Source organism: Miscanthus floridulus, chromosome 1 (genome assembly GCF_019320115.1).
Source record: "Miscanthus floridulus cultivar M001 chromosome 1, ASM1932011v1, whole genome shotgun sequence".
Classification (NCBI taxonomy): Eukaryota; Viridiplantae; Streptophyta; class Magnoliopsida; order Poales; family Poaceae; genus Miscanthus; species Miscanthus floridulus.
In genome coordinates, this window is record NC_089580.1 from 170,358,529 (window position 1) to 170,430,617 (window position 72,089).

The 72,089-nt window shown below is 44.6% G+C and overlaps 3 protein-coding genes across 4 annotated transcripts; 1 reads left to right on the plus strand and 2 right to left on the minus strand.

Moving 5' to 3' along the window:
* Nucleotides 1-14,295: 14,295 nt before the first annotated feature.
* LOC136501956 (17.9 kDa class I heat shock protein-like) lies at nt 14,296-15,049 on the plus strand. The gene has a single exon (XM_066497463.1). The coding sequence runs from the start codon at nt 14,419-14,421 to the stop codon at nt 14,890-14,892; it is 474 nt and encodes a 157-aa protein (XP_066353560.1). The 5' UTR covers nt 14,296-14,418; the 3' UTR covers nt 14,893-15,049.
* Nucleotides 15,050-16,514: 1,465 nt separating this feature from the next.
* Nucleotides 16,515-22,806, minus strand: LOC136548014 (LRR receptor-like serine/threonine-protein kinase FEI 1). Of its 2 annotated transcripts, none has more exons than XM_066539679.1 (14): nt 22,431-22,806; nt 21,570-21,798; nt 21,352-21,487; nt 21,112-21,183; nt 20,938-21,009; nt 20,693-20,764; nt 20,353-20,424; nt 20,192-20,263; nt 19,899-19,996; nt 18,672-18,839; nt 18,257-18,589; nt 17,361-17,606; nt 17,077-17,210; nt 16,515-16,933 (listed from the first exon to the last, which is right to left on the minus strand). In XM_066539679.1, exons 2-14 carry the CDS (start codon nt 21,661-21,663, stop codon nt 16,721-16,723), a joined length of 1,782 nt encoding a protein of 593 aa, XP_066395776.1. In that variant the 5' UTR covers nt 21,664-21,798; nt 22,431-22,806; the 3' UTR covers nt 16,515-16,720. The 2 variants fall into 2 exon arrangements, with proteins under 2 accessions (XP_066395776.1, XP_066395780.1); XM_066539683.1 differs by lacking the exon at nt 22,431-22,806 and adding an exon at nt 22,018-22,299.
* A 5,507-nt stretch (nt 22,807-28,313) lies between these two features.
* Nucleotides 28,314-33,278, minus strand: LOC136501965 (SH3 domain-containing protein 2-like). The gene is made up of 10 exons (XM_066497471.1): nt 32,765-33,278; nt 32,186-32,302; nt 32,015-32,084; nt 31,778-31,926; nt 31,538-31,639; nt 31,262-31,462; nt 29,952-30,014; nt 29,664-29,840; nt 28,991-29,065; nt 28,314-28,690 (listed from the first exon to the last, which is right to left on the minus strand). The coding sequence occupies exons 1-10, from the start codon at nt 32,822-32,824 to the stop codon at nt 28,562-28,564; spliced, it is 1,143 nt and encodes a 380-aa protein (XP_066353568.1). The 5' UTR covers nt 32,825-33,278; the 3' UTR covers nt 28,314-28,561.
* Nucleotides 33,279-72,089: the final 38,811 nt, after the last annotated feature.

Here is a 72,089-nt window from a genome sequence, read left to right on the forward strand (position 1 = left end):
ACTGCATTTTCCACCAGATACGGGTTGTATGAGTATCTTGTCATGTCTTTTGGCTTGACAAATGCTCCCGCATATTTTATGTTCTTGATGAATACAGTTTTCATGCCAGAATTGGATAAGTTTGTGGTAGTATTCATCGATGACATTCTGGTGTACTCCGAGAATGAGAGAGATCACGAAGAGCATCTGAGAACTGTCTTGACCAGACTTAGAGACCATCAATTGTATGCTAAGTTTAGCAAATGCGAATTCTGGTTGAAGGAAGTTCCTTTCCTTGGTCACATTCTGTCAGAGAATGGAGTTTCAGTCGATCCAAGTAAGGTGCAAGAAGTTATGAATTGGAAAGCACCGACCTCAGTTCCTGAGATTAGAAGTTTCTTAGGACTAGCGGGTTATTACCGTCGCTTTATACCGGATTTCTCAAAGATCGCCAAACCGATGACGAGTCTCCTACAGAAGGATCACAAGTTTGTGTGGACAGAGGAGTGTGAAGCAGCTTTCCACACTTTGCGGAAACTGTTGACCACTGCTCCTGTTCTAGCACAACCAGATATTGAGAAACCATTTGATGTGTTTTGCGACGCATCAAAGACTGGATTGGGTTGTGTTCTTATGCAAGAAAGAAGAGTCATAGCTTATGCATCACGTCAATTGAGAAAGCACGAGATCAACTATCCAACACATGATCTTGAACTTGCTGCAGTTGTGCACGCCCTAAAAATTTGGAGACATTATCTACTTGGTAATGTGTGCAATATTTTCACGGATCACAAGAGTCTTAAGTATATCTTTACCCAACCAGAGCTAAACATGAGACAGCGTAGATGGTTGGAATTGATTAAGGATTACAACTTGAATGTGCAATATCATCCGGGTAAAGCCAATGTAGTGGCAGATGCTTTGAGCAGAAAGTCACATTACTTGAATGTGCAGCCATTACTTGAAGATGGATTCGATCTAATGCATCCTGCTGTGTTACATAGTATTCAGATTAGTTGCTCGTTGGAGAGTAAGATAATAGAAGGCCAGAAAACTGACAAGGGGATATTCCACATCAAAGAGAAAATAAAAGAAAAGCCGTCTCAACACTTTAAAGTGGATGAACAGGGCGTGTTGTGGTTTGACAACCGTCTTGTGGTTCCCAAGGATCGAGAGCTTAGGAATAAACTCATGGATGAAGCTCACCTGTCTAAGCTATCTATCCATCCTGGAAGTAGTAAGATGTATCAAGAACTAAGATCTCGCTATTGGTGGACCAAAATGAAGAAAGAAATTACAGCATATGTTGCCAGATGTGACACATGTTGTCGAGTGAAAGCCATTCACATGAAACCTGCCGGTATGTTGCAACCCTTATCAGTCCCTAGTTGGAAGTGGGACGATATCAGTATGGATTTTATCACGGGTTTGCCCACTACTCAAAAAGGACATGATTCAATTTGGGTAATTGTGGATCGTCTTACAAAGACCGCTCATTTCCTACCTGTCAAAACCACTTATCGACCACCTCAATATGCCGAAAAGTACGTCGCAGAAATTGTGAGGTTGCATGGTATACCAAAGACCATAATATCTGATAGAGGCTCACAGTTCACGGCTCATTTTTGGGAACATTTACACAAAGGCTTAGGAACTAGTTTGATTCGCAGTACCGCTTATCATCCTCAGACAGATGGTCAGACTGAACGAGTAAATGCTGTTTTGGAGGATATGTTGAGAGCCTGTGTATTGTCTTCCAAGGGATCATGGGAGTCATGGTTACCGTTAGCTGAGTTTTCTTATAATAATAGTTATCAAGAAAGCATCAAGATGGCCCCATTCGAAGCTTTATATGGCAGAAAATGTAGAACACCATTGAATTGGGTCGAACCTGGAGATAGAAGGTATTATGGCATTGACTTTGTAGAAGAAGCCGAGAAGAGAGTTCAGATTATTCAGCAGAATATGAAAGCTGCCCAATCCCGTCAGAAAAGCTATGCGGACAAAAGGAGGAGACCCCTTGTGTTTGAAGTTGGGGACTATGTTTATCTGAAAGTCACACCAATGAAGAAGAAAAGGTTTGGAATCCGAAGAAAGCTTGCCGCAAGATTCGTAGGACCATACAAGATCTTGGAACAAAGAGGTCCGGTAGCCTACAAGTTAGAGTTACCTGAGACAATGAGTACAGTTTTCCCAGTTTTCCATGTATCACATCTCAAGAAATGTTTGCGTGTTCCGGAGGAAAGAATAGAACCTCGAGGTATTCAACTCAAATCAGATTTGGTGTATCGTGAACAACCAGTCCGAGTGTTAGACACTAAGGAACGTGCTACTCGGAATAGTGTGGTGAAAACTTACAAGATACAGTGGGATCATCATGATGAGGGAGATGCAACTTGGGAAACAGGAGAGTATCTACAAAAGGCTTATGAAGATTTTTATAACAAATGGTTCGTAACCCAAATCTCGGGACGAGATTTTTATAAGGGGGGAGGGCTGTAACACCCCGGTGTTATGCCTGCATTTAGGCATTGCTAATCATACATATCGTGCATCATCAAGCATCCTAATCCTACATGCATGATCTTGCATATAACAACTGAAACATTACTTCGAAACATACGAAACATGTTTGTGAAAAGAAAATGATGCATACACTTATTAGAGTTGTTTTGCTCTGATTCTTGCTTGCTAGTTGAGTAGAAATTGTTGGTTATGCTTGTAAATCATCTAGAATTGTTTAGCACAATTTTTGGAGCAAGGTTTGTATTTAAATTAATTCAAAATTTTGCTTCCAAAGTAAATTCCCAAAAATTAGGGTTTTGAGTTAAAATTTAACTTTGATTCTATAATTTAAAATCTAGATAGAATTGGACTTTGGTCATAAAAGCAAAGTTGTAGGGAATTAAATTCTAAGCAACTTTCATTTTTGGTACATTTTCAAAAGAGGTCATTTTCTTGCTCAAAATAATATTTGAAAACTGTTATTTGAAAATTTATTGAAAATGGAAATTGAAAAGAATGTTTCTGTTTTCGCGGGCCGCCGCCTCCTTTCCGGCCCAGCCCCGCAAGCCGGCCCAGCGAAGCCCCCGCGCGCCTCGCGCGCCGCGCCCCGGCCCAGCCCAGCGCCGCGCTGGCCTGCCTCCGCGCGCTGCTCGCTGCGCGCCGCGCCGCGCGCCCGACCGCGGCAGAGCTCCGCCGCGTGGCGCCTGCGCGGCGTCGCCCGCCGCGCGGCAGCCGTGGCCTGCACGCGCCCACGCCCGCCTTCACCTGCTGGTGCCCGCCACTCGCTCACTCGCGCCCGCACTTCCTCCCTTCTCCTCCAAGCCGCGAGCTCGAGCTCGCCTCGCCGCGCGAGCTCCGCCGGCGTCCAACTCCGCACCACCGCGCCATTTCCAATTCCTCGTGCCCCGAGCTCCGCCTCGCCTTCCTCGAAGTCGTGCTCGCTTGCCGCCTTCCGAGCACAGGTCGGCCTCCCCGCGTCTCGCCACCGACGGCCATGGCGCCGGTGCTCGGCCGCCATGGAATCCGTTTTCTTCCTCTCCAGCCTCGTAGCTACCCTACCGAGCTCGCTTCTCCTCGCACGTCTCCTGCGCTCGCTCGCTGGCGTTGCCGTGGCCGGAGACGGCCGCTGGCCGCTGGCCGAGCCGCGCCGCCGCGCCAGCGCGCGCCCCGGCGAGGCACCTCGCCTCGGCTGGCCAGGCCGAGCCAGGCCGGGGGCTGACGCCTGTTGGGCCGTTTCCCCCTCCCTCGCGCTCGGGCCGCGCAGGCCGGTGATGGCCATGGGCCAGCTGTTCCCTTCGGGCCGGCCCAGTAGAGTTTTGAAGAATTGTTTTCAATTTATTCATTCTTATTTGAAAACAGAAATGGTTTGCAAAATATTTGGATACTCAAAGTTGCTCCAAATTTGTTGAAACAAATTTTTCTAGGTTCCTTATTACCAGATCTACTTGGGAAAATTATTGCATGTCATGTTTGATATACTTTTCTATAGGATTTTATTTAATCTTGAATATTGCTGATAACTTGAAAAATATGTAGAAAAATATATAGGCTTCAGAAAAATATGATTCCAAGTTTGTTAATCTTCTTATGTCATGTACTTCCTAAGGAAATATGTTTCAGGCATGTGCTGTGGAAAACTTTGGAGGTGTAGTTCAAGTGCCTTTAAGGGCTGATTTTTGTTATTTTTGATAGAGAGCAAACTTTGTATAAAACATGCATGTGGTAATTTTTGTACAGTCATTATATGCTATGAAGAACCTAGGAAAAATATTAATTCTGTTGTTTGACACTTTTCATAGTACAAAGTAATTTCATGCTCATTTTCATGCTATAGCTTGTCATTTTTGTGTAGGATGGTTTACTTATCCAAATGCCATGAAATTTTTATGGTAGTCTGTTTAGGGTAGTAGTATGCTACTGCAATTTTCTCAGATTTTTAGGAGCATCAGAAATATAGGTTGCTATTCAAACCTATTATTAACTAGGGTTTAAGCCAGTGTCGCTTTAAGTGTGATTAAGAAAGTCGTAAAGCTTTGGTGTACCTTTGAAGCATTTCATAAGATAGGTTAACTTAACATATTAGTAGTAGAAGAGAATGCAGTAGATGACATGTGCTTGTAGTATAGTTCTTAGATGATGTTGACTACCTTGCATTTCAACATATCCATTGCATTCCATCTCCTTCGATGCACCGTTTGCATAATCATTTACGCGCATTGCATCATACAGGATCACAAACCGAGAACCCGGTCGTCATACCCGAGGAGCCAGAGGAGCAGCTCGAGGTGCAGCAGCAGGAAGTGCCAGAAGCCGACGAGGAGGACGTTGAGGAACTTCCGGAGTGCCCCGATCACCGTCCGAGCTCCTTCGAGAGAGGCAAGCCCCGGAGCATTTTTCTCCCGGTTTGCAATTAATTAATTAAATGCTTTACTTTAATTGATGCATTACGTTCAGGAGTTGTTTGCAACCGTTGCTGCATTATACCTTGTTTACCTTTGTTATACTATATCCTTGTTACCCTGGTATCCGCAGTCGAGTCAATGCTTAGCTGGCTTAGACCGGTAGAAGTCGGGTGATTTCCGGTCACCTGCGAGCTATAGGTGGTTACCTGGATCTGCTTGGATGACTATGAAGTCATGGTATAACTAGGTGTTAAATGAAGTGGAGACCGGACGGAGACTTGCAGAGTTTTGAACTGTAGTGTTTCCGTCTGTGTCGATTAAGGACCGACCGTTGTTGGGCCTCGAGTCATGTTGAACGCATGCCTTACATTTAGCTGGCCGGATAAAGTACCTTCCGACCGCGAAGCTGGGAGATTTTTCGGGCCGAGTAGATTGCCCGCAGCGCACTGTACCGGAGCAGGTGTGGTAGGACACGGGGGCGAGATGATAAGACCAAAGTGCAGTCGGTCGGCCCCCGGGTACATGTGGTTCCTGGCAAACTCGAGATACCTGGAAAGTTGGCTCGGTGATCAATATCTCACTTTAGCGGGTGAGTGAGGTTTGTGTAAGGAATAAATCACCAGCTGGTTAGGAATCGATTCGAATCGCCATCGCTCCTGGATAGTGAGCACTTGACTTGAGTGACTTCATCGTAGTAAATGTTATGGAACACTTGGACAGTTATAATGAATATGACGGTATGGAAGTTGCTTAATGATCATTGGTTATCATTATCTGCTTAATCACATGTTTACTCTAGTATAGGTGCAAATCTAGTGGACAGGTTAATAATAATTAACTTGGCAATAATGCTTTTAGAAAGGTTCTTGAAATGCTAAAAATGCTTCTTTTGCAAATGAGTCAGCTACCCCACTATAAAGCCCTTCATAATCCTTGGTGTCATTTATTTTCGGTTATGTCGGGTAAGTCTGGCTGAGTACCTTCTCGTACTCAGGGTTTTATTCCCACTTGTTGCAGATGGGCAGATGTACTATGGCTACTGTATCAACTGCCTGTATCCTGCGATGGGTGATGCTTAGGACCATGGGCATGGTCATTCCTTACGTCTCATCTGATGCTTTTGTTGGAGATGATCATTCGCTGGCACTATATATTGAACTCCGTGTGAGTGTGTGTGGTTTTAAACAATTGACTTCCGCTACTTTTTATTCGAACTTGTTTTGTAATAACTATGTTTAAACTCTGATGTATCTGTTATGCAAACTTTTATGTAATATGTGATTGGTGACCGCTAAACTTATTACGATCATGGCTGGGACATGAGTTGGTTTGAAATCCTTCGTGATTTCACGGACTACCGGGTTATACGGGCTTAAGTTTGCTAAAGCGTCTGCGCTGGCGGATGATTTTCTTACTTAATTTCGTATAATTGGTCGGTTCTGTTACAAGGGGCTAACTAACCGGTAGCTCCATCCAACCCCAAAGTCATGGAGCTTGATGCGGATCCAGCGATAGAGCCCAACTCTATGGCTGATTGGAGGACACCTTACCTCGACTACCTCCTTCGTGAGGTGCTACCGACGGACAAAATGGAGGCTCAGTGGCTCACGTGTCGCGCCCAGTCCTTTGCCCTTATTGAGGGCGAGCTCTACAGGTGAAGCCACACCAGGATCCTTAGCGCTGCATCCCCATCGAACGAGGGAAGTAGTTGTTGAGTGATATCCATGGTGGGGGTCTAAGGGCACCATGCCATGGCTAGGACCTAGGTTGGAAACACGTTCTGACAAGGTTTTTACTTACCGACCACAGTAGCTGATGCTAAATAGATTATGCACACCTATGAAGGGTGTCAATACTACGCTCGGTAGACCCACCTATCGGCCCAAGCACTCCAAATGATCCCCATCACGTGGCCATTAGTAGTCTAGGGGCTCGATCTGGTTGGACCACTCAAGAGGGCAGTCCAAGGGATATATGCACTTGCTTGTTGCCATAGACAAGTTTACAAAGTGGATAGAGACTCGACTGATCTCTGCAATCAAGTCTGAGCATGCCGTGTTGTTCTTCCTTGACATCGTCTATCACTTTGGAGTCCCAAACTCCATTATCATGGACAATGGCACAAAGTTCACTGGAAAGAAGCTCCTCCTATTATGCGACGAATACCACATCCATGTCGATTGGGCCGCTATAGCTCACCCCCACACTAATGGGCAGATCGAGAGCGCGAACGGCATGGTCCTACAATGCCTCAAACCTATGATCTTCAACCGGTTGAACAAGTTTGGTAGACAATGGGTCACAGAGCTTCCCACGATGCTCTGGAGCCTAAGGACGACCCCCAGCTGGGCCACTGACTACACGCCATTCTTCATGGTCTATGGTTCAGAGGCTGTCCTCCCGACCGACCTCGACTATAGAGCGCCAAGGGTTAGGGCATATGACGAATAGGGAGCCAAGGTGTCCCTCGAGGATGCCATGGACTAGCTAGATGAAGCGCGCGATGTGGCCCTCCTCTGCTCGGCCAAGTACCAGGAAGCGTTGTGCCGGTACCATAGCCGTCGAGTGCGGGGTCGGGCCTTCAATGTTGGGGACCTGGTGCTTCGCCTCATCCAAAGCAACAAAAACTACCACAAGCTCTCTCCGCCGTGGGAGGGACCGTATGTCATTGCAGAGGTGCTCCGACCAGACACCTACAAGCTCAGGACCATCGACGGCGAAGTCTTCATCAACGCCTAGAACATCAAATAGCTACATCGCTTTTACCCTTAAATCTACATATGCTTTCTCTTATTAGTTTTGCTATCAACTCCTCAATCTTTAGTGACACCCGACCCCAGCAACAGCAAGAGGTTAGGCCTCACTCGAGGGCTGATAAGAGCATATCTATCTAGTAGACATTCTCTATACCTGACCCCTTCTCACATTAAGACCTAGAAGCAAGGTTTGTAGAAACAAACGCTGAGTAAAACTAGTTGGACCGCAAGAAACCTACGCCCTAGCGGCTATGGAATTTTTGCTCACCAGCATGATCAGAGTTTTTTCCTGCACCCTGAGCTTTTTAAGCCTTAACTACGAAAAGAGTCAGAATGCATTTAAGAGTATATCCACCTAGCAAACATTTTCTGTGCCCGACCCTCTCTCATGTTAAGATCTAGAAGCAAGGGTTGCAGAGATGAGCGCTGAATAAAACTGGTCGAACTACAAGAAACCTACACCCTAGCAGCTACGATGTTTTTGCTCACCAGCATGACCAGAGTTTGTTCACCCTGTACCCCAAACTTTATAGCCTTAACAACGGAAAGGGTCAGAACACATTAACCTTTTTATACAAAAAAGGGGAGAAGGGCTAAAAGTCTCTTTGACCATAACTGAAATTTAAGAGCTCATCCACTTATTACGAATTCATCGCCTGGATTATCTGCCTAACTAATTTCTTGGGGGTGATCTCATCCTCTATCTCCGTAGGTAAGTCCTATGCTAGCGGGTCACCCAAATTGATCGGACGATTAAGACCGCTGTCGAGAGACGAGTAAGGAGTAGTAGGATGCCCCATGCGGGTTATGCTGACTCTGTCACGAACGACGGACCCGGATTCTACTAGGACATATCCGATAAGAGCTCCCCAAACCCATCATTCGAGCCATCAAGGTAAGTCCTATACTAGTGGGTCACCCAAGTCAATCGATACAGCTCGGGACGCTGCCGAGAGACGGGTCACCCTTAATTTACACATGTTTTCTCTTATTAATTTCGCTATCGACTCCTTGATTTTTAAGTGACGCCCGACCCCAGCAATGGCAAGGGGTTGGGCCTCACTTGGGGGCTGATAAGAGTATATCTATTTGGTAGACATTCTCTGTGCCTAACCCTATATCATGTTAAAAACATAAAGGCAAGGTTTGCAGAAACAAATGCTGAGTAAAACTAGTCGGACTACAAGAAACCTATGCCCCATCGGCTATGGTGTTTTTGCTCACTAGCATGATCAGAGTTTTTTTACCTGTACCCGAGCTTTAGCTGCTGCCTTCCCAAGAAGGGTTTAAAGGGGTCCACCGATGGAATCTCCATCAAGGAGAGCCAGTGGGTCACCCAAGTTGTTTAGACGGTCAGGCCATTGCCGAGAGATGGGTAAGGACCAGTAGGATGCCCCATGCGGGTTATGCTAACTCCATCACGAACGACAGACCCAGATTCCACTCAGACATATCCGATAAGAGCTCCCTGAACCTATCACTCGAGCCATCGAGGTAACTTTACCAACCCCCACTATACCTTTCCAGTGCATGAGCATTTATTCATCCATTCTCATACATCCAAACATCGCATATGCAATTATTGCATCACAACGCTTCACATCGCATCATGAAGCGGTAGTCGTCTAGTTCAACATAAGCGGCGACTGATGGGGGTTTGAAGGCCGGCCTACAAAGGGCTTGAGGCCTCCTCACGTCAAATAGAGCCATGGGAGAAAACATAGATAAGCCCTAGTGGCCTTTGCCCGACCCGCTCAGAAGCGGACAGGGTCATCTCGACCTTCACATTCGATCCTAACCTTGAGCTATGCCCATAGAATCTCCATCGAGGAAAGGCCAGCGGGCCACCTGAGTCGGTCTCCGAAATGACTCAGGCATCTACCGGGAGGTGGGTTAAGGAGCAGTAAAATGTCACATGAGGGCTATGTTGACCCCATTATGAATGACAGACCTAGATTCCACTTGGACATACCCATTAGCGAGCTCACCAAGCGCGACACTCGAGCCATGGAGGCAAGTGACGTTAGCTCAACCCCCTCGATTACAGAAACCACGTGGACGGGGTAATGATCACAAAGACGAGTTGGCCCCTCGACCGAACCCCTGCAACACATGGGGTCTTGAGGGAAGTTGGACTCGCAAGGAGAATGAATATGCAGTCATAGAATAATGGCTTGGATCCTAGGGAGGTGATATGTACGAAAACTAAGAATAACATTTCTAAAACAAAAAAAGCTTTCTCCCACCAATTTCGCTATCGTCACCTCAATCTTTAGTGAAACCTGACCCTGGCAATGGCAAGGGGTCAGGGTCTCACTCGGGGGCTGATAAGGGTATATATATACTCTTTCTAAAATAGTCTTCATGCCCGACCCTTTCTCAGCGTTAAAAACCTAGAGGAAAGGTTTACGGAAATGAACGCCGAGTAAAACTGGTCGAACTGCAAGAAACCTATGCCCCAGCAGCTACGACACTCTTGCTTACCAGCGTGACCAGAGTTTTCTCACCCACACCTCAAGCTCTATAGTCTTAACAAAAGGAAGGGTCAGAGCTCATTAACTCCTTTTTTACACATAAAAAGGGAGACAGAACAAATTCGTTCAAACCGAAACAAAATAACAGACTTGTTCAAACAAAACAAAAGGGATGGAACTAGTCCGCTTATTACAAAGGTGCCGCCCAACCTATCTAACTAAACTAACCCCTTGGAGGGATGATTTCATCTTCTATCTTGGTAGAAAGGTCATGCGCTAGGGGGCCACCTCCTCCTTGATGACGTCTAGCTCGGCATTGGTACAGAGGGGCGTGAAGCCTTGGCTCATTGTCACCTGATCGATGTTCTCGTAATGAGAATGGGCGATCACGAATGATCGGTGAAATGCCAAAGCGAAGTGCGCCCCTCACCATATCACGTGCCCAGTCTGTAATTCGGGTGGCGTGAACCGCGAGGGAGCTTGTCTCCTGCTCTGGGGCTAGCTCGAGCTCATTGCAGACCAGCTAGACAATGACACATAGGTTGTCATGTTCATCACTCTCCTTCTAGAGGGTGTCCTTCACCTCATTGAGCTCCTTCTCTAGGCCGTGGCTCTTCACCACCTTTGACCCAAGCTTGTCGTCGAGACCTACCCAAGTCACATACCGACCGCGTCAAAAGGCCTACCACGGATTCCAGGGAGAAAGACAATAAATGAAACTGGGGACTTACCATCCATGTCCGCCCAAAGCCAATGCACCTCATCATGTTGCCGGGTCACATCGGCCTCCAGGCGCTGGACCTCCTCTTGGCGCTACCCGACCTTCGTGGCGAGCATGGCGGACATGCCCTCAGCTACAACCTTCAGGTCTCTCTCCCTCCAACTCCTTCTCGAGGTGTTCGACCCACTACTGAGCGTCGGCGCGCTCTTGGCGAGCCATCTCAGTCCTTGAGCGGAGCTCCTCTATGGCCTAGAGCAAATCGTCACACTGCTTCCGTAACCGTTCGACCTCCATGGCGTTCGTGCATGTCCTCTCGATTAGGGCCACAAGCTTCTCCTTGTCCTCACGGGCGTCAGTTGTGAGAGTCCTTCTCCCTGACTTAGAGGTTGGCCACCTTTCGGGCGACAAGGGGCAAGCTTAGCCACCTCCTAACATGCGGCAAGCGAGCTGTGCGGCCAGCCCCTCACTCTGCCGTGTCTCCTCAGCAAGGAGCTAGGACTTCTCCCAGCTACTGGGCCATAAGGAGCTATAAAGAAGACAAGACTTAGAGGTGCGGAAAGAGAACATGGGGGTCAGAAGCACGGATCATACAATACTTGGCCAACCGGGGCGACAATGTCGCGCATTGAGCCCATCATGGTGGTCAGGGCACAAACCGTGTCCCCAACCTTCGTGTGGATGCCCCCCCATTCCCTCTCCTCTATCGCTTCATCAAGGGCAGCTACCCAGACCAGACATCCGGGACATCCCCGCACTGACCTCAAGCGGCACCAACCTCTTTAGCGGCGGTAGCTCCTCTAGAGCAGCTCCTCTAGCGACAGAGGGGGTGGGTGATGCGGACACGAAGGTCTGCCCTATCGCCACATCCGCGAAGGATGCCTCGGGTGCGCCCCCTTTCGTTCACCCCGCCGTAGACACAGGCCACCTACACAGGATAGGTGGCTCTGGCCATGCCTCCTCCGCCTACGACATCGAAGGATACTGACCAGGCCATGTCCGCACCCACCACGGGCGCCATGACGCGCCCTCCTCCTCCTGCTCTCCCATGGACTGCAGCCATCGGCTGTGCCTCCCTAGTCGATGCTGTGGTCACCCCAACTCCACTCGCACCCTCCACCGGCATGGCGACAGCCGGCCCCTGGCACGCTTGCCAGAGGAGGATCTCTTTGGAGCAAGCCATAGGAGAGTCCCACGTCCTCCGACACTGCAAGACACATGGCGGTCAGTTCACGGCAAAAATTCATTAGGATGAAAGGATGACAAAAACTCTTGACTCACCTTGACACCATCATATGATGATGTTTTGGCGCCGGCTTGCCCTACCCCGGCTGCTCCTCGTTGGCACTGTTGCCGCTTCAAGCCCTCCCTCGGCTCGGAAGGGCTCAGGACGAATCAAAATGGCCGCCCCCCCCCCCCCCGACTCTAGAGGCGCCGCTGAGGGCTCGGACAGAGGAGGGCGACCTATTTTGCCCGGCTCGGGGGCCACCGTCGAAGGCCTAGACGAGGCGAGGCGACCTGGCTCTGCTAGATTCGAGGCCACTGTCGACATGGACAACCTTCAATTGCCTCAACTCAACGTCATTGTACTCCATTCTCAATGACCCATGAGCTGGGACTCCTATTGCATCCGCAAACCCTCCCTCACAACAATCACTTTTGTCCTCGCTGCTAGGCTCGAACCTTTACTCGTCCTTCTAACACATTATCCAAAGTACTTGGCCCCGAAGTGAAGTCATCTTCATCCACGGAGGCAACATCAACTTCGTCATCCTCCGATCCTTGGAATATGTCGTCCATATCATGTGTTCCATCTCCTGTTGCCATCGTCCTCATCAAACGTTTCTTCATCGAAATCATCATTCAAGGCACCAGGGCTCACATGACCTATCAACTTCTCTAACGACAACCGCCTTGCAACTCTTTGTCTTGGGTAAGGTTCTCTACGTGATCCACATTCACACTATCATCCACAGCCACCACAATTCGGCTAGACCCCTTTTCCACGACAACTTCCAAGCACCTAACACTGCTACTCTTGACAACCTCTATGTAATTCTTCCATTCATCCTCACATGACAAAGACATCAACACATAATGTGCTCGTTCCTTCCCACAGTCAAATCTGCCTCTCAAACTTAGTGGCCACCCAAATTTATCCTGGCACTTGCTAACCAAAGCATCAAAGGTAGGAGGTCTGCTAAAGAACTCAACATGTTCGTGCATGCTTTCGAACTCCCCGTTTCCTTTCACTTTGCCACCATGAAACAATCGCACTAACCGATCCATCTTCAAAATATGAACCAACACATCAACAACACATGAACTACACATTTCGGAAATAAATCATATCCATTCAGTAATACAATAAATAACACAAACTTCACAATGACGTCAACAAAGGCAACAAACATTCCGATCTAAATCCACCATACATCAACTACCAAAGTCCATGCAATGCGTAGTTTACGTCCAATCCACGGGCAGAGTATATCCTAAACCTAATCTACGCATCAAATACTAACAAGTAACGATAAAAACATTGACACCATCCCTAATTTCCTAACTCTAGTCATGCAACTCATGAGGCAAGAAATCAAGAAAAAGAGGGGGGAAGATCAACCTGGCGGTGTACTTGAGTCCACGGAGCAGGGAGGTCGCGGACCACGCTGGGAGAAGCCTTGCCAGTGGCGCCGCCGCGGCAAAGTGCCGACGACGCGGGGAGCCGGCCTGCTCCCCTGGTGCCGCTCCCCTGCCTCACGAGGGAAAGGGAGAGAGAGAGGGTAGCAGGAGCAGCCGCTCAACTCGCCAGCGGTGCGGGCGAAGATGGATGGGGCGGCCGGGGACGCGGGGTGGCGGCGACGGCGGTGCCCAGGCGCGCGGTCGAGTGAAGGAGAGGGAGAGCGAGAGAGAGAAAGGAAAGTGGGACGGGCCGGCCAAATCCTATATAACCATGTCGTGCCAGCCCGTCGCGACAAACCTATCGCACCTGAACCACCGGCACGACAGGGCGAGCCCCACAGACCGTCACGCCAGCTCTGGTCAACGATGCGTGACACCGTGTCGCCCCTTGTCGTGCCACCACATGTGGCAGCGACAAAGTGGTGCATGATGGCGCGACCAAATGGGCTACCTTGTGCAATTTCTTTTTAGGAGCGATTATTATTAAAATATTAATTAAAAAAGGTTTAAAAAAACTTTGGAGGACTGGGCCACAAATGGAAACGGTTGGGCCAACCGTGATGGTCGAACAAGGGAATTCCTTCCGAGATTGTCGAAGATTCCAGATCAATCTAGTAGGTTCATTACGTTGGATACAGTCCATAGGAAGTCTGAGTGAATTCTGGCCCAACAGTGAGATCTAGTAACTTCTAGCCCACGCGAGGGAACACGGGAAAACTCTGGAAGCCCACCGCCAGGCCCTCCCGTCGCTTGCTATAAATTGAGCCGTCCCCGCCTCGACGCTCCTCATCAGAAGTCAGAACAGCCAAGAAACACAGACACCTGAGTCGCCGAAGCAAACCACAATTCCAATCTCCCGCGTCACTCAAAACTCGAAGCAACAACCGTCGGTCCGACCAACAATGTCGCTGATTCGCCGTGGAAGCGCATTCGACCCCTTCTCCCTCGACCTCTGGGACCCCTTCCAGGGCTTTCCCTTTGGCTCTGGAGGCAGCAGCCTCTTCCCCTCGTTCGGAGGCTCCAACTCGGAGACGGCCTCCTTCGCCGGTGCCCGCATCGACTGGAAGGAGACACCGGAGGCGCACGTGTTCAAGGCCGACGTGCCGGGGCTGAAGAAGGAGGAGGTGAAGGTGGAGGTCGAGGACGGCAACGTGCTCCAGATCAGCGGTGAGCGCAACAAGGAGCAGGAGGAGAAGACGGACACCTGGCACCGCGTGGAGCGCAGCAGCGGCAAGTTCCTGCGCAGGTTCCGGCTGCCGGAGAACGCCAAGACGGAGCAGATCAGTGCGTCCATGGAGAACGGCGTGCTCACCGTCACCGTGCCTAAGGAGGAGGTCAAGAAGCCCGACGTCAAGTCTATCCAGATTTCCGGCTAGAGGAGCCTGGCGCTTTTGCTCAATAACCGATCGGGTAGTTCAAGTGCCGTCTTCGTCTTGTGTCGATCGATCGGGTAGTTCTTCACATGTCGGGTCCATAAAATTCTAGCGTCCGTGTAACACACTTGTCACTGTACTGGTATCATGGTTGTCTTGAGTAGCGTGTGTTGTGGCTCAATCTGGGCACAAAAAACCGAAAACAATCGAACCGAACTGACCGGAATCGAAACCGAGCTAACCGAAACTGAAATATTCGGTTCGGTTCCAGATTCCCAGGAACCGAAATTATTACGGTTAATTTGGTTCCAGGACTCGGTTAACCGAAATGACCTGAAATAACCGAATTGAATCTGAGCTCTGCCTCTGCGCTCGTTGATGGCCGTGGCTCATAGAATACAGCCCAGCCCAAGGTAAACCCTAAGTCCTCAGCGGTCACTCACTCACTCTCCTCAAGTCCTCGGTCACTCTCCAGTCCCCACTCCTAATCCCGCCGCCACCGCTCCCCACTCCCCTCCTCGGCTCCTCGCTACCCTGCGGCGCGCGGCCCCTCCCCTCCGGTCCGCTGCTTCCTTCTCCCCCCGGCGACCGGCACATGGCCCCTGCTTCCCCACCCCGCGCCGCAGCAAGCAGGGCGAGCCTGCTCCTTGGCCCGACCCGCGGCGCTCCTCCTCCTTCCCCACACCGATAGCCGGCACAGCGGGCCGGCCCTGCCTCCTTCCCTACCCCGGCGGCGGCGCGTGCCCGCTGGCCGCTGCTTCCCTCTCCCCCCGGCGACCGGCGCATGGCCCCTGCTTCCCCACCCCACGCCGCAGCAAGCAGGGCGAGGCGAACTGCGGGGCGGTGCTCCTGCTCCTTGGCCCGACCCGCGGCGCTCCTCCTCCTTCCCCACCCCGATAGCCGAAGCAACGGGCCGGCCGGCCCTGCCTCCTTCCCTACCCCGGCGACCGACGCGGCGGCGCGTGCCTGCTGCTTCCTTCTCCCCCCGGCGACCGACGCCTGTGTGCACGACGGAGGCGAATGGATCTATATCTTCTTTTTTTTTGTTGAATTTGGTCATTGAGCTATGTATTTTCTCGATGTTCAATTTAGAATCGGTTAGTTCGGTGATAACCGAAACCGAACCGAAACCAAATTGCTCGGTTCTCACTTTTCAAAAGAACCGATCGGTTAGCAGTTTCTAGGTAACTGAATTTACTATAAAACCGAAGAACCGAACCGATCGGTTTCGGTTAACCGAATGCCCAGGCTGAGCTGTGGCTGCTGTGTCTCAGTCTCATGCGTTGTGTATTAGTGTCACCTGTCGTAAACCCAGTTTCAAAGAATTTCCAAAGTGAGTTGCTAGTTCTACGGCTTCTTTGGAATATATTCCTACGGTGCTTCGTAAGCTACAATTAACAAGCTTCGTAAGCTACAATTAACATGTCTGATTACTATCATGACAAAGTTAGCTTCCTGTTCCTTACAGTTCTGTGTCTCATCGAACAAGTGGTATCTACAGAAAATACTGTCGTCACATCCAACACGTATATCCACAGAAAATACTGTTTTTTTTTCATTTCTTGTGGAGATCCCGCACCAATCTACCCAGTATCTAAAGATCGATGGTTAAACACACAGTAGTCTACTGATAAGTTCTCTTATTAAATCAGCATATAGCCAACTTGTAGCATGACAGATACATACATAGGTATACAGACGCAAAATTGTCACCCGTTGAACCAGCCGATTGGAGACCAAACACCGCGGCAATGCATTTACACAATATCTGCAAAGAATAAAGGAATGCGCCTCCACGGGAAATTAGCAGCAGTGTGGCTTGTCCAGGAGACTACTCTGAATCGTAGAAGTCGCTAGGGCACGGTGTAATTACATCCGACTCCAGCATCTGTACCACCCTGTGCATTGTCGGCCGCTCCTCTGGCAAAGAGCTAACACATTGCTTGGCAAGAGAAAGCAGAGCATCTAAGGTCTCAGTCTGCACTCCTTCACAGTTCAGATCGACAATTTCCCTCTCCCGGTTCTCACCAGCCAGAAAATTTAACTGCCAAAAGACAAGATGATCCTGTCAGGTTACTCTAACTCGATCGAAGGTCACACAGAAAGTATACAAGTCTTATATATTTAAAATAATGGAGCCCTTATGACAGCTGTGCATATCAAAGGGAAGGTCATAACAGGACATACCCATCCAACAATGTTTAATCCCTTCTCAATGAAGGATGCATCGGTAGGCCGCTTTCCACTAAGTATTTCAAGTACCAAAACCCCAAAACTGTAGACATCAGTCTTCTCGGTGGCTCTGCCAAATTGCATGTACTCTGTGGATTTGGATTTTGTTTATGTTAGCTCAGAGAATTAACAATGATATTTAAGCAACCAGAGAAAGTCTGAAGCGGCAATTAAAGAGTAAACAGAAGTTCATTTCTTCTTTTTTCCCCTCAGGATGTAACAGAACGACTTCCACATACCTGGTGCAAGATAACCAAATGTTCCTGCAACTATTGTAGTAATATGTGATTCTTCATCCTCCAAAAGCTTTGCAAGTCCAAAGTCTGATACACGGGCCTCGAAATTGCCATCAAGCAAGATGTTGCTTGACTTAATATCACGATGTATTATTCGAGGCGAACAGTCATGATGCAAATAAGACAAGCCTTTTGCAGCTCCAAGTATAATGTTAATACGAGCATCCCAATCCAACTGTTCAGATTTTTCTGCAAAGATTCTCGGACAAAAACAATTGCACTGTGTCAGATCAAGAAAAAAATGAGTGAATCCTGAAAGATTTGTTGAGACTGGCTGCAAATTCTTTAAACACTAGAAGGATGCCCTGCACATTGCTGTAGGGATCACAGAGGTTATGCAGGGGCATTGGAGCATTATTTAAATAAAGAATGTATGATTGTGATGACTATTTTGTGGAGTAACAAATTTATGATGAGAAATGAGAAGTGCATTAAAATTTGCATTTAAATAGACAATACTCTCAAGTGACAGTGTTCGTGGAAGAAAAAATATTGTTTCAATGCTGCTATTGTATCTTCTCGGACTGTACATGGGCTACCAGGCTAGTACAAATTATAGTTTCCATTGACTGGGCTTGTGTAAGTCTAAGAGATGGGATGACATTGGACGGATGGGATTTGTAATGGCAATTGGACAGCAACAAATGTGGGATGGTGTTGCCATAATATCCAGAAGCCTAAAATTGTTGTTCGTGTTGAACAAAAACATGATTAACTTGTCATAGTGGCAAAGGGGACTGATAACAAGCTTGTTAACATGTTTATTTAGAAAGCAACTCAAGATGAAAAATAAATGCAATCGAAGAGATGTAAGCTGATAAACAAAAATGACACTTTACCATGAAGCACTTCATCCAGGCTTCCACCTGGAAGATAATCATATATCAAAAGTTTTGATGAAGGAGAGTTGCAATAACCACGAAGATTGACCAAATAGCGATGTTTAACACTTCCCAATATCTCAAGTTCTCTATCAAAGAACCGATCTAGCCCTTCATTTGTTTTCACTATTCTTTTCAAGGCAAAGACATTGCCATCATCCATTGCAAGTTTATAAACAGTTCCGAAGCCTCCTGCTCCAATGATATTTTCTTCATCCATAGTCTCTAGCTTCTCGAGGATGTCTTTTGAGGAGTAAGGGAGGTCCCCATGGAACATCACGACAGAAGAGCCTGAAAAATCAAGCAATGTCATAAGTCAATTTCCTCTGAAAAAATAATAATACTTGCACAACATATTCCATGCCATGGTTACCTCCACAGAGCTCCACTCTGAAACCACACATATCTTTCTTTCCAAAATTTTTGTAAAGAAAGCAACCCCAGAAACACATTAAAGCCACCAATAGGAGAGCTCCCACTGTTGCCACTGCACTTATAACAAGTCTGGTAGAATTCCCATTCCTTTTATTAATCATGTCATCTGTTGTAAGACCACCAAAATACATAAGAATGCCAGAAAACAAGAGTTGAAATGCGAAGAAATAAAGTGAGCAGTTGTTGAGCACAAAAGGTACAAATCTAGAATTGCAACTCATGGAAGGCCTTGCATGTAAACTTATTGAACACAGGTTCTCGGGAAAAAATGTGCCTGTTTGACGTGTTTTACATCTTGAAAGAGGTGAGGCTAGAAGGATTCTTATACTGATCATATTAGCACGCAGATCCGTCCCCCCCCCCCCCCCCCAATGGACGGCAAGTGTGGGGACTGCTGGGGACTCTTATAAGGCAAAGGGGTTGCTAAGAGCAACCAACCCAAGCAAGCAGCAATACACAAATGTCAGTTCTCACCCAAAGCAAAGCTTTATACGTAGCAGGTCACCAGCAAATTAGAAGGGTAGGTTGTTTGTCATCACAAAACTGCTGTATCGGGTAAAGATACAGGTTCAAAAGGCTGTTAAGTTAGAAATAATCCTTTGTGCTCTTTCAATGTTGTAGCTAAGTGGTGCTTTCACCAACTTTTTTTTCCCTATTGTAATGTCTACTTCATTGTTACCATTTTAGCTCTCCACAAGATTCATCTTTGACGATAGCATGCATGCACCTGGTTTTTCACAAAATCTGATCCAATCCAGAATCCACAACTATGAGGCATATGGGTATCAGTTATCAGAGTTTAACTTTAACACTTAACAATGATGTCTAAGAAAACTTTTAATTCCCTAAGTAGACTATGGACCTTATCAGAGTTTAACACTTAATGATGCCGTATTCAATAGCTTTTAATTCCCCAAAAGGAATATGGGACCACAGTTAGGCACATGGTTCTTAGCATCTTAGCATGCTAGGATTAAAAGACATGGCCTGTAGGTCCATCTCTTGACCTTAAAGAAATGTGCCAAACATATCAACCTGCACAACTCAGAACTGCCAAGGCCATGTTTCTTACTGGTGATAAAACACACCAGATGCAGATATCAATAAAATCACAACATGATCACGCTTACAGCTAAAAACTATGTTACTATAATATATTTAGTACCTGGGGAAGGTGACTGCGGACCATTTGATGGTGATTGAAGTGCATCTTTGCACATCGAGTTTATCTGCTTCCCACATAAACCAAGATTCCCAACAAAGCTACATTACCAAAATAAAATTCAGTTGGAATCTACGGAATGGGAAAGTAGTATTGCTACTCATTGGAGAATGGAGAGATAAATTAGAGAAGCTTATGAATCAATATTTCTGATTCACAAGATCAAACATAAATACATAGGTGTGATAGTGAATAAGATAGATATGGCCATAAATAAAACATGTAGAATCACTCACGATGTCTCATTGAAATTGATAAGTGAACCAGAAGATGGTATTGCTCCTGTCAGGAAGTTCATGGAAACATTGCTGCACAAGGTTGCAGGTAAATGATTTTTTATCTCAGCCATTAACTTTTCATAACAATTAGATGGATTTACCCAAATAAAAAAACTTACAATGATGTAAGTTTGGACAACTTATCAAGAGAATGTGGAATAGATCCGCTCAATGTATTACTGGATAAGTCCCTGGAAGAGAAAAAAGATCGAGACATAACAATCTATAATTTTTTTACCATGGCTAGCACAAACTGTCTGTAAACTTCTTTTCTAAGTTGGGCTTTTAGGTTTGGTCTACTACTATAGTAAAATAGTAAATCCCTCTGGAAGCTTGAATCAGTCTCATTGGAGAGATCTATCTGATATGGAGTGGACAGTAAAAACAACACTGATATATTGGAAAACTGATCAATAGTCAATTGAGATTTAGAAAATTCCTTCTGAAATCTGAACTTACAATGCCTCGAGTTCCACCAGATCACCAAATTCTGAAGGGATGTACCCACTTAAATAATTTCCTTGTAGATACCTGCAAGTCATCATACATCAGAAGAACACAAGATATACTACACAAAGTAAAGTCTGTAATACATAAGAAGCATGCAATTGACTTGATATGGTTCAGTGTTATCCATGGATTATTTGTTATATTATCTAGCATTGATGCCCCGAACAGTGCACTCTAGCCATTAGAAAACTTACAATTGTTGCAACTTGGTACAATTCCCTAGTTCAGGAGGGAGTGAACCATACAAACTGTTCCCCTGCAGTGACCTATGCCAAAAAAAAAAGACACGTTTAGATGTACCAACAAATGATATGAGGGGAATACCAATAAGAAAAGGTTAAGAGATGCCATTTTTAGAACACACTTACAAGGTTTGCAACTGATCTAAACTTCCAATTTCTGGTGGTATGGGCCCAATTAATCTGTGGTATGCAAGAATCCTGAATAAAGGAGTAAGTCAGATATTGATGCTACATTGATAGAAGATGCTGAAATTTCATTCTCTTTAGAGAAATTCTATCCCATAAAAAAAAATTACTGTTGCAAAAACTGTAGATAGCTAGACACCACAAACTAAGTTAGCTTAAAGAATGATTCTTTGTTCTTACAGATTAATCACTCTCTTGCTATGACTATCACATCTAACACCCTTCCAATTGCAGGGGTCTGCATCTTGCTCACGCCAATTTAGAAAGACTCCATCTGAATTTGTAACTGCCTTCTTGAAGGCAAGAAGTGCTTCGCCTGTAGAATACCAATGAGTGTTAGCATTTTGGACAAGCGGAAAAAAAATGTGCCACAAATAGCAGCCAGAACCATCACATACCATCTAAACTCAGCGTCCTTGCCCCATGAGCAACAAGGTGCAGAATTATCAAAATGAAGAGGTAGCTGGGCTGTTTCCTCAGGAAAGAGCCCATTGATAAGCAGGTGGTGCAGCATAGAAGATCAGCACATACTATTACAGTTTCCAGATGTCATTGATGAAGCATCTTCAAACCAGAAATGGATTTAACATGAGGCCACCCACTGAGTGGTCAAATAGATTTCCAACCCTGGAGCAGGAACAGTCATAAAAATAAAGTTAACAAGGCAAAAGCATAACCAGAAGCGCTTCAGCAAATAAATCATGATATGATCACAAAAAACACACAGCAGATCAAATGCAGCACACATCGACGGTCATACAGTGGGAAATTAGAAATGTTTTCTTTCTTCTATGTGATGCAAACTTTCCTAATTTGCCTCTGGATAATTGCTTCAGAGACACAAACCTTCAAAGGGGATAACAACGGGGGAGAACCACAAAGCCTCTAGTTCGAACTCGAAGAGAAACACGTGGAGGGCTAATGAGCTTGTCACTACCCGGCTTAAATCCACGGCCACTTAGCTCCAGCTCCCAGCAATCCAATGCCTCCTCTCCTTTAGTATTAGTAACTTCCAAAGAAGCAGGCAAAAACACCCCAGCTAACAGTAGGCACTACCAGACACGAGCATGCATCCAGAGTCAAAGCCACTGCAGTCTGCAAGCACGGCTCATCTACAGGCGACGCCACCGACGCACGAACTAAGCGCAGCAATTTGGGGGGCGGCGGCAGCCTAACGCGTTCGCATTTACCACGGCCGCACACCAAAGCCAGCGCAAATCAGAAGAAACGGAGGCAGATCCGGCGCGAGGACGGGGTACCTGCGCCGCGCCGACGCTGGCAGGAAGCGCCGCAGCGATCTGGGACGGGGCTCGGCGGCGAATGGAGGCGGAAGCCGCGGGCCAGGCGACGTCTGCCGGCAACTGGCGGATGATGCGGCAGCGGTGGGCGGCGTGGCAAGGGGACGAAAGGGCTGGAGAGATTAGGCAGCCGCTGGCCGCTGTTGTACTGAGTGAGGCGTAGAGCAGTGTACTGGGAACTGGACTGGTGGTGTGCTGTGTGCGCGAGCGAGGGGGGGCTGGGGAGTGTGGCGACTGGCGAGGTCGTGAGGAGGGCGGCTTTGTCCGCGTGCGGTGCGGTGGTGGGCGAGGAGGAACGGGACACGGGACGAACAGCTAATCACCCCCCGTTTTCTGCTCCTCGCACCGCTTTCTCTGCCTTTTTCTTCCCCACACCACACCTTTCTTTCTCGTAGCTAACTGGATTGATTGATTGATTAATCAGGGGCGCATGTACGTGTATGGCATGCTGACCGAAAATGACATATCAGTTGGGAGCGAGAAAGCGAGAGATTCCTCCCGTGAAAGAGAGGGAGCATCCGGTGTGTGGGGTGTTCCATAACCTAGCTCGTTTGGTGAAAAGGTTTGTCTCATTTCTACCTCTTGGGTATGTGCAGAATTATTGGATACGCCTCGCTCATAAGATTTATATATAAAATAAAATCCTGGTCCTTACTTATTAGAAAGAATTATGCATCTCAGAAGATAGTGTACCCATTTATTAGATGCTTCTCTAAAGAAGGACTTAATCTCTCTCTCTCTAATATATATTGCCCATGTAAACATATACAGCTTCCTTATGGACTAGGCCCCGTTCGGCTGGCAGAAATTTAGTTGAAACTGACTGAAAAACACTGTTCTGGCTGAATTGTTGTGAGAGAAAAACACTGTTCCGGCTGAAAAAAGAAGCCGAACAAACCGAATATGGGGTAAGCCGAACGGGACCCATGTGGTTGCAAAGATAGGAATTATTATAATTCGATGGTGCTTACATGTAGATACAACTAGAAGACTGTCCGCGCGTTGCTGTGGGATTTTCTTAAAAATAAATCTGTTATATATGTAGCATTACTATATGGTATTATGTATACTATACATACATACATACACACACATATATATATATATATATATGAATTTGATTTGCATGTTATTTTATTGTATCAGATTTAGTTAAAAATCAATAAGCTAATAGAAGAAAAACCAATATAATATTTGATTAATTATAGAGAAATAGGTGATGAAACAAAGTATTGCACGTGGTAGAGATGACGTGGATATTTTTTGTAATTAATAAGGGATGACATGAACTTAGTGAGGAATGATTTGGACATCTTGTACGAAGAGATAAAATATCTAGTGGGTTACTTAGTGGAAAATGATGTGGACACCTTGCATGAAGAGAAAAATCATCTAGTGAGGTTTATCTTTATAAGAGTATATAGATACCCCTTGTATCTTTTCTCTTGTTCTTAGGGTAGACTCTCTATTGTCCTCATTGTAAACTAGTCTCTTTTTCATCATGGTTTTGTAAGTGCAACGTGAAAAAAAAAGTTAGAGCCACTTTGGTTTTAGAATGAAGTAGGCATTGAATTGGATTGAGATTGGTGTTAGTTTTTTTTTCGCGTCACGAGCTCAATGTGTGATGATGTACAGATGTAGCCTAAGTTTTTGTAACATGATTAAACACTGTTATCACCTTTGTTGCTTAGCAAATATATGCTCCTTTTTGCCCCTACATTCACCTCAATATTCATCTTATCAAGTCTCACTCTCATCCCATCCATTAAGGGTTAGAACATATTTACAATGCAACACATATCATTTTATCTCATTTCTTAGCGCCAACCCATGGTTTTCTCTGTTTGACCTACGAACCATAAGATATTTATTGTCGTTGTGACTCAGTGGTAATGATCTGTAAGATCAAAGGCTCAATGAAGCTCAAAAGAAACCTAAAGTTGAACTTTGACTCTTCATCTCATTGAAGAAGCTGTGACCAGCTTCTTAACCTAGGATCCGAATGTTCGAAATCCTGGAATTCTAATATTTTTATGGCACAAGTTGGATGATGTTTAATAAAACCCATAAATGTATTTGGAAGTCCTCTTAGAGTTGATGGTGGTTCCTCGAGGAATGTGAGGGATGGACAAGATGATCATGTGTGTAAGTACTTAATCGTATACTTTTATAAAACAAAACCCCACTAGCTTATTTCTCTAGCATCTCCTTAAGTCACGTCATCACCAGGGGCCCACTACCATCTTATGAAGTGCGATCCCTCAGCACTTACGTTTCTTGCGCTCACCTCTTGTAGTCTTGCCTCAGCCCTCAACCACACTAGCTTATTTCTCTAGCATCTCCTCAAGCCACGTCATCACCAGAGGCCCACTACCGTCTTATGAAGTGCGATCCCCCAGCACCTGCATCTCTTGCGCTCACTTCCTGCAGTCTTGCCTCAGCCCTCATGGGACCATCGCACAGATCTTTTTTCTTGGTCTTCCACTGGCCACGGTAGATCATTATTATCCACCACTAATCAATCCATCCACAAAGCTCCGCGATCCATTATTAACCACCACTAATCCATCCATCAACAAAGCTCCGCAATCCTTCCTTTCAACTTCTGTCTAATCTACCTCCTTATAAATTGCTTCACGGGTATAGAAGCCACGCCAAGGGCATGGACGCCAGCACCACAACCGCTTGCTATCATTTTACAGTTTAGACGGGTCATCTAGCTCGCCAGCCTGCTTGCATCTTCATCTCTGCCGGTGCTGCTGGCCTCCACTCTGGTATCTAGCTGCTCCTAATTTTAAGCTTCCTCTTTTCTCTGATCGCCAAGCTTATTGTTTTGAATTTTGTCAGGTTGTGGTTCAGCTCAAAAAGTTCTGGACGTTTTACCAGCCATATATATTACTATATGTCAGGTCTCTTAGTCTGCTGCTTGATATACACAAGCTCTCATCTCTTAATTTTCTTATTTACATTTGATAAGCACATGCATCTTCTTCTTTCTTTCTTTTTACTCTTGCTACTCGCATGTACCTCCATCTCTGAATTTAATTACTACATTGGATGAGCATACGCACCTTCTTCCATCTGTATGATTGGAAAGAATGGATAGTAATGTTGTTTTTTCTACCGTATGCAGAATATTGTCATGCACGCATACAAGCTTCTCACTACACTGTCTGCCTATTGCCTAAAGGTTGTGATCAATAGATTGACCATGTTCGATTGTAATTGAGAAGAACTATCATTAGGAATCCTTCATGATGATCATATGCATGTATCATCTCTTCTGGGCATATCTATTTGCTTTTGTATCATGCATTATCAGTAAAGGCAGACCACTTATCTTATATGGACACTTTAATCTGCATTCGTTAAACTAATACAAATCGTTACACTCATGACCATATTTTCTTTCATTTCTCTGTATATTGTGCACATTCCTATGTAGTGGTTATCCATGCAAATCCTGCGGCAACGCACGGGGTATTTATCTAGTTGTGATAGTTTGAGAGATTTGTTTCACTCACTGTTGCAAATCTCTAGCAACATTCCCACTAGTCTTGGGCAAATTACCATTAATAGTTTTTAATATTTTTTTTGGAAAAACACAGAATCCACATTTGTATATGTTTTGAAAGGTACTTCCATAATATCATAATATTATTGAATTTTATGAATACACTTAATAGAAAATAATGTTAAATCACACAGGAAGATTGTAACACGTTCAAAATAATGTTTCCACAATTAATAATTTACACTTGTATATAAGTCTCTGTATTGTTATTTCGCTGCAATTTTTCAGCCTGTTCGTTTGTTGGTTTCAGCCAGCCCAAACCAACCAGCCAACAATGTTTTTCTCTCATAATAAACCAGCACCAGTCAGTCCAAACCGGCCCAGAAACCAACCAGCGAACTATGCCATGGACCTCTTTTCCGTTTTGAGTTCTGTGATAAGTAAAGAGGAAAAAAAATGTTGGAAGGCCGAAGGCGCTACTACGGGTGCAGACCCTAGTACGTTAAGCGGAAGTAGCCGGTGGGGCCGATCCCCTGACCGACGAGGCGAGTAGGCGACCCCGAGGTTGCTGAGCTGAGCTGTCTCATACTCGGTGTCCTATCCTCTCGACGTGACCCCTGTCCATCTGCCAAGCCAGCAGCCTGATCTTTACCCTGCCGAACTGCTGCTTCAGCTTGATCATAAGCCGAAGCCGTTGTTTCTGTTTAAGCAAAGCTACTGCTAGTAACAACTAACAACATTGGGCCTCTCTTTTTTTTCGATGTTGAAATGTTGGGGTTCTCGTGAACAGAAATGGACCACTGCTAGCAGTGTTAGATTTAAAAAAAAAACTAGACCTGTGAGGGTATGATTATCCCAGACGTTGCATTAAGAAGAAGATATTCTCACGCAGGTCTAGAAAACCTCCGAACCCCTGCCCCACCCTTACACAGCAGCACCGTTGCCCTGTGAGAACGGACTGGTCCTTAGACCTATGCTTTGACGTAGGACAGACGAGGGGATTTTTTTAACCCCAGCCTAAAATTCGCTCACACGGGGAGTCAAACCTAGAACCTGAGGAGTGCCGCCGGAACGCTTTAACTAGTTGGACTAGAGACCCTTTGACTCAGTGTTAGATTCTAATAATGGTAGATGTATGGAGTACGTGAGAAAGCTTAAGCACATACTGATAGTCTGATCCTTCTAAGGTCTCTTTCGGCTTACCTTAAATCCGGTTTGTTCGGCTTCTTTATTCAGTCGAAACAGTATTTTTCTTTCGCAACATTTCAGGTAGAACAGTGTTTTTCAGCCAATTTCAGCTAAGTTTCAGCAAGTGGCCTAATTCTCTTTTTCTGGCACAGTAGCATTGATGAATGCTGGGCCAATGCTTAGCGAGAGGAGAGGAACATGTCAGTACCATCCCACGCCGGCTAGATCAGACAAGGCTGAATGGGATCACTGGCAGGTCTCCAGCATCCGCGACTTTTTTTCGCTGTTTCTTCGATCGAAACGAGCGACGCCGCTGAGTCAGACAGCCATCATAACTGCGCGAGGCCCCAACGGCCTCAGCAGACCGGTGAGCGGGGAAACGCTGAATCGCAAAGCCATCAATCCGTGGACACCACTTGCGCAATGACGATGCCTGCGTGCCGAGCCCGATGCCGTCTCTCGCCCTCACCCCGCCGATGAAGCGTCTCCATCCGCGAGGGCTGGAGCTGTGAGCTTTTCGGGCTCCATGTGCGTGCCGGGTGCCGCGGCAGAAAACAACCGCGGCCTCCCGCCTCCTCGTGCTCGGCTACGCCGGACCGGCAGCAGAAGAGATGTGAGTCTTGGCTCCATAAATTCAGCTCCTGCAGAGTCGGGCAAAGCAGCAGCTTGTGGGCGGTGGTGACCGGTGAGGGGGGGGGGGGGGGGGGGGGGGGACAGGGGTTTCCGTGCCAGTTGAGGTTCAGACTTCGGATGAAGTTGGGTCGAAGGATCCATCCAACCACCAAGCTTCTTTTGCCCAGTCAGATGTACAGGTCGCTTCAATTGCGTCCTTTGCCTATTCTATTTCTGTTCCGGACAACGACGCACCATTCAATATGTATCTAGAGCAAATTCTCTCTCGTTAGATCTACCTGTACAAAAAAGTTACAGGAGGTTAATAGCCTCCGAGCTCCATATGGAAGAACAAGGTTAGTTTCAGACCGGTAACACCTACCTACACAAATTTTCTGAAGAAAGCCTCAATCATATTCTGCTTCTACGTCTACAGTATTTCGTACCATAACCACCGGCAGCAGTGCCAGTCTCACTGTTATGAAATCATTGGTTAGCATAAATTTGGCAGGAAGCATGATGTCCGAATATAAAGGGCAAGTTGACAGCATCTCATCACCAATAGCTCTGTACAATGTTATAATACCAAAAGGAAATCCTAACAGCCAAAACTATATTTTACATACAGTTACCAGCCAACGAAAAGCCTAGAAGAACAATAAGCTGCACAGAAAGGTAAATGTTCTACGAAACGCTAATCACTCATGGGACATGTCATGTACAATAATGTAGAAAAAGGACCATGACAGCAAGTCAGCAACCATAAGTACGAGATGGATCAGGTAGTCAGAAGTCCAGGCTCTATCACCTTGCTTGCCGGGGCTTTGTCCCTCTGCTCTACATAGGCAGATGGGAACCAGCCAGCCTTTCCCTTGCATTCACCTTCAGACCAACCATTTGCCGCCACCTGTGAAGAAAGACAATGTGCTTAGTCAGCATTCCGGCCCCCTCTATATCTCCCAGAGAATTAACAAGACGACGAACAGGACAATTATAAGCTGTCTCGCATCTGTTCGTTTTCTAAAAGATACGTAGTAGTTGGTTACAGTTACAGCACTACACAATAGGATGCTGCCTTATGAATTATTACTATAGATTATTTAGTGGGGAGCTATGAATTTGTATTATTTATTGTCCCAACTTGGCCATGAGGTATCCCACAACCTCGATAAAACTTAATTGTCAACAAATAAAGCAAACCATGTACCTGGCGGACCACAACATATTCACCCACCGCAAGACTGAGCTCACCATCAGCCTGAGCATCGAATGGATGAATAACCTGCCCAAAAAGCAAGTAAAAAAAATTCTGAGCTAATAGAATAATGTGCTGTTATGTTCAGCACCGCAGACTAATTGTACCCAATAATTATTTTCAGCCCTTGTGAATTGTGATACAGTGTCAAGCTTTGTTGAAGATCCATTCACCAATCAAATCCATTATTCATTTAAATTAGGTGCTGGGATCAGAAATAAAACTCCAGTAATTTCAGACTAATCATGTACCCAACACAGAGTTCACGTAATTTCAGGACTTCTCATGCAATAATAAATGGGACTGGAGAATGAGGAAATTCAAATCATGTATGCATAAAATTAGCCATTAAAACACTATATTGTAGGATAATATATTTATAATTTAATTTAAAAGTAACCAGCAGAGAAGTTCCAAATTACATGGCACTTCCAAAAAGCTCCATCAGATTATCTAAAATATTTAACAGAAGATAGGATAAAACTCATGCCAGACAGAAGGTGGACCATGGAAATTCTAAGCATAGTATATTGAGAAGTGCCGAGCTTAGAGCAAACACATCCTAAAAACTAATGCATTTATATACAATGATATTCACAGCACGCAGGGCCAAAAACAATCATACCTCCCCCAGAAATTGCACCTCCTGACTATTTCCTGTGGATTCGCTAGGTTTAGTTAATACTGGATCTTCAGATGTGCTATGTGAGTGCACTTGTGCTGGGCCTGTATCTGATTCAGGCTCTGATGACTGTTCATCGTAATGGTTTTCTGACTCATTATGATGCTTTGCATAGAGCATCTGCGCATAAGCGAAAAATGAAACATAATAATCTTCAGCGTATCAAGGTTTAAGACAATGCAAACTAGCTATACAGGTGAAAAAGCACATTTTTCTGGGCCAGTTGTGCACCTCATCATGGAGTTTATTCAGAATATCAGCAGCATTTTGATGATATGTCCTCTCAGCATCAACCTGTAAGCATAGACTAAGGGTTGTCAAGAGCCATCTAACTCTTTATCCAAGAAACATGCAGATGAGTGATAGACATTCTTCAAGTCAAAGTAACAGAAGACTGCACAGGTTTGCAAACACAGCAGCACATGGCAATACTGGAACTATTTGTCTGGGAATTCAGGAATTCGAAACACAAAGTTGGAACGAATGACCACAGCAAGAGAAATGTTGATTCTTTGTTCAAGGAGTTCCAAAACTTTTAGTTAACATGCAAATTCTACTACTCCTATGACATTTGAAGACAGTTAATCAAAGAGGATTAGGACCCTGTTTGGTAGAGCGGTAAAAAAAGCGCTTATCTGAGAAGCTGAACAAATAAAGCAAAAGCGTGGTCTCTGACCCAGCTTTGGGTGCTGCGGGGAGAAGCGTGGCTAGAAAAAGCTGTAAAAAACATGCCATTTGGCTTTTAGAGCATCTCCAAGAGTTTCTAAAAAACAATTGGTAGATCAATAAGTTTTTTCAAGTGGCTACAAAAAGTTGGGAGCACATTTGTTGGGTTCCTCCAACCGTTTCGAAAATCTCGCTCCTAAAAGGTAGAAGACAATTTTGCATCAGGAATCTCGAACTATTTACAAAACACCACAACCATATTTATACTTTCTTTTTTCTCTTTTGCATTTGCATTGTGAACCCTGTCCTTATTCCATATTCTTCCCCACGTCCTTCCACCTCCAGATTGGCCGATCGATACACGCGCGTATATGCTTGGATTGATTTTCCCAAGTGCGGAAAGATTGATAGTTGAGATAAGGAGTTGTTGGAGAGCGTTTTAGTGAGTTTTGTAAACTCTTGGAGATGCTCTTAGTCTCAGCTTATTTTGGCCACAAGCAGCTTATAAGCTGTACCAAACAGGCCCTAGATTAGACAACCCTGTGTTACAGGTTTAAATCCAAAAATCCCAATTCTACTCTTCCAAAACAAGGGATGGTTTGTTAATCAAATTTCTAGAATGAACACTGAGGATGGGGTCAACACCCAACCCCAGTCTGAACATGTAGCACAAGAAGAATCATAGATAACTATATAAGAGATATGCTGAAAATAGTACCAAGGATGGCTAATCTTTAGAAATGTGAAATCTAGCAATTAAGTGCAGGTTGTTGAGACGGAAAGGCTTGAGTGGTTGTATACAGGAGATCTTAATCACTGCGAAAATAGATCAGGTGCTTTCACTTAATATATGAATATGCCGAGCCAAATCATACCATTGCAAGGAGGCGTTCGTATGTTACTTGCTGTTGCTGAGCCTCTACAGCCTCCATAGCTGCAGTTGCTTCTCTTCCTAATGCTGCCAGTGTAGTTCGAAGATCTGATAATTTCGATTCTGCATGTTGCAGTTTCACAGAGTTATCTGTGTTACCACTACTTTCCTTGGATTTAAGCTGCTTTCTCATCACATCAGCTATCTAATAAAATAATTCACAATTAGTAGCTGCCACTAGTCTCTGTAGGGAAAAAAAATATTTTTTATGATTCGTTACCTGAGACTCCATGTCCTGTCTGATCCGTTGATAGCGGTAAGTTAGCAATCGAGCATCTTCAAGAGGAGCACTCATTATCATTTCTCGGAGAGGCTCAAAAACCTGTAAAATTGTCAATAAAGCCAATAAGCTAAAGTTAACATCAAAGATATATCAACTTAGATGATCTAGGCTACTTCAAGGATTAAAGAGCATTCACAACCATGAAAATTCTATCAACAAGTGAAAAATTTTCATTACCTGCTCTCCGAGACTTTTAAGAAGATCCTCCCGCTCTTTCTCTATTTGTTTATGAGATTTACCGAACTCCTCAGATGCCCTTGCAAGAGCAAAACCAAAATGTTGATTGTCGTTTCCATATTTACAACAATCCCCGGCTAGTTTTTTCACTACAGAAACATCGTACCATGATTACAAAATATCCCAAGATATAAGGAAGCACACAGATATAGCAGAAAAACTAATACCAAAACTCACCTATCTCCATCTGTTTGGTGCTAATCGCAATGAAACCTTCCACCCCTCGTACAATATTTCGCTGGAAATGCTACAGAACAAGAGTTTTTGCCGAGAGAACCTTTAAACAATCAGCTTTCAGCTAGGCTAGTATTTTTGTGAGGCATGTGGTAAGCTGAAGTTAACTAATACCTTTGCTGCTCTTGTAGTGCTGTAAAGCCTTTGGAGATTCTGGTGGCACTCAAGCTCCGCTTCATCAACAAGAGAAGGATCTTGATTATATCGCATACTGAACTGCTTGAGAACCGCCTGCATCATGACACATAACTCTCTCAACGAGGCCACACAGGCAAGGAAGCAAGGGAATGGCTTTACAGTCTATGCGAATATATGAAGTAAGCCCTCAGCTGCAGAACAAATAAGCAGCCACAGGCCAACGGCAAGAATTGGGCAATTGGGGAGTGCTCATACTCAACCAGAAGCAGGCTGGCAATACGCTTAAAGGACACACACAATTCAGTTGCTTCTAGTTCCAATTGCTCCTGCCCTCCCAACCCAATACACAACATCTAGGAGCTCGAAACCCCAAAACTAAAACTAGTTTTGCAGAACTAATCAACTGCGTGAGCAAGCACACCAACACAGCACGATATACACGTTCTTCCCAGGGTCTGCTCAAATCCCGTGCCCTCGCCGCGCATCCGGCCACGCCCGTTTGATCGTCGCGAAGCAGAATTGCTCGAATTCAGAGGGGGAACCAGGAACCCGTACCTGCTGCTGCTTGGCGACGTGCTCCCGGAGCTTGCTGGCCTGCTTCTTCAGCGCCTCCATCCGCGCCGATCGGTTACGGAGGATTGGATTGGGGGGAAGCGACAACGGTGCGAGCTGAGGAATACCCCAGGAACAAAAAGGCAGGGTTACCACTCGCTCAGACGCCCTGGACGGCGGCCGCGAACCAGCGGGAAGCAGCTAGAAAACGGCTGCTGCGGGGGACGGCGGCCGAGCCTGTACCAAGTAGGCGACACGCGACAGCCAACAGCACACGGAATCGGTTCGCCGATAGTGCGGAGACGGGGAATAGTAGCAGGAAGCTAGGAAGGCAATCCTGCGCGGCCACTCCGCGTTTTGTTCCGGTGCGAGAGCGGTGGTGGTGTGGTGGGGTGGGTGAGGAGGGGTCGGCCTGCCTTGCCTGCTTCGCTGTAGCGGTTGCTGCCGTTGTCGCATGCGGCGCGCCTGGCAAAGGGTAAAAGGCTGGGTGAAAAGTTCAGGGAAAGTGCACGCGGTCGCGGCGGCCAGGGGAGGACTCCAAAAGTTGAAAGTTCGCAAGGCAACAATGTAGCATAGGTAATCGCGGTTAAAAAGGTAGGGAGAATACGGGATCAACGATCGAATCAGGGAGATATCGCGTTACTCGCACGCCCATGGCGAGGCAGCGCGCCGTAAGCGTAGGAACGAATGGTTCGAAAGTGGCGGTTGCGGAGGCGTGGAGTTGGTGGCGTCCCCCGTTCTGCCCCGAGACTGTGACCGGAGACAACGGCACGGAGGCTGCACCAAAAGCGCCGCCCATGCTTACCACCCCTCCCCCGCTTGCCGTCTATCACAGTTAAAAGATGACAATGGCCCCCAATATGATACCCGATACCCGACGGGTATTTGATCCATTAGGGGATGGGATGGAATCATATCTTTACCCACGGGTATTTAAATTGGCAAGAATCCATCCTCGACGGGTATAGCGGGTACGGGAACGTTCCATGTTTACCCGTCCCCGTTATCCATTGGGGAACCCGACTATTTGAGCTGTCATGCGAGTATTAGGCCCAAAGAAGCTCAACATAGGTATTTTGGTCCAAATCTAAACAATCATATATATAGTTTGTGTGTTCTAGGAACCCTAGTTCAATTTTTCCTCACCATCTCCGCCAGCAGCACAAGCACGCTTGCCTCACGAGCGCTCGTGCCCCTCGCTTCATCAGTTCGGTCTCTCTGCCACCTTTGTTTGTCCTCCTCGTAGCCTCGCTCCTTCTCCTCGGCATCTCTGAGACTCCGATACTTATACCCGAGTGAAGAAGAAATGTCTCCGATTACAAAGCTGCGACCCCAAGTGTCCTTGTTTATCGGGTATGCAGTATCCGTCGGGTATCTGTTACCCGACCAATATCCGACGAGTACGGGGATGGGCAAGAATCTATACCCGAGACAGTTAATGAGGACGGGGACAGGATAAATTTTCCATAGCGAGGAATAGAACGTTCCGACGATACCCGACGGCATCCTTAATCACAGTCTATCACAGTCCTGCGTTAACTCCAGCCGCATCTTCATCACCGGAGATAAATGCGTGGTGTTTGTTTTAATTGTTTTTACCCCGGTCGCTTTCGCTTGGGACCTGCAGGGTAAGGCTACTCCGTCATCTCATCTGATCTCTAGAATAGTGGGACGTTCATGTCGTCTCAACTGAATGCTCTGTGATGCAAGCATCACTTACTGGACTTGCCAAGTTGCAATTCTGCAATGGGTAGTCCACTGATGTTGCTCGCTTGTTCCTTTCCACGAACAACAGGTCATTATAGTGGTAACAGCTTCAGCAAGGCGACGAGCATGTACAGAAACTGAATTGCCGGGACTTAAACAACACAATCCAGCTAATCACCTGCAAGCAAACCACCAGCAGATCCACCACCACCAGGCCGTCGCCCTCAGTGAGCTGGTCAAGATGCATTGCGTACCTGTAAGCAGTAAGATGGATGCCTCCACAAGCCAACAGTCACAAAAAAAATGTCCTAAACAAAAGGGAGTCACAAAGTAGCAGGGCATGAAGGCACCGGCTGATAATTGGACAGAAATTGCTCCTCGGCATGAGTAGTGTTGCATCATCGGTCCTTTTCACTTATCCTCAGTTACATAAAACTCATAGTGAAAATCAAGAAAAATATCCCATCATGAATAGAAGAGGAAACATCTTATATGAAATATTAGTCTTTTCTTTTCTTGATAGACATACCTCTGGCGAACCTAAAGGCATCTAGGAGGATCCTAACTCCCCACAAACAAAACATCGGTGCTTCTTATACTCACAATTCTTGCATATAAAGTTGGCCGATTTCGGTTCCTACATCATTGATATGTATGGACATTAAAAGGCTATGTTGACATAATAAAACAAGAACAAAACCAAATCATTAGGCAAAGGATTAGCACCCACCACCCATTGGTCATCCTTCAGTTCAAGACTTCTACAGCTAGAATGTTGACCATGGAACTGTTTGGATGGAACACCCTTCCACATTCACCATCACAGCTACAATAAATCAAATTAGTCATGGATATACTGATCATTGAATAGCTGAGGTGATTAGTGCTTACTCCAATATCAATAACCTTAGTGTCCATACAATCTAGTTGAAAAAATGAGGTAATAACTGAATTGGTATACACAGTGACTAGATGGCAAGTCAATGTATTTTTGCTTGAACTATGATAAATTTGTATAACAATTCTTAGCACCTTATCAAATACAACTAATAAATATTACACGATCCACCAATTTAGGGACTGGCCATCCATATAGCAAAGATGTTGAAGGTGGGACATAAGAAATGCAACCACATGACTACATACCTAGGAGAAAAAAATAGAACAATTGAAAGCTCTAGTTTGGTTTTGGTAAATTGATGAAACCCTAAGTGCTAACCTAGTTTATCAAGGTGATTATGAGATAGGTGTCACATTCCAAGTGGTGGAGCAAATGAAGATTATGACATGATGATGGTGATGCCATGGTGATGATCAAGTGCTTGAACTTGTAAAGAAGAAAGAGAAAAATAAAAGACTCAAGGCAAATGTATAAGTGGTAGGAGCCATTTAGTTTTAGTGATCGAGACACTTAGAGAGTGTGATCATATTTAGGATCGATAGCCGTACTATTAAGAGGGGTAAAACTCATATAGAAATACGGTTATCAAAGTGCCACTAGATGCTCTAACCATTGCATATGTATTTAGGATCTAGTGGAGTGCTAACACCTTTGAAAATATTTATGAAAATATGCTAACACACATGCACAAAGATGATACACATTATGTTTAACACTTGGGAGCAAGGGTTCGAAACTTCACCGGTGGAGTGTCCACCCGTAAAGAAGCAAAATAATGTTGCATTATCAACCGCCGAAGCCGAATACATATCCACCGGTGGTTGTTGTGCACAAGTACTTTGGATGAAGGCCACTTTGAGTGACTTTGGAATCAAGTTCAAGAAAGTGTCATTGCTATGTGACAATGAGAGTGCAATCAAGTTGACCAACAATCCGATTCAATATGCAAGAACAAAGCACATTGATGTCCGCCACCATTTCATAAGAGATCGTCAACAAAAAGGGGACATTTGCATTAAGAGTGTTGGCACCGAAGATCAACTTGCCGATATATTCACCAAGTCATTGGATGAGAAAAGGTTTTGCAAGCTAAGGAATGAGTTGAACATATTGGATTTCTCAAATATGTGTTGATGCACCTTCCACTTATATGACATGCTGAAAGGATCAAGATGCCCAAGAGGAGGGTGAATTGGGTTAATTCTAAAATTCTTTGCAATAATTAAACCCTACACTTAGCCCACTTCACCCCTTGTGCCTAGAATATGTTTTTAATGTTCTACCGCACAAAAGTTTTGCAACCTAAGTTCCAATCCTACTCTAGCATGACAATTCTATGAATATAAAGACAAGAATTGAATTGCTCAAAGTAAATGCTTAAAGTAAAGAGAGAAAGAGGAACGCGGCGATATTTTGCCGAGGTATCGGAGAGTCGCCACTCCCCACTAGTCCTCGTTGGAGCACCCGCGTAAGGGTGTAGCTCCGTCTTGATCCGTGCAAGGATCAAGTGCTCTCTACGGGTTGATTCTTCGACACTCCATCACGGTGAATTACCCACAACCGCTAACAATTTGAGTTGGGTCATCCACAAGCTCCACCAGATGATCATCAAACTCCCAATCACCACCAAGCCATCTAGGTGATGGCGATCACCAAGAGTAACAAGCAAGAACTCTCACTTGACCACAACAAGCCTAATGAGAAGGGTGGATGCACACTTGCTACTCTCTTTTTGCTAATAAGGCCTTAATCTTAGATTCTCAAATCTTAATTACCTCACTAGGCTCTTGCTCTCCTTGGCACTCTCAAGGGTGTTTCTCATCTGTTGAAATGGGCAAGAGTGATCCCTTGAGTGAATAGAGGAAGTATTTATAACCCCTCATTAAAAACAAACCATTATATGCCACTGCAGGGTGACCGGACGCTCCGGTCAAGTTGATCGGACGCTCCGATCAGTTCTCCCTACCACCGAGCAGTTAAGTTGTGACCGGACACTGACCAGCATCCGGTCAGCACTGACCGGACACGTCCGGTCACAAAAACTGCTCTCTGGAACCTTACTGATGTTGACCAGACTCTAGCACCCAACGTCCGGTCACTTTGCTGCTCAGCATCCGGTCAGTAGCCAAAACCTAACCAGTGTTCGGTCAGCACTGACCGGACGCGTCCGATCAGGATTCTCCTTCTCTGGAACCTTACTAGAGTTGACCGGACTCTGGCACCTAGCATCCGGTCACATTTCACTCAGCGTCCGGTCACATCCAGATGACTTCACCTTGATCAAATGAACTGACCAGACTCTGCGCCAGCGTCCGGTCAACATTTGACCCTCCATTCACTTCCAACTCAAAATCATATGTGAATGAAGTTTGCCCCAATTGATCTTAGGGCTACTTAGGAGCTACCTAGTGCAAGATTTGACAAGTGTGCACCACACCTAACCCACTAGACTCACCTAGGTCAAACTACTAGTTCATACCCCTCTTGATAGTATGGCCAAAGGAAAAAACAAAGTCCTGAACTACTCTAAGTGTCTCTTCAACGTCAAACGACACTTAGAACTAGTCCATCTTTAACCTTGTCATCCATCCTTTGAAAGCCAAAATGATTTCCATCGTAGGAGCATGACAACCATGATTGCTCAATCAATTTCCATTACCATGACCTAACTTAATTGCCTCTGCAAAACACACGTTAGTCATAGTAATCTCATATTGTCATTAATCACCAAAACCTAACTAGGGGTCTAGATGCTTTCAATCTCCCCCTTTTTGGTGATTGATGATAATACAACCTTGAGTATGTAAAAGAGATGAGGTTTTTAACATGCTTGGTTCATATAAGCTTTTGACAATAAGAACAGAAGAGTTAGGCAAGCTTATATGACCCAAGCCAATATGATATACTCAATAGATATGAAATAAGCATGAGTACAAGAAGTAAAACTCATTTGCATCGGAGTAAAACACAGAAGCAAGGCAAATGAGCATAACCAAGTGACATGACATATATAAAGATCAAAGTAGAGAGCACACATGTCACATATCACATAAATATCACTATCACACTTATATAGTTCAATGCATGAAAGTAAACATGAATGCATAATAGTGTATCACACATAAAAAGCCAAATATAATAGATAAGCTCCCCCTAGATATATCGCTCCCCCTAAGTCTATCATACTCGATCACTCTCCCCCTTTGGTGTCAAACACCAAAACCTAAGGGTCTATCGGTGGGGCTGCAGCGGACGAGTCGGGCACTGAGGCACGATGAGTGATCTAGAACTGGGCAGCAGCATCATCTGATCCTAAGCTATGAGCTGTATGACCCTCTATCGTTGGAAGTGATGCTGAAGCGGTTTGGGTTAGATCTGGAATTGGTGCGGCCTGTGACTCTACAGGTATCACTAAAGCAGGTGGCTCTGATGATGCAACTAATGAAGGGAGCATCTCTGTAGTCCCAGTAATTAGAGCAACTATGAAAAGACCAGGGATATGTAGATCTGGCGGTGTAGGCTGCCTTATCAACTCACTGAATGTAGCACCAAGGCTCCTAAAAATTGGGGTGTCTGGCACAAGTGAAAGCTCTAGTTTGGTTTTGGTAAATTGATAAAACCCTAAGTGCTAACCTAGTTTATCAAGTGATCATGAGATAGGTAGCACATTCCAAGTGGTGAAGCAAATGAAGATCATGACATGATGATGGTGATGCCATGGTGATGATCAAGTGCTTGGACTTGAAAAGAAGAAAGAGAAAAACAAAAGGCTCAAGGCAAAGGTATAAATGGTAGGAGCTACTTTGTTTTGGTGATCGAGACACTTAGTGAGTGTGATCACATTTAGGATTGATAGCCGTACTATTAAGAGGGGTAAAACTCGTATCAAAATGCGGTTATCAAAGTGCCACTAGATGCTCTAACTCATTACATATGCATTTAGGATCTAGTGGAGTGCTAACACCCTTAAAAATGTTTGTGAAAATATGCTAACACATGTGCACAAAGTGATACACTTGGTGGTTGGCATATTTAACCAAGGGTTAGGAACTTCACCGGCGGAGTGTCCACCTATAGAGTGTGGACAGTTCGACGGTGCCACCGGCGCCCTAGACATAAAAGATAGAGGTCACTGTATATGACCGTACGCTGGTCTCAATTGGACCGGTGCATCCGATCAGTGGCAGTAGAGGGCGCGCAGCGTCGGTCTCTGACTGGACGCTGGGTCACTCAGTGATCGGACGCTGATAGGGTGCATCCGGTCCTGCTGACGTGGCAGTGGATAGAGGAGTCGTTGAGTGATCGGACACTGGGTGTGTCCGGTCGAGCATGACCGGACGCGTCCGGTCGTGAAAAGTCATCTCTGGATGCTTACTGGAAATGACTGGACGCTGGGGTTCAGCGTCTGATCACTTTAAGCTGCTGCGTCCGGTCATCTCTTGACCATTAAGATCGGGCGATCAACATTTGAAGAGAGGAGACACGTGGCACTCATCGTGTGATCGGACGCTGAGGTCTAGCGTCCTATCAATATGACCTAAGCGTCCGGTCACCCCATGTTGTGCCCAGTGAAGGAGCACAATGGCTCTATTTCGTGGGGGCTTCTATTTAAGCCCCATGGCTGGCTCAAGCTCACTCTCTTGGCCATTTACATTGACATAGTAACCTTGTGAGCTTAGCCAAAGCCCTCCCACTCATCTCCATCATAGATTCAACATCTTTGTGAGATTGGGAGAGAATCCAAGTGTATTGCTTGAGTGTTTGCATCTAGAGGCACTTGGTGTTCGTGTTTCGCTGTGGGATTCACTTGTTACTCTTGGTGGTTGCCGCCACCTAGACGGCTTGGAGCAGCGAGGATCATCGAGCGAAGGTTGGTGATTGTCTCTGGCTCCGATCGTAGAGATTGTGAGGGGTTCTTAACCTTTCCCCATCGGAGAGCCAAAAGGTACTCTAGTGGATTGCTTGTGGCTTGTGTGATCCTCATCTTGTATTGGTTGTGTGGCACCCTATTGAGGGTTTGACGTGTGATGCCAATTAGCGCATGAACCTCCAAGTGAGTGAATTGCCACAATGAGGACTAGCTTGCCGGCAAGCAAGTGAACCTCGGTAAAAAATTATTGTGTCATCATTTGATTTCGAGGTGATTGGTCTTCATTATTATTCATTCTTGTGATTGATTGGCTCCTTCCTTGACTCGGCGGTATAACCTTCTTGCTCACTCTCTTTACATTACCACAAACTAGCTATTAAGCTCTTTAGTGTAGCTAGTTGTGAGAGCTTGTTAGTTTGGTTAGTGTGGCTCTTTAGTTAGCTTTTGAGAGCACACTAACTTAGTATAGTGACATAGTTATTGTGTGGATAGAAACTACATAAACTAGAATTGTGGTAGGTGGCTTGCATTTTAGTAGGCTAGCGCAACACTCGCTTTGCCTCATAATTGTATAACCGGTTTGTTAAGTGTTGTTGTAGAATTTTTAATAGGCTATTCACTCCCCCTCTAGCCATTAGGACATTTCAAGTGGTATTAGAGCCGAGGTCACTGTGATTTGAGGCTTAACAACCTTCGGTATAAAAATGGCTCAAATCAACAACACCAAGAAGCCACCCCAATTTGATGGCACAAATTATCCTTATTGGAAGTCAAAGATGACCACACATATAAAGTCAATCAATAGAAAGATGTGGAAGGTGATAGAAACCAAAATTGAGATTGATGATCCGGAGAATCCCACCGCGGCCGAAGAAGTAATTCTCCAAAACAATGACATTGCTCTAAGTGTTATTCATGATGCAATTGATGAGAGAACATTTGAGCAAATCAAGAATATTGAGATGACTCATGAGGCATGGAAGAAATTGCCATTTGAAGGCATTCAAGCCGTGAAGGGTGCAAAGGCATATATTTTCAAAGAGAGGTTTGCAAGCTTCAAGATGAAGGAGGATGAGAGTATGCCGGAGATGTTTCATAGGCTTCAAGTGCTTGTCAATGATCTCAAAGCACTTGGAGAAGAGGTGAAGGACAAGGACTTCTCCCACAAGTTCTTAAGATGCTTACCTTTAAGATTTGGCACATTGATCACTATTCTAGTGAGGAGTGGTTTGGACACCATGACACCAAACCAAGTGTTGGAAGATATAATGACCGATGATACATATAGAGATGATGATGAGAAGGAAGAAAAGAAAGATGAGAAGAAGAAGAGTGTGGCATTCAAGGCCACATCATCCAAGGACAAGGCTAAGCAAGAAACATCAAGTGAAGATGATGGCTCATGGGATGATGATGATGAGGAGGAGATGACTCTCTTTGTCAAGAAATTTGGCAAGTTCATGATGAAGAAAGGGTACCGTGCTAGAAGAAAGAAATCTTCATTCAAGAACAAGGAAGAGTCAAGAAGGTGCTTCAAATGTGGAAGCAAAGATCATCTTGTTGCTCAATGTCCATACAATAGCGACAATGATGATGACAACAAGAAGAACAAGAAGATAGACAAGAAGGAAAAGAAAGAGAAGAAGGACAAGATGACCTTCAAGAAGAAGAAGGGTGGTTCATATGTGGTCACTTGGGATAGTGATACTTCCTCAAGTGATGATGATGATGATAGTGATGATGACAAGACCACTAAGAAGAAGGCGCTTGCAAGCATTGCAATCAATAGAAGCCTTCTTTCTTCGACACTCCATCATGCTTCATGGCTAAGGCCACTAAGGTACAAAATTGTGATGATAGAAGTGATGAGGAACATGATAATGAAAATGATAGTGATAGTGATGATGATGAACCTACTAAAGATGAATTATTTGATATGCTAGAAGATGCCAAAGAACACTTTGACATTAAGAGAAGGGAATGCAAGAGCTTGAATAAGGAGGTAAAAGCCCTTAAGCAAGCCCTTGATGAGCTCAAAGCAACTCATGAGAGGCTAGAGGAAGCCCATGAGAAGCTTGATAAGGCTCACAAAAAGCTTAAAAAGGCTCATTCCTCTTTGCTTAATGAGCAAGATAAAAAGAAGCATGTTGAGACTTGTGATATAATTGATGAATCATTATCTATGCCTATCATTGTTGCTCCCATTAACCCTTCTTGTAGTACTTCTACTTCCACCTCATCTAGTAGTGATGGTCTCACTTATGATGCCTCACTAATGGTTGAGAATGAGAACCTCAAGAAGGAGGTCAATAAGCTCACTCACACCTTGGCTAAGGCCTATGGTGGTGAGGACTGCTTGCTTATATGCTTGGGTAGCCAAAGAGCTTCTCTCTATAAAGAGGGATTAGGCTATACCCCCAAGAAAGATAAGGCGGCCTTTGCTGCTCACAAGACTAGTTTTGTGAAGAACAATGGTTGGTTTTACACTAGTTACAAGCAAGTTGGTCATAAAGAGCATGGATACAAAAATAAGAGCAAAAATGCTAATGTATCCTTAATTAAGATTAATTCTTTCTATATGCTTACTAAGGGTATAAATGGTGTGAAGGCTAAGTTCATTGGTAAACTATTGATGGGCTCAAAGAAGAAAGACATTTGGGTACCAAAGAGCTTAGTAACTAACCTTCAAGGACCCAAACAAGTTTGGGTACCTACAAAAATTGATCTTTTGTAGGTCAATTACAAAGCTAGAGAAAGGCATTGGGTTCTTGATAGTGGGTGCACTCAACACATGACCGGTGATGCAAGAATATTCAACTCAATCAACACCAATGGCAATGATGGTTATGATAGTATTACATTTGGTGATAATGGCAAAGGCAAGATCAAAGGGCTTGGTAAGATTGTAATATCTAATGACATGAGCATATCCAATGTGTTGCTAGTAGAGAGCTTGAACTTCAATTTGCTATCCATGGCTCAATTGTGTGATCTTAGATTCAAATGTATATTTGGGGTAGATGATGTAGAGATCATAAGTGTAAATGGCTCTAATTTGATCTTCAAAGGCTTTAGATATGAGAATCTATACTTGGTTGATTTCAATGCTAGTGAAGCTAAATTATCTACATGTTTGTTTACTAAGTCTAGCATGGGTTGGTTATGGCATAGAAGGCTTGGTCATGTTGGAATGAAACAATTAAATAGATTGGTTAAGCATGACTTGGTTAGAGGATTGAAAGATGTTGTGTTTGAGAAGGATAAGCTTTGTAGCTCTTGTCAAGCCGGCAAACAAGTTGGAAACACCCATCCTAAGAAAAGCATGATGAGCACTAGTAAAAAATTTGAGTTATTGCACATGAATTTGTTTGGGCCAACTCAATACACTAGCATTGGTGGTAACAAATATGGCTTTGTGATAGTTGATGATTACACTAGATACACATGGGTATTCTTTCTAGTGGACAAAAGTGATGTGTTTGCAACATTCAAATCATTTATCAAGGGTATTCACAATGAGTTTGAAACAACCATCAAGAGAGTTAGAAGTGGCAATGGTAATGTGTTCAAGAACACTAGAATTGATGAGTTGTGTGATGAATTTGGAATTAAACATCAATTTTTGGCCAACTACACCCCACAATCAAATGGCCTTTTTGAGAGGAAGAATAGAACACTCATTGATATGGCAAGGTCTATGCTTAGTGAATACAATGTGAGTCAATCTTTTTGGGCCGAAGCTATCAACATGGCTTACTATTGTAGCAACCGCCTCTATTGTCACCCATCGAAAGAGAAGACACCATATGAGCTCTTGAATGGTAGAAAGCCCAACATTGCATATTTTTGGGTCTTTGGTTGCAAATGCTATATCTTAAAGAAAGACACTAGATTGAGCAAGTTTGACAAGAAATATGATGAAGGATTTCTACTTGGTTATTCCACTACAAGCAAAGCATATAGAGTTTGGAATTTAGATAGTGGTACTCTTGAGGAAGTTCTTGATCTTGAATTTGATGAAACCAAGGGTTCACAAGTAGAGAATGAGAACTTAGAAGATGTTAGAGGATTCAACTTTCAAATACCATGAAGAACATGGATGTTGGTGAATTGAGGCCTAGGGAAGTGAATGATGATGAAGATGATCAAGTGCAAGTGCTCTCTAACTCAAATATGCAAGATGATACAAATCAAGTTAGACAAGTGGCTCTCATGATAATGAACAAGATCAAGTGGCTAGTACATCATCTCAACCTAATGATCAAGTAAGTGCAAACAATCAAGTTCCAATCCTTCAACCAACCAATATTGCAAGGGATCATCCATTGGATACTATCTTTGGTGATATTTCAAGAGGTGTGTAAACTAGATCAAGATTGGCTTTATTTTGTGTGCATTTCTTATTTATATCATCCATTGGACCAAAGAAGATAGATGAAGCACTAAAGGATATTGATTGGGTGAATGCTATGCATAAAGAGTTAAATAACTTCACAAGAAATCAAGTATGGGAATTAGTAGAGAGACTAAAGGGACACAATGTGATTGAAACCAAATGGGTCTTTAGAAACAAGCAAGATCAAGATGGGATAGTAGTAAGGAATAAAGCAAGATTGGTAGCACAAGGCTATACACAAGTTGAAGGTCTTGACTTTGGAGAAACATATACCCGGTTGCTAGATTAGAAGCTATTAGAATCTTGCTAGCCTATGCTTGTGCCCACAATATCAAGCTCTATCAAATGGATGTCAAGAGTGCATTTCTCAATGGTTACATCAATGAAGTATATGTTGAGCAACCTTCTGGTTTTGAAGATGATAAGAAGCCCGACTATGTGTATAGGTTGAAAAAGGCATTGTATGGCTTGAAGCAAGCACCTAGAGCATGGTATGAGAGATTGAGGGACTTCCTACTCTCTAAATGGTTCATAATGGGCAAGGTTGACACCACTCTTTTCATCAAGAAGATTGGAAAAGACTTATTTGTGTTGCAAATCTATGTTGGTGACATCATATTTGGATCAACCAATCAAGATTTTTGTGATGGGTTTGGAAAGATGGTGGCTAATGAGTTTGAGATGTCCATGATTGGAGAGTTGAGTTACTTCCTTGGTTTTCAAATCAAACAATTGAAGAATGGTATATTTGTGAGTCAAGACAAGTATATCAATGACATGATCAAGAAGTTTGGCATGAGTGATAGTAAAGTCATTAGCACACCAATGAGAACAAATGGCAACTTAGATAGTGATGCAAGTGGAAATATGGTGGATTAAAAATTGTATCGGTCTATGATTGGAAGCCTACTCTATGTGACCGCATCAAGGCCGGATGTCATGTTTAGTGTATGCATATGTGCAAGATTTCAAGTCTCACTAAGAGAAAGTCATTTGAAGGCTACTAAGAGAATATTGAGGTACTTGAAGCATACACAAAATGTTGGCTTGTGGTATCCCAAAGGAGCAAAGTTTGAGCTAGTTGGTTACTCTGACTCAGATTATATAGGATGCAAGGTTGAAAGGAAGAGCACCTCGGGCACATGTCAATTGTTGGGAAGATCACTTGTTTCATGGTCATCAAAGAAGCAAAATATTGTTGCATTATCAACCGCCAAAGCCGAATACATATCTGCCGGTAGTTGTTGTGCACAAGTACTTTGGATGAAGGCCACTTTGAGTGACTTTGGAATTAAGTTCGAGAAAGTGCCATTGCTATGTGACAATGAGAGTGCAATCAAGTTGACCAACAATCCGGTTCAACATGCAAGAACAAAGCACATTGATGTCCGCCACCATTTCATAAGAGATCACCAAAAAAGGGGACATTTGCATTGAGAGTGTTGGCACCGAAGATCAACTTGCCGATATATTCACCAAGCCATTGGATGAGAAAAGGTTTTGCAAGCTAAGGAATGAGTTGAACATATTGAATTTCTCAAATATGTGTTGATGCACCCCCCACTTATATGACATGCCTATCCTTCGAGCAATCCAAGGTAAAAGTTGATTGGCATGGCATACATCCTTGCTAAGGACATGATTAGTGCATCTAGTCATCTCTTAATTTTAATAGGCTCATTCATGAAAATCAAATGAATTTGATGTTTGTATGGTACTACTATTGCTTCTATACTTGACTAGATCTAGTGGTAGCATATGGCATATTTATGGGCTTGTAAACCTAGTGTTTAATCTAGAAAATGAGCTCTAAGTGTTTAACTCAACATGGTATAAGATAACCCTTATTTGGAGGTGTGAAGAAGCTTGTCCTTGGATCAAACCGAGTTAAATGTCTTTGGCAAGTATTCTAGATTGAACCAAATTTGGGAAAATGATCCTCACCCCATTGATTGACATTGATAATCTCAACCTATCTACATTTTGAACATTTGTGGTCATTGATGACAAAGGGGGAGAAAAACAAAGATATTAGTACATGGGGAAAAAACAAAGATATTAGTGTTCTAAGATAGTGAAAAGACAACAAAGGGGAGAATTTGACATAGGGGGAGAGATATGACAAAGGAAAGAGACCAATTAAAATTTTGAGCACACAAGTAGGGGGAGCAAGCTCATGAACTTGTATGGTGCATTTGAATGTGCATTTCATATGTTTGCTTGCATGGCACAAGTTTTAAATTTCAATATCCATGCTTGTGTGGTGTATGATAGTTGTAGGTTTGAATGATGAAATGAAAATCTATCATGCATAGGTTATCTAGTGATTTCATTTCCAAGTGTTTTCAAGTGGTATTGAACTAACCATGGTGCTAAGGATGGTATAATGGTGCACTCCGATTGGTATCATGCTTCAAAGGTCCATCTTTTATACCTTAGCATCATTTGGTAGACATTGTCTCCTATATTTCCTATCTAAGCATATGTGCGAGCTTCAATCCAAACTCTTAGTACATATATAGGGGGAGCAATTGCTACCATATGGAGTTCATGAAACTTGTCCATATCCTTTTACACATAGTAAATATGCTTGGACAAGCAACATGGATTCAATTGAATTTCAATTTATATCTTTGTGAAAGGGTTGTCATCAATTACCAAAAAGGAGGAGATTGAAAGCTCTAGTTTGGTTTTAGTAAATTGATGAAACCCTAAGTGCTAACCTAGTTTATCAAAATGATCATGAGATAGGTAGCACATTCCAAGTGGTGAAGCAAATGAAGATCATGACATGATGATGGTGATGCCATGGTGATGATCAAGTGCTTGGATAGAGGAGTCGCCGAGTGACCGGACGCTGGGTGTGTCCGATAGAGCATATCGGACACGTCCGGTCATGAAAAGTCGTCTCTAGATGCTTACTGGAAATGACCGGACACTGGAGTTCAGTGTCTGGTCACTTTGAGTTGATGTGTCTAGTCGTCTCTTGACCATTGAGATCGGGCGATCAACATTTGAAGAGAGGGGACATGTGGCACGCATCGCGTGATCGGACGCTGAGGTCTAGCGTCTGGTCAATATGACCGAAGCGTCCGGTCACCCCGTGTTGTGCCCAGTGAAGGGGCATAATGGCTCTATTTTGTGGGGGCATCTATTTAAGCCCCATGGCTGGCTCAAGCTCACTCTCTTGGCCATTTACATTGACATAGCAACCTTGTGAGCTTAGCCAAAGCCCTCTCACTCATCTCCATTATAGATTCAACATCTTTGTGAGATTGAGAGAGAATCCAAGTGCATTGCTTGAGTGTTTGCATCTAGAGGCACTTGGTGTTCGTGTTTCGCTACGGGATTCGCTTGTTACTCTTAGTGGTTGCCGCCACCTAGATGGCTTGGAGCAGCGAGGATTATCGAGTGGAGGTTGGTGATTGTCTCTAGCTCTAATCATAGAGATTGTGAGGGGTTCTTAACCTTTCCCTAGCAGAGAGCCAAAAGGTACTCTAGTGGATTGCTCATGGCTTGTGTGATCCTCATCTTGTGTTGGTTGTGCGGCACCCTATTAAGGGTTTGGTGTGTGATGCCAATTAGCGCGTGAACCTCTAAGTGAGTGAATCGCCACAACGAGGACTAGCTTGCCGGCAAGCAAGTGAACCTCGGTAAAAAATCATTATGTCATCATTTAATTCTAAGGTGATTGGTCTTCATTGTTATTCATTCTTGTGATTGATTGGCTCCTTCCTCGACTTGGCGGTATAACCTTCTTGCTCACTCTCTTTATATTACCGCAAACTAGTTATTAAGCTCTTTAGTGTAGCTAGTTGTGAGAGCTTGTTAGTTTGGTTAGTGTGGCTCTTTAGTTAGCTTTTGAGAGCATACTAACTTAGTGTAGTGACATAGTTATTATGTGGATAGAAACTACATAAACTAGAATTGTGGTAGGTGGCTTGCATTTTTAGTAGGCTAGCACAACACTCGCTTCACCTCATAATTGTCTAACAGGTTTGTTAAGTGTTGTTGTAGAATTTTTAATAGGCTATTCACTCCCCCTCTAGCCATTAGGACCTTTCAACAAGTATCGATGAACTCTGAGCCGGTGTGAAGCCTGTATATAGTGGTGTGAACTACAAACCCCAGGCTATCACTAGCGAAGTAAACCACTGGGACACCTGCTCCGTAGGTGAAGCAAACTGAGTAGCTGTCTGTCTCTGACTCTGAAGCCCACTAGGCTATACAACTAGAGTCTATGAAGTGGTAGCAGGCTGGCCAAGCTAAGGTGTAAGCTATGGCGATGGAGCCCTAATAGCAGTCACAAACATGCTGCATGAATCCAAGTAACTGCTGCTACATGAGGAGTTGCTACTGCTGGATAACCTACTGCTGTCGCTGGAACTCATCATGTCTAGCCTGAACCTGTACTAGAGCAGCTGTTGTCTCCTAGGCCTGGCAAGCCTGATCCTGCCTCACCCTCTCAAGTATAGCAAATAGAGCGGGGTCTGTCTGTGGTGCCTATGGTGGAGCTGAGCTAGAGCCACTGGCCTCACCGTCATGTCATCGAGGAGGCATCTAAGGGATATCCTGATAATCATCATCTAAGTTGTCACTGGGGTCGCTCTCAACCATACCCTCCTACTGAGCATCTAGATGCTCCTCCTTTGTCGTTGTAATGCCCCTGATGGTCTCATCCTACTAGGCTACAGACTCTGGCACCTCTAGGCGATGATGCGGCTGGCTAGGTGTCCTTGTTGCACTATGGTGGAGCATCTGAGTCATGTTATATGCTGAAAACTCTATAGTAGCTCCTGAGTACTCTGCCAACATCTCAGGAGACCTCACTGTGACTGTCTTATGAATCAAAAAAGTGATCCAGTGAGCATACGGCAGCTGCCTGTGGCCTTTGAATCCCTTTGCAAGTGTATCCTCCATCTCAGAAAGAATGGCATCCCATACATCCAACACTGTCTACTGCATCAGAGCATTTAGTAGCCACAACTAAATGCGAGTCAATCCCTCGTGATATCTAATCCTCGGTAGCAGGGTCCTCCTCATGATAGCATCAAGCAGTCTAGCAGTAGGAGTAAGATCTCTGGGTGTCCTGTTCGACCTCTCGCCAAATGGCTCTATGAAGCAAGGTCGGATGAGATCTATGTGAGGCACAAGACCATCGTGAGGGCGTCTAGGAGGCTCAGTGTGTCCATAGCAAACCTCATAAATGTGGATGGGTGACTCCTATAACTTGAGAATCTCTCTAACCCTGAAGCTCATCAGTCTATAATCACAGCCTCAGAATGCAAAGTGAATGAATATGTGGCCCAGGTCAATCCAAAGTGTAGCATAGAACTCACGGACCCATGATGGTACATATATGCCTATCTGTCCAAGTAAATTTGTCAGCCCTAGTAAGTAAGAGAGATGAGGGCGGATCTGCTCACTAGCTGCTGCTACAATGGCCTCAATGGAACATACTCTCTGAGATCTGAAAGCACCCCCACTATTAAGATATGCATTATAGAAATCCTCTTGCAGTGGTGTATAGAAACCCTCTAAAGCACGCTCATCCCTCCTTGGCGGAAACCAATCCTCAAACTACATGAACCTGAGCTATTGCACCTGCTTGGACGTGGCGGCCCTCAAATCTAGATGAGTCATTGGAGGCAGACCCTGTGGTCTAGGAGGCAGACGAGAACCCCTCCTTTGTGTCTCTGGCCTCGGTGTCACCTGGGTATGAGTATGGCCAAAGTGGCATAACTGTAGCTAAGGTGCCTACTCTGTCTCCTTGGTCTGCTCTACCTCTTGTGTCTGCTCTGTCTACTGCTGTGGCTTCCCCTAAGGCTGAGTCTCCTCTATAGCAACACACCATCCCTCAAGCATGATGGTCCCTGCTAGACTACCATGACGATGCTCAACCTGCTCAATGGCTACCCTCTATGCTGGTGAAAGCTGATCTGCAATCTGGACTCTACTCACAGCAGCTCCTCTCTCTGCACGCTCTGCGACGGCTGCCACTGCTGCTGCTCTCGCTATATCAGCATCTGCATACTTCCGCTTCTTCAATGTGATCTTCTTCATCGCCTTGCCTTTCACATCAGTAGGCAAGCGAGGTGGAGGCCTCGGATCCTCATCACCTAGACCACCTCCAGCATTCTTGACAAGAACCATTGCTAAAACTAAAACAAACTGCAATCATGGACAAGAACCAACTATCACTAACACTTCTAAGGCTTGGCCTCGATTCATACTAGCGAGCTTGGCCCTGAGTTCACTGTCAACTGCCGAAGTAACCTTAGAAACACTGACTCGCTGCACGTTAGAATAGATCAAATTTATGAATAATTTCAATATACATCTAGAGATATGAAACTCTAAGAAGCAAGCAATAGGTACAAAATTAGAATCGAGGGCTTGCTACCTGATGAACCGGCGAACCAAAGAGCAGAGGAACGAATCACGGGGAACCACCGGGAATCGCCTAGGGTTAGGGTTTGGTGAGGCAATGTGGCACTAGATCGGCCGTGGAGAGGCGATGGATAGCAGTTAGGGCTCCTACGTGGATACGACAGCACTGGTGAGTGCTGTTGCGGCGAGGTAGGTGCAAGAGGCGGTGCTGGTGCAGACATGGCGGCGTAGAACAGAGGCATGGTGCTGCGGCTAGGGCAGGCGGCACGGGCTGATGCGCGAGCTCAGCGGTGGTGCTCGAGACATGTGGTGGCACTAAGGTAAAAGTTGATTGGCATGGCATACATCCTTACTAAGGACATGTTTAGTGCATCTAGACATCTTTCATATTTAATAGGCTCATTCATGAAAATCAAATGAATTTGTTGATTGTATGGTACCACTATTATTTCTATACTTATTTTGGTCTAGTGGTAGCATATGACATGTTTGTGGGCTTGTAAACCTAGTGTTTGATCTAGAAAATGAGCTATAAGTGTTTAACTCAATATGGTACAAGATAACCCTTATTTCGAGGTGTGAAAAAGCTTGTCCTTGGATCAAACCGAGTTAAATATCTTTAGCAAATGATCTAGATTGGACCAAATTTGGGAAAATGATCCTCACCCCATTGATTGGCATTGATAATCTCAACCTATCTACATTTTAAACCTTTGTGGCCATTGATGACAAAGGGGGAGAAAAACAAAGATATAGGTGTTAAGGGGAGAAATAGTGTACTGAGATGGGGAGAAATAGAAATAGTGTACTAAGATAGTGAAAAAAACAAAAGGGGGAGAATTTGACATAGGGGGAGAGATATGACAAAGGAAGGGGATCAATTAAAATTTTGAGCACACAAATAGGGGGAGCAAGCTCATGAACTTGTATGGTGCATTTGAATGTGCATTTCATATATTTGCTTGCATGGCATAAGGTTTAAATTTCAATATTCATGCTTGTGTGGTGTATGCTAGTTGTAGGTTTGGATGATGAAATAAAAAACTAACATGCATAGGTTAAACTAACTAGACCCATGCTCACTTTATGAAAACTAGACCCTTACTTCTAATGTTGATCTCATGGGATACTCTAGTTTTTGTGTACATTTAGTTACTAATGGTGCTAAGGATGGTATATTGGTGTACTCCGATTGGTATCACGCTTCAAAGGTCCATTTTTTATACCTTAGCATCATTTGGTAGACATTGTCTCCTATATTTCCTATCTAAGCATATGTGCAAGCTACAATCCAAACTCTTAGCACATATGTAGGGGGAGCAATTGCTACCATTTGGGGTTCATGAAACTTGTCCATATCCTTTTACACATGGTAAAAAATGCTTGGGCAAGCAACATGGATTCAAATGAATTTCAATTCATATCTTTGTGAAAGGGTTGTCATCAATTACCAAAAAGGGGGAGATTGAAAGCTCTAGTTTGGTTTTGGTAAATTGATGAAACCCTAAGTGTTAACCTAGTTTATCAAAGTGATTATGAGATAGGTGGCACATTCCAAGTGGTGGAGCTAATAAAGATTATGACATGATAATGGTGATGATCAAGTGCTTGGACTTGTAAAGAAGAAAGGGAAAAATAAAAGGCTCAAGGCAAAGGTATAAGTGGTAGAAGCCATTTTGTTTTAGTGATCGAAACACTTAGAGAGTGTGATCACATTTAGGATCATTTGAGTGTCTAAGGACCATGAATGGCAAAATCCTACCGACCTTCCGTGAAGCTGCAGAAAGAAGGGGCTTAATCGAAGAGGACAACACGCTGAATGAGAGTCTTGCTGAGGCAACCAGGTGGATGATGCCATATGCGCTGTGAAGGCTCTTTGCAACAATATTGGTATTTTGTGAGCCTAGTGATGTGTTTGGACTATGGGATAAACACAAGGAGGCAATATCAGAGGACTACAAGCACAATAATCAATCCACCTTCATGGTGGAGCAGATGGTCCTCATGGATATTTGAAAATTGCTACAATCAATGCAGAAGGATATAAAGATGTACCCACTTCCTGATATCGACGACACATATGATGCCTCTCGTGATATTCCTAGGGAGATTTTTGAGGAGGCTAGCACTGAGGCTAACGAGGATGATGTGGCTTTGTCAAACACCCTTAACAAGGAGCAGCGGGCTGCATACTATGATATCATGTCCTCGATTGATACCGAGGACGGGGTCTCTTCTTTGTGGATAGTTGTGGCAGAACCGTCTAATCTAATGCCTTAGAGGAGTGCTTGTCTTCCATTATACACTAAGCACTCGAGGGAGAACACTAAATTACTCGGTTCCATCAGACACACCCCAGGGGAGAACCCAAAAATCCATATTTTCGCCATTAGGATCACAAATGAGAGAATAAAGCTTACATCATTCTTAACCATTTCATACATCCCTTTTAGTACAACATCAGAGTATAACATTTATTATTATAATAGCGGAATGTAATCATATTATCAGAGTTATGAATAATTTAATTGAACAATGGAATTTAAACATGTGAACAGAGCTACAGTGGAAATAAACATCTATTAATGATATGATGAAGTATTGATATATACGCTACGACAACAGATTATGAAACTTTCATTTATAAAAGCATTTGGTGAGAGTTATAAATAGCAACTACGATCGCAGCGTAAAGGAAATCCTTGCTGAGCCCACCAGGAGGAATCCACACACAAGAGTCAGCTTAGCATCCACCTGTCGCCTGCAACAGGGGGAATAAAACCCTGAGTACTCAATTGTACTCAGCATGACTTACCCGATAAGAGACAAGAGAAGACTCCAAGGATATGCAAGGCTATCTGGCTTGTGGGTTATTGCATTGCCGGAAGCATTACTAAGCGTGCGTCCTTACATTCGATTTTTATTAATAGCCGCATTGGTTCATTAACTAACCATTCTATGTAAGCACCTGTGCTACTTTCAAGTAGGTGGTAAGCAATCAGATTTCCTTTGTCCATCTTCCATCTTTCATCTTTTAGTTCTTACTATGATGCTAAACCATAGACAAGCCGTACCGGATCTCCCGACGCTTCGTGAATCAATGCCCCCAGCTGGGTACCCTAAAAACACATGCCCCGCTTGTACCCTAGGCATAAGTAGGACCAATCCATCACTCTCCTATCCTGGGTGTCTAGGTCCCCATCCAAACTGGGACTCCAAGCCCCCGCCCCTGAGTCCCAAACTCAGTGCAGTACAAGGACCTCCTCCACCAAAATAAAACCCTAATAGTCGGTCTAGAAAAGAGCCAGATCCACGATAAGAGAGCAACAAGTCTTCTAAGCGCCCATACACAAGTATGTGCTCAGGATAATAAGTCTATGACCTGCCTAGAGTCTTATGCAATGAACGATCCTTAATCGACCAGACAGGGAAACCAGTGTAACCAAGCTATGCCCCGTGTCCACGGCGACATGACTTCTTACACCCACCAATACCCAAACCATATCCCTACCCGGTCATCATTTTTCCTTTCCATCATTTTTATATTTTTCCAAGTGATGATAATCCAATAATATATTTCCTATATCTCGCGAGTGACAGGCAATCACTCGACTTGTACCGGGTCCTGTAGCATTGCAATCTACATGATCCTGTCATACTAGTAAGACTCATAGGATAAAGATATATATGCAAGTGGGTTTCACTCAACTCCTTGAAACTTAATGCACAAATATAATTTAAACTGCAGAAAGTAGGGGTTATGCACCGGGGCTTGCCTAGGTAAGATATAACAAAAGTTAGTATCTGCATCTTCAGATCATCCACTATCAGCTGAATAACAAGCCCATCGCATCATCTCCTGGAGAGAATATCATTACACCATCTTCGGGTTTCCAATCATCCTTTGATCGATCCGTTGATCCATCATCGTACCTATATGATATGCATGCGATGCAATGCAAAGATGTAATTAATCAACTGCAATCGTGACGCATAACATACGACGTATGCCTCTCGAGCTAACGGGCTAGTTCTAATGACGACCATACTTAGGCTACATATACACGTTGTCCGATAAGGCGTTATTTCCCAACACTTAGTGTAGTTATATAAACCAACGGTTTTTTCTTTATTCATTCTATTGGATTTACTATATTCAAAATAGGACATCATTGTCTATCTAGCAACTAATTATTGCTAGGAATCTACTGTCGAAATTTCCGATCTAACGCTATTACCAATTTACCATAGAAATTCCTACAAGTTCCCATTTTAACAATATTAATCATTTTAAAATAATTAGAGCAACCTAAAAAGCATACCACACCTATGTGAACAAAATACACTATTCGGTAGACCATGATTTTAGAAACTCGATAAAACTAATTTGCCATTTTTATGATTTTCTGTGATTTTCTACAAATTTTACAAGTTTACTTTTATAAGCTAATTTAGAAATTACCTCAAAATGAAAAGGGCCGATGGCCCTAAACCGGCCCAGCAACCCAAGCGAATACGCGGCCCACAGGCGCGCGCATGCGACCTAGGTGAGGCGCGCGGGTGAGCAGCCGACCGGTCGAGCGGGGCAGGCGGCCCAACAGCCGAACTGGCGGCCTAGGCAGACGGTCAGCAGCAGGCTAGCCCAACGAAAGGCAGGCCGCTGCCCAGCGAACCGGCCCACGCGGAAATAGCTACACGCGGCCCAGCGCGGTGACATAAGCCGTCCTAGCGTGGCATGGCGGCCCAGGCGGGGGTGGTAACGGCAATTTTGCGACAAGGCCCCCGCGCTTCTAACAAATTAACCCCCGGTACAAAGTTACTATTTGTAAGAGTCACGTATTTTGTAATCCAAACCCGGTATTAATTCAGTTCTTGGATCCTCAGCCTTCTCTGTATCCACCAAAGCAGAGCAGATGGGAAACACCGACCAGCGGTGTAACACCCCAGGTGTTTAGCTTCCACATTTGCACTGCATTTCATGAACATGAGCATCATGCATCCCTTCGTGAACTTATAGCACATGAAACATAATTTCGAAACACTGCAACGTTTTGTATATTTCATGTGTGTTGTTCTTTTATGAAATGTAAAGTGTGCAACACTTAAGTGCAACATGTGCCACTCACTTAGTGAAACAAGATTAGTTAATACTATACAACAAGATCATGAAACATGTGAAACATGACTATGAAACATTTGCAACATTTCTTGTGTTTTTCATTGTTTCAGTACATACCTTGCTTGATTCTGGTGTGACCAATGTGTGGTGTGGTTAATAATCATCCTAAGTAACTTAGTTACACCTAGAATGTCTTTTGGAACATTGTTCATGTTGATCACTTTGGCTAATTAGGTTTCCAAGTCATGGTTTGACCAAATTTGACCCTTGAACCCTTTTGTTTGACTGTTTAAAAAGTGTGTCTTAGGATGTTTGCATGTCTGGGCAACCTAAAGCAAAGTTGTAGAGAATTATATAAGGAACAAACTTTGTTTAGAAGTCAAGTCTTGAAAATGTGCACAACATGTTCAAAAAGGTCCCACAAATCGGATTTGAAGGTGGAGTCAACACTTGAAAATTTTGCTAAGTCTTAACTGCCATTTCAGTTTGAATGGGCCGACTTTGGCTTGATATAACTCTTAATCCATGGAGAACTGGCTGTTGATTGCTAAACCAAAGTTGTAGCCCTACTATAACTCTACAACTTTCATGAACATTGTTTCCACTGATTCGCCACGAATTGAGAAATCAAACACAATCAATTAACGCTGTCAGTCGGTGAATGGAGCACTGAATGGCGAGCTACAGTGTTCACCGGTTCAGAAAACGCTCGACGGGTGTGTGCCGCGCGTCGCCGGTCGCCTGAGCTTGCTGCCACGCGCCGCGGATGCCCTGGCAAGGCCAGCCACGACGGGCACACTAACACGCGCCTGACCGACCAGTGCACCAGCTCAATTTTTCATTTCATCGCCCCACAGCGCGCAGCAAGCGAGCTCAGTCGCTCCGCCATTGTTGCCGCAAAGCTTCGCCGTCGCCGAGCTCGCGAACCACTGCAAAAACGCGAACTCCGTCTTCACCATAGCTCCGCCGTGTCCTCCTCTACCTTCTCCACCTCCTAGCTGCGCCGTTCATGCTTTGGTAAGGTCACAGTGACCATTTCCGCCGTCACCGCCATGGGCGTGACCTCGCCGGAGATGAGGCCGCCGTGGCCGGGGTAGCTAGGAATCGTCCCGTCCCTGTTTCTTTGCCGTGTTAGCACCGTGGCGACTTCTGGTAGCTCACGCCATGCTCGGTTGAGCTAGCCGTGGCTTGCCGTCGCCGGCAGCTCGCGCCGGAGCTCTGCCGTGCCGCCATCACCGGCGACGAGCCACCTCCGTTAGGTCATAGCTCGAGCTAGTCGCACCAATCGATTCACCGCATCACGTAGATCATGTAGGTAACCCTGGTGTCACCGGAGCTCTCGCCGTCGGCGAGCTACGCCGTCTTCCGTGCGTCGTAGCCGCCTCCTCTGCTTTGCTGTCGCTGACCAGTGGGGTCGGCTGACAGCCGGGTCCCACATGTCAGTGGCTGTTGTTCTTAAGGATAGTTCAAAAATACAGTTTTGATTGCTTATTTGATATTTTTGTATCTCCTGTTATGTAGATCCAAATTGGATGGTTCCAATTTTGTTGGACTCACAGTTAGGTCTAGTATTTAAGAAAAATATGTCTTGAATACTTTATGTAGAAATTTTGGATGAATTAATTAAGAACTTGAAAAGTGTTTTTGAATGCATGCAAACTTGTTTAAATCATATCTTGAGTTTCCTTGATCCAAAAATTGTGAAATTTTGTGGGTAAGCTAGTATTGCTTAGTAGAAGCTCTGGTTAAAATTTGAGAGATATTGCATGTGTAGTTTTTGAGTTATAGATTTTCTTTTTATCATTGGTAGATACTTGGGTGAATTTTAGTAAATTAATTATGAATCCTATGGCCATGAAACTTGGTAGGTAGTATCTTGGTACCTTATAGATGCTAGGAAAAATATGAAATCTGTTGCTTGACACTTTTCACTAAGGTTTCCTAATTATGCCATTTTAAGCCATTCTGCCTTACCATTTTTGTGTAGGTTGTAATACTTACTCAAATGGTGTGAAATTTTTATGGTAGTCTATTTAGAGCATGTAGTGTCTACTGTAATTTTTGTAGAATTAATGGGGTAGTTTTCATATATGTTTACTATTTCCCCTAATTAATTAAATAAATTAAGAAAGGTATTAAAAGAAATGTTTTGGTGATGGACACCCTACTTTCTGGTGTTCTTGTGATATGTGTGATATATCAGTAAAGTTAGTTTTGTCCAATTAAGTGTTTTTATCATAAGTTAATAATTAATTATTTGCATCATGTCCCTCTGGACAGATCTGGGGACTTTAGAAAGCTCCCCATGATAATTTGGTTTTCTGTGAATGAGTTGAATACAAGAGTTGTAGATAAATTAGGTAGCTAGCTCCTGTCAAAATTTGAGGGCATTTGGCCTAGTAGTTTAGAAACTACAGTTGTTTAAAGTTAGGTTGCAGTTTTTGCTGATTCTCTGCCTTGTGAGGATAGACTTCTGTTGATTGATGAATTCGACCAGGTAAAGGTTTGAATCATGCTTTGAGGTCTGAAAATGTTTTGTAGACAATTTTATAAGCTTTCTAGATTGTCTTGTTGCATATCAATTGGATTTATAACTCTCCAGTTATAGCTAGTTTACTGCACTGCTACATAGTATTCATTTTGCTGAAATACAATTGCTTGAGTGTATGTGGTTGCAATGTTCTCGTTGATTGTTTAGGGGTTAGCCTAACTTGAGAATATGCTTAGGTGTAGGTGCTAGGTCGTTAACTGAAGATGAGCAATTATACATTAGGTTGTATAAACTTGGTAAGTAAAGTGATTTGAATAGGGCTTAAGTTGGAATATGTAAACTACAGCGAACATGTGCATTCCCCGAGCATCTCCGACATTCGTACATGTGCATTCATGATATTTATCTTGCGCATTCATGCAATAGGTGTGCCGGAGGGAGTGACATTGCTGGAGTTCGAGGGAGCCAACCAGGAGGAGGAACCCGAGGTGCAGGAAACCGACGAAGCAGTCGCCGCGGAGGAATTGCCCGAGTGCCCTGACCACCAGCCTTCCTCGTTCCTGAAAGGCAAGCCCCGGAGCATATTAAGCCTCCCATGTTTTTACAAATACATTGAGTATCTTTTATTGTTGATGATGCATTAAGTATAGGAATTGGTTGGAACCAATTGCTGCATTATATATCCTTCCTTGTCCAGATATCGCACTGGAATCCTATTTAAGTTCAGGAACGGGTTAAATGCTTAGCCATGCTTAGTGCGGTAGAAGTCAGGTGATTTCCTGTCACCTGCGAGCTTTAGGATGAGGTGGATCACGGTTGGCTATATTTGCTATCATGGAAAAGAACCATATGAATAATGAATTAAGACCGGGCGGGGTCTTGTGTAGGTTTGAACATAGTGACTCCGTCTGAGTCGTTTAAGGACCGATACGCTGTACGTCCTCATGTCATGTTGAACGCAGCCTAACACTTAGCTGGCCGGATAAGTCGTTCCGACCGCGAAGCCTAGTAGCTCGACTCAGGCCGGGGACGCGAGCGGTGGCGACATTCTGGAGGTAGTAAGGATGTGCGGAGAGCCATTGGCATAAGTCCAAGGCGGGTTAGAGTCCCGAACAACCTTGGCAGAGTGGGTCTCTGAGAATGTCGATCTGTTCGGACTCGCGACTCCTGAATCGTACCAAAGGTGACTTGTTTGCGACTCTGACGGGGGAAGCAGGGTTTGTGTTTAGGAATACCCCTCCAGCTGGATAGGAATCGATTCGAATCGCCGTCTCTCCCGGATAGTGAGAACTTGACTGAGCAGCGGCAACGTAGATTCAATTAATTTAACGATATGGTTAAATGGATGATGATAAGGTTGCCACAATGAATACCTGATATGGTTATTAATGTTTGCACCCTAATAAAATGATTGCTTAGTACAGGTGCTAATATAGATGACAGGTTAATGGCTAAAAAGTCACTGCTAGTTCAGGTTAAGAGTTGATCATTATTACTTATGCTTTTCTGCAAAAAGAAAGTGTTAGCCAGCTCCACTACATTAAGCTATGCATAATCCTTGGTGTCATTTGTTTGGTTTTCGACGGGTAAGTCTAGCTGAGTACATTCCCGTACTCAGGGTTTATTCCCTCTTGTTGCAGATGACCTCCTATATCAGGGATTCTGCAAGTATTGTCTCCACCCGGCGGGTGATGAGGACTAGATCATGGGCATGATCTCCTTTCTCTTATCTGAATGCTTTTGCGGTCTGTGATCAACAAACCAGTATGCGTATTTGAACTCGGTGTGTGAGTTAAACTATTTGCTTCTGCATGTTTACAAGACTTGTTTTGTAATAACAATGACTCTGTGATGATGTAACCTATTTGCGAACGTATGCAAAATGTTGTAACGTACGATATGTTATGTTGAATTACTGTGATCTTGGTTGTATGCAAGTTGGTTTGAAATCCTTCGAGATTTTGGTTGACTACCGGGTTTATATGGGCTCAAGTTCGAGAATTTGATCGTTTCGGCGATTGTTTTTGTACTTGTGCTCTTATAAATTGGTCGGTTTCGTGACAGCTGGCATCAGAGCTAGATTCAACATTAAACATGTCTTACGGCTATTTAAAACAAAAAGCTTTTGTTGTAAAAATGGTTTTCAAACTTATAGTTATATATAAGTGTTCAAAAATCAAAATTTTTATGGTATACTGATGATCACATCCCTTATAGCCCACTTAAGGACTTCTAGGTGGCTTATATATAATTACTAACTGGGGGAATTGATTATTTCTATTTCGTCGTCCATGCGGCGTGATATTGCATGGATGCCATTCGTTTGAATGGTAATGTATGGATCAATTGCCTCTACGCTAAGGTAAGTGTGAGTTGCGAGAGCATGACCGTCCAACCATCGGTCTAGGGGAGAGTTAGTTGTGGTTACTGGAATATTTACATGTTATATACATGTATATATGAAAGTACTTAATTGTGGGTACATTTCTCGGGTAGTTTGGATACCGAAGTATATATATCGGGGGATGTATATATGGAGAGTATCTTAGTACTACTTGTGTAATTAGCATTATATCTTGTTGGGGTGGGCTGCAATGAAGTTTTTCTGCAGGTACGCTAACAACGCACCGCGTAGATCGACTAGTTACCGCTAATTGAGAGAACGTATGTACGCCACCGTATAGTCCGCTAAAGCTTAAAATTTCTTAGGTTTGTGAAGACGTACGGAACGAGCATGCATCATGTTCACTCATGACATTCATATTGCATTACTCCCTCCCTTATAATTGCTTATCCCAAGTTTAAAGTGAAATCTCTCGGCAAGAAGTTTGAAGGAGAGGAATACCTAGAAGAAGTCCAAGGTGTCTCCAATGTGGACAGTAATCACTTCGACGAGTAGTTCGTTAGCAAGTCTCACTAGTTAAGCTTTTGCAGTCATACTGGTAAAGTACCTCAATTCGCTCCCTTTGGGATGCGTATCGTAATGGTGAAGTTTAAAACTTGGCATGTTGGAATGCACTGCGTATAGCGCTAGTAATTTACTTGATGATGTGGTGATTGGAGAATGAATTATTGCCTCTGTTTATTGTATGAAGTTTTCATTCTCGTCAGTAAATACAGTTTGGCACGATTATATTGTTCTTCTCCAATGTGCTGACATCATCAATAATTACTGGTTGCGCATTGTGCAGATGCCTCGTACTCGTTCCACCGGTGCGAGTGATGATGATGATCTTCCGCCACCACCACCCACACCAACGGAACTTATAGCAATGCTTGCGGAAGGACAGCGCACTATGGCCGAGGCCCTCCGTACGATTGCGAATCGTGATGGCCGTGGTCCACGCCAAGGACCGGATCCAAATCAATACAGTGATTTCAAGGATTTCCTTGACACGAAACCCCCAATCTTCAAGGAGGCTGAGGAGCCTCTACAAGCTGATGAGTGGTTGAATACTCTCGAGCAGAAGTTCCGTCTGCTCCGCTTGACTGAGGTGCTCAAAACTGAGTACGCATCGCATCAACTTCATGGGCCTGCTGGCATTTGGTGGAGTCATCATCGGTCCACTATGCCTGCTAATGCCCAAATCACATGGGATCAGTTCAAGTCTGCTTTCAGGGGAAATTACATTCCTCCTGGTCTTATGGCGATCAAACATACAGAGTTCATGAAGCTGACTCAGGGAAACAAGAGCCTGAACGAATACCTGCAAGCTTTCAACAACCTTGCAAGGTATGCTACCGAGTTTGTGGACACAGATGCTAAGAAGATTGCTAGCTTCAAGCGGGGACTTAGCCCCAAACTGATGAAGACCATGGGAAATTGCAAGTGCGCTCATTTTAATGAGTTTGTGAGTGATGCTTTATCGCAAGAGAACAACAATGCTGTATATGCGGCTTCAAAAAGTCGTAAGAGGGCCTATGAGGCGGTTGCCTCACAATCTAAGGCTCCCGTCGCACAAAGGACTCCATTCCGTCCTCCAGCATCAGCCGCCAAGTTTCGGCCACCGCAGAAGAAGAATCCCGTCAAGACTGGGTTTCGCAAGGCATTTACAGTTGCTCTTCCCAAGGGCACTACCAGTCAGGGCAGTTCCAGGGCTCCACCAAGCAACATGCCGTGCTGGAATTGCAACAAGACAGGCCACTGGGCAAGGGAATGCCCTTACCCTAAGAAGAATAATTACCAGGGTGGCCGTCTAGGACAAGTGAACCACACTAATATTACTGAGATTCCTTCAGGTGAGGTAGTGACTGCCGGTAAGTTTCTGATTGACCAACACCCCGCAGTTGTACTATTTGATTCAGGTGCTTCGCATTCCTTCATTAGTCCAGCATTTGCATCCAAGTTTATGCAGAAAACATATACTATTGAGGGTGAGGGTTATTGTATTAGGGCTGCCAGTGGTATTATCCCAACCAAGCTGGTAGTTGGGGATGTACAATTTGTGATAGAAGGGCGAAGTTATCAGGTTGATCTGGTAATTTTACCGGGGCTAGGTATCGACGTGATATTGGGAATGAACTGGATGAGCCGTCATGGAGTGCTTATCGATACATCCACTAGGGTAGTTATGCTCAGAGATCCGAGCAATCAGGAGGGTTTTCTAGTACAGTTACCCAAGGATATCAGTCTTTCTTGCACGACCAATGCGGTGCAAGCAAAGTCTCTGGCAGATATCCCTGTCGTGTGTGACTTTCCAGATGTTTTCCCCGATGATTTGCCTGGATTGCCCCCGGATCGAGAAGTAGAATTCAAGATAGAGTTGCTTCCTGGTACAGCTCCCATCTCTAGAAGGCCATATAGAATGCCTCCCAATGAACTAGCTGAACTTAAGACCCAGTTGAATGAACTGCTAAAGAAAGGCCTTATCCGCCCTAGTTCATCTCCGTGGGGGTGCCCAGCCATCTTTGTGAAGAAGAAGGATCAATCTCTACGCATGTGTGTAGATTATAGACCCTTGAATGCAGTTACAATCAAGAATAAGTACCCTCTGCCACGCATAGATATCTTATTTGATCAGTTGTCTAAGGCAAAAGTCTTTTCCAAGATTGATTTGAGATCTGGGTATCATCAAATCAAAATTCGGCCTGAGGATGTTCCAAAAACCGCATTCTCTACAAGATATGGTCTATATGAGTACCTGGTTATGTCTTTTGGATTGACCAATGCCCCCGCACATTTTATGTATCTGATGAATTCAGTGTTTATGCCCGAGTTGGACAAATTTGTGGTGGTATTTATAGATGATATCCTGGTCTATTCTGAGAATGAAGAAGATCATGTTGAACATTTGCGGGTGGTTCTTACTAGATTGCGAGAACACCAGCTGTATGCAAAGTTCAGCAAATGTGAATTTTGGCTTCATGAGGTACCTTTTCTTGGACACGTGTTGTCCGATGGTGGAATTATGGTTGATCCCACCAAGGTGCAAGAAGTATTGAACTGGAAGGCTCCCATCTCGGTGCACGAGGTTCGGAGTTTTCTGGGGTTGGCTGGCTATTATCGTCGCTTCATCCCGGATTTCTCTAAAATAGCCAAGCCTATGACTCGATTGCTGCAAAAAGACATGAAGTTTGTCTGGACTCCTGAGTGTGATGCGGCTTTCCATACCCTGCGAACTCTTCTAACATCGGCTCCGGTTTTGGCGCAACCGGATATCGAGAAACCTTTTGATGTGTTCTGTGATGCATCAGGTATTGGGTTAGGAGGTGTTCTTATGCAAGAGGGTAGAGTCATCGCTTATACCTCTCGCCAACTTCGGAAGCATGAAGTGAATTATCCAACGCATGACTTGGAGCTCGCTACAGTTGTTCATGCTTTGAAGGCCTGGAGACATTATCTACTTGGCAATGTGTGCAACATCTACACTGATCATAAAAGTCTCAAGTACATCTTCACTCAACCAGAGTTAAATATGCATCAGAGAAGATGGCTCGAGTTGATCAAGGATTATAACCTTCAAGTGCACTATCACCCTGGCAAGGCAAACGTCGTCGCGGACGCCTTAAGCAGAAAGTCTCATTGCCACTCGTTAATTGAGAGTGATGTCCATTTGTCAAAGCTTCTTCATCCTGCAGTCCTGCACAACATCACTGTCAGTTGTACTCTACAGAGTCGAATTATCGAGCTACAGAAGACAGATGCAGGTGTGTTTCACATCAAGCGCAAGATGAAAGAGCAAGAAACCAAACATTTTCGAGTCGATGAGGAAGGCGTGTTATGGTTCAAGGATAGGTTGGTAGTTCCGAAGGATAGAGAGCTTAGAAACCAAATCATATCCGAAGCTCATTCCTCTAAGCTATCTATTCATCCTGGTAGTAGTAAAATGTATCATGATTTAAAGCCGCGATTTTGGTGGACCAAAATGAAGAAAGAGATAGCCGCTTATGTGGCTAGGTGTGACACTTGTTGTCGGGTCAAGGCGGTACACATGAAAGCTGGATTACTTCAGCCACTCTCTATTCCAGGTTGGAAATGGGAAGAGATAAGTATGGATTTTATAGTTGGACTCCCTACCACTCAGAGGAATTTTAACTCAATTTGGGTAATTGTGGACCGACTGACCAAGTCGGCACACTTCATTCCGGTCCGCATAGACTTTCGTCCAACTGACTATGCGGAGTTGTACTTCAACCAGATAGTCCGACTTCATGGGGTCGCTCGTACTATTGTCTCAGATAGAGGACCACAGTTCACTGCTCGCTTTTGGGAGCACTTACACGGATTATTAGGGACTAAGCTCGTAAGAAGTTCTGCCTATCATCCGCAAACCAATGGGCAAACTGAACGGGTGAATCAAATCTTAGAAGATATGTTGAGAGCTTGTGTCATATCGGCTAAGGGCTCATGGGAAAAATGGTTACCCCTAGCTGAATTCTCGTACAATAATAGCTATCAAGAGAGCATAAAGATGGCACCATTTGAAGCTTTGTATGGCCGGAAGTGTAGAACCCCATTGAACTGGGTAGAAGCTGGTGAAAGGAGATATTATGGAATTGATTTTGTTCAAGAAGACGAAGAACAAGTCCGTACTATCCAAACCCACATGGCCGCAGCTCAAGCTAGGCAGAAGAGTTATGCTGATCGACGTAGGAAACCTATTGAGTTCAAAGTTGGAGACTTCGTTTATCTGAAAGTCTCACCTATGAAGAGTGTCCAACGCTTTGGTGTGAAGCGAAAGCTTGCGCCGAGATATGTTGGTCCATTTGAAATCATTGGACAAAGTGGTAAAGTGGCGTACAAGATTCAATTACCTCCTGAGATGAGTGCTATCTTCAATGTCTTTCATGTATCCCAATTGAAGAAATGTCTTCGCGTCCCTGAAGAGAGAGTTCCATTGGGGGATATCGAGTTAAAATCTAATTTGACCTTTGAAGAAAAGCCGGTTCAAGTGATTGACACTCGTGAGCGAGTGACTCGGAGTCGGGTAGTCAAGTTCTATAAAGTCATGTGGAGCAATCAGGGTAGTGAACGCGATGCAACGTGGGAAAGGGAAGACTATTTGAGGGATGGTTATAAGGAATTCTATCAACAATGGTATGCTTTTCAAATCTCGGGACGAGATTTTTATAAGGGGGGAGGGTTGTAACACCCCAGGTGTTTAGCTTCCACATTTGCACTGCATTTCATGAACATGAGCATCATGCATCCCTTCGTGAACTTATAGCACATGAAACATAATTTCGAAACACTGCAACGTTTTGTATATTTCATGTGTGTTGTTCTTTTATGAAATGTAAAGTGTGCAACACTTAAGTGCAACATGTGCCACTCACTTAGTGAAACAAGATTAGTTAATACTATACAACAAGATCATGAAACATGTGAAACATGACTATGAAACATTTGCAACATTTCTTGTGTTTTTCATTATTTCAGTACATACCTTGCTTGATTCTGGTGTGACCAATGTGTGGTGTGGTTAATAATCATCCTAAGTAACTTAGTTACACCTAGAATGTCTTTTGGAACATTGTTCATGTTGATCACTTTGGCTAATTAGGTTTCCAAGTCATGGTTTGACCAAATTTGACCCCTGAACCCTTTTGTTTGACTGTTTAAAAAGTGTGTCTTAGGATGTTTGCATGTCTAGGCAACCTAAAGCAAAGTTGTAGAGAATTATATAAGGAACAAACTTTGTTTAGAAGTCAAGTCTTGAAAATGTGCACAACATGTTCAAAAAGGTCCCACAAATCGGATTTGAAGGTGGAGTCAACACTTGAAAATTTTGCTAAGTCTTAACTGCCATTTCAGTTTGAATGGGCCGACTTTGGCTTGATATAACTCTTAATCCATGGAGAACTGGCTGTTGATTGCTAAACCAAAGTTGTAGCCCTACTATAACTCTACAACTTTCATGAACATTGTTTCCACTGATTCGCCACGAATTGAGAAATCAAACACAATCAATTAACGCTGTCAGTCGGTGAATGGAGCACTGAATGGCGAGCTATAGTGTTCACCGATTCAGAAAACGCTCGACGCGTGTGTGCCGCGCGTCGCCGGTCACCTGAGCTTGCTGCCACGCGCCGCGGACACCCTGGCAAGGCCAGCCACGACGGGCACACTAACACGCGCCTGACCGACCAGTGCACCAGCTCAATTTTTCATTTCGTCGCCCCACAGCGCGCAGCAAGCGAGCTCAGTCGCTCCACCATTGTTGCCGCAAAGCTTCGCCGTCGCCGAGCTCGCGAACCACTGCAAAAACGTGAACTCCATCTTCACCATAGCTCCGCCGTGTCCTCCTCTACCTTCTCCACCTCCTAGCTGCGCCGTTCATGCTTTGGTAAGGTCACAGTGACCATTTCCACCGTCACCGCCATGGGCGTGACCTCGCCGGAGATGAGGCCGCCGTGGCCGGGGTAGCTAGGAATCATCCCGTCCCTGTTTCTTTGCCGTGTTAGCACCGTGGCGACTTCTGGTAGCTCATGCCATGCTCGGTTGAGCTAGCCGTGGCTTGCCATCGCCGGCAGCTCGCGCCGGAGCTCTGCCGTGCCGCCATCACCGGCGACGAGCCACCTCCGTTAGGTCATAGCTCGAGCTAGTCGCACCAATCGATTCACCGCATCACGTAGATCATGTAGGTAACCCTGGTGTCACCGGAGCTCTCGCCGTCGGCGAGCTACGCCGTCTTCCGTGCGTCGCAGCCGCCTCCTCTGCTTTGCTGTCGCTGACCAGTGGGGTCGGCTGACAGCCGGGTCCCACATGTCAGTGGCTGTTGTTCTTAAGGATAGTTCAAAAATACAGTTTTGATTGCTTATTTGATATTTTTGTATCTCCTGTTATGTAGATCCAAATTGGATGGTTCCAATTTTGTTGGACTCACAGTTAGGTCTAGTATTTAAGAAAAATATGTCTTGAATACTTTATGTAGAAATTTTGGATGAATTAATTAAGAACTTGAAAAGTGTTTTTGAATGCATGCAAACTTGTTTAAATCATATCTTGAGTTTCCTTGATCCAAAAATTGTGAAATTTTGTGGGTAAGCTAGTATTGCTTAGTAGAAGCTCTGGTTAAAATTTGAGAGATATTGCATGTGTAGTTTTTGAGTTATAGATTTTCTTTTTATCATTGGTAGATACTTGGGTGAATTTTAGTAAATTAATTATGAATCCTATGGCCATGAAACTTGGTAGGTAGTATTTTGGTACCTTATAGATGCTAGGAAAAATATGAAATCTGTTGCTTGACACTTTTCACTAAGGTTTCCTAATTATGCCATTTTAAGCCATTCTGCCTTACCATTTTTGTGTAGGTTGTAATACTTACTCAAATGGTGTGAAATTTTATGGTAGTCTATTTAGAGCATGTAGTGTCTACTGTAATTTTTGTAGAATTAATGGGGTAGTTTTCATATATGTTTACTATTTCCCCTAATTAATTAAATAAATTAAGAAAGGTATTAAAAGAAATGTTTTGGTGATGGACACCCTACTTTCTGGTGTTCTTGTGATATGTGTGATATATCAGTAAAGTTAGTTTTGTCCAATTAAGTGTTTTTATCATAAGTTAATAATTAATTATTTGCATCATGTCCCTCTGGACAGATCTGGGGACTTTAGAAAGCTCCCCATGATAATTTGGTTTTCTGTGAATGAGTTGAATACAAGAGTTGTAGATAAATTAGGTAGCTAGCTCCTGTCAAAATTTGAGGGCATTTGGCCCAGTAGTTTAGAAACTACAGCTGTTTAAAGTTAGGTTGCAGTTTTTGCTGATTCTCTGCCTTGTGAGGATAGACTTCTGTTGATTTATGAATTCGACTAGGTAAAGGTTTGAATCATGCTTTGAGGTCTGAAAATGTTTTGTAGACAATTTTATAAGCTTTCCAGATTGTCTTGTTGCATATCAATTGGATTTATAACTCTCCAGTTATAGCTAGTTTACTGCACTGCTACATAGTATTCATTTTGCTGAAATACAATTGCTTGAGTGTATGTGGTTGCAATGTTCTCGTTGATTGTTTAGGGGTTAGCCTAACTTGAGAATATGCTTAGGTGCAGGTGCTAGGTCGTTAACTGAAGATGAGCAATTATACATTAGGTTGTATAAACTTGGTAAGTAAAGTGATTTGAATAGGGCTTAAGTTGGAATATGTAAACTACAGCGAACATGTGCATTCCCCGAGCATCTCCGACATTCGTACATGTGCATTCATGATATTTATCTTGCGCATTCATGCAATAGGTGTGCCGGAGGGAGTGACATTGCTGGAGTTCGAGGGAGCCAACCAGGAGGAGGAACCCGAGGTGCAGGAAACCGACGAAGCAGTCGCCGCGGAGGAATTGCCCGAGTGCCCTGACCACCAGCCTTCCTCGTTCCTGAAAGGCAAGCCCCGGAGCATATTAAGCCTCCCATGTTTTTACAAATACATTGAGTATCTTTTATTGTTGATGATGCATTAAGTATAGGAATTGGTTGGAACCAATTGCTGCATTATATATCCTTCCTTGTCCAGATATCGCACTGGAATCCTATTTAAGTTCAGGAACGGGTTAAATGCTTAGCCATGCTTAGTGCGGTAGAAGTCAGGTGATTTCCTGTCACCTGCGAGCTTTAGGATGAGGTGGATCACGGTTGGCTATATTTGCTATCGTGGAAAAGAACCATATGAATAATGAATTAAGACCGGGCGGGGTCTTGTGTAGGTTTGAACATAGTGACTCCGTCTGAGTCGTTTAAGGACCGATACGCTGTACGTCCTCATGTCATGTTGAACGCAGCCTAACACTTAGCTGGCCGGATAAGTCGTTCCGACCGCGAAGCCTAGTAGCTCGACTCAGGCCGGGGACGCGAGCGGTGGCGACATTCTGGAGGTAGTAAGGATGTGCGGAGAGCCATTGGCATAAGTCCAAGGCGGGTTAGAGTCCCGAACAACCTTGGCAGAGTGGGTCTCTGAGAATGTCGATCTGTTCGGACTCGCGACTCCTGAATCGTACCAAAGGTGACTTGTTTGCGACCCTGACGGGGGAAGCAGGGTTTGTGTTTAGGAATACCCCTCCAGCTGGATAGGAATCGATTCGAATCGCCGTCTCTCCCGGATAGTGAGAACTTGACTGAGCAGCGGCAACGTAGATTCAATTAATTTAACGATATGGTTAAATGGATGATGATAAGGTTGCCACAATGAATACCTGATATGGTTATTAATGTTTGCACCCTAATAAAATGATTGCTTAGTACAGGTGCTAATATAGATGACAGGTTAATGGCTAAAAAGTCACTGCTAGTTCAGGTTAAGAGTTGATCATTATTACTTATGCTTTTCTGCAAAAAGAAAGTGTTAGCCAGCTCCACTACATTAAGCTATGCATAATCCTTGGTGTCATTTGTTTGGTTTTCGACGGGTAAGTCTAGCTAAGTACATTCCCGTACTCAGGGTTTATTCCCTCTTGTTGCAGATGACCTCCTATATCAGGGATTCTGCAAGTATTGTCTCCACCCGGCGGGTGATGAGGACTAGATCATGGGCATGATCTCCTTTCTCTTATCTGAATGCTTTTGCGGTCTGTGATCAACAAACCAGTATGCGTATTTGAACTCGGTGTGTGAGTTAAACTATTTGCTTCCGCATGTTTACAAGACTTGTTTTGTAATAACAATGACTCTGTGATGATGTAACCTATTTGCGAACGTATGCAAAATGTTGTAACGTACGATATGTTATGTTGAATTACTGTGATCTTGGTTGTATGCAAGTTGGTTTGAAATCCTTCGAGATTTCGGTTGACTACCGGGTTCATATGGGCTCAAGTTCGAGAATTTGATCGTTTCGGCGATTGTTTTTGTACTTGTGCTCTTATAAATTGGTCGGTTCCGTGACAAGCGGTGACCTGGCGCTGCGACACGGCACACGGGTCCAGGCACGCTGAGGGGAGCAATGGCCAGGCACGTGCGCTAGCCGGTGGGCGCTGTGGGGAGGGCAAGCCAGAGGTGGAGCAAGGAGCTATGCGGGCACGACGCACAGGAGGGCGGCCAGAGGGAGGAAGAAGCGGCAGCGCTGACTGAGGGCACGTGTGCGCGCGGAAAACCAGAAAAGGAAGCGGGGCACCAATGCGCGGGAAGCCGCGACGACGGGGCACGGGCGCGCCTTCGTGGCAGAGGAAAAGGGAGGGAGGAGCAGGGACTGGGGGCGCGTCCAGCATGGTGGCAGCGCATGCTGCGGGCAGCAGACCAGCGTAGGCCAGGTCTCGCTCACGTGGAAGGCGCGGGTGGTTGCGGCTAGGGGCGCAGCACCGGCCACAGGCAGCAGGCGGGCCACGCGGATGACGGCACAACGTGGATGCTAGGAGATGGAATGGAAGGTGAGCGGCTTGGTGCCAGCATGGCAGGAGCCATGGGGATGGGAGGTGAGGCAGTGGCTGCTGTCCAGAGCAAGCCATGGGGCTCGCTTGAGCTTACGTCGAGAGAGAGGCATGGCTGCGGTGGTGCAGCCACCGGGCAGAGGACAGCAGGTGCGGCCGAGGAGCTCCACGGGGCTCGGCATGGTGCTGTGCTCGGCGTGGCCCTGTGCGGTGGTGCATGGAGTCGGATGAAAACACGCGCAGGCAAGCTGAGGGAGGTGAAGGAAACAAAGATTGACCGACGGACACGGCAGTAGAAATAGAAAATAAAGTGGATTGTGTCATAAGGTTCGGTCGAACATGGTAGACACACAGAGACGGCAGTAGCAGCTCTGAGATGACCCAGCACAGATATGTGGGTGATGGCAACAAACCCGCGTACAGGGCAGCAGATGCATTCATGACGCCACAGAGCTGACACGACAGAACTGGCAGTGAGACAGAGAAAGACAAGAGGCATTGAAAAATAGGTGCGCGAGAGAGCAAGGAAAAAGAATCCTGCTGCTTGAATGATCGGTGCGACAGGCGCTACATAAAAATATCGAACACGACACAAGCGAGTGATAGAAGGACAGGGGCGCAGGCAAACGGACACGCCGTGGTGCAGAGCAAT

Bases quoted from the DNA above. Each gene is read 5' to 3' on its own strand.
- LOC136548014 (XM_066539679.1), bottom strand. From the start codon at position 21,663: ATGGGCTCTTTCCTGAGGAAACAGCCCAGCTACCTCTTCATTTTGATA. The intron at 18,840-19,898 runs GTACTAAATATA...GTCTTACAACAG, and splicing joins TCCGCAGTCACCTTCCCCAG to ATGACATGATTAATAAAAGG. The intron at 16,934-17,076 runs GTATGTCCTGTT...GTCTTTTGGCAG, and splicing joins GATTAAACATTGTTGGATGG to TTAAATTTTCTGGCTGGTGA.
- LOC136501965 (XM_066497471.1), bottom strand. From the start codon at position 32,824: ATGGAGGCGCTGAAGAAGCAGGCCAGCAAGCTCCGGGAGCACGTCGCC. The intron at 31,640-31,777 runs GTAATGAAAATT...ACAATTTTACAG, and splicing joins TTAAAAGTCTCGGAGAGCAG to GTTTTTGAGCCTCTCCGAGA. The intron at 31,463-31,537 runs GTAACGAATCAT...TTATTTTATTAG, and splicing joins GACAGGACATGGAGTCTCAG to ATAGCTGATGTGATGAGAAA.
- LOC136501956 (XM_066497463.1), top strand. From the start codon at position 14,419: ATGTCGCTGATTCGCCGTGGAAGCGCATTCGACCCCTTCTCCCTCGAC.